The 72089-nt window shown below is 45.0% G+C and overlaps 1 protein-coding gene across 1 annotated transcript; it reads left to right on the top strand.

Annotated features, from left to right (window-relative positions):
- The first annotated feature begins 42070 nt into the window (after positions 1-42070).
- LOC143997904 (uncharacterized) lies at positions 42071-69320 on the top strand. The gene is made up of 3 exons (XM_077493726.1): positions 42071-42123; positions 67464-67758; positions 69036-69320. Exons 1-3 carry the CDS (start codon positions 42071-42073, stop codon positions 69318-69320), a joined length of 633 nt encoding a protein of 210 aa, XP_077349852.1.
- The last annotated feature ends 2769 nt before the right edge of the window (positions 69321-72089 follow it).

Raw genomic sequence — 72089 nt, 5'->3', positions numbered from 1 at the left:
GGGACTTCTCACCCTTCAAACAAGAACATGAGCAACCCGGCCCGGGCAATATAAGGTCCCCCTTATATCACAAGATGGGAGGTGCGCTGTGCTAAAAACAGCCAATCATCTCTGAGCAATTCAATAACATTGCAGCTCTATGATTACACTGCAAGTGGCGATTCCTGAACAGATCCAGCTCTCCGTGTTGGCAGTGCAATGTTATACCGGGACAGCCACCGATGAAAGCGGAACCTTTGAAGATTCCATTTACAGCACACAACTCAGTACACTAAAAATGCTGCATACATTTAAAACACATTAAGGGCTCATTCACATAAGATTTACATAAAAAACAAAAAAAACAAACATAGGTTTAAATACATTTTGATGCGTTGCATCCATTTTTTCCACCTTGCCATTTTACACCCATAAAGAGAAGGTCTGTAAAAACGCATCTAAATCGCTTGCAAATTCCAAGTTCCCGAGTGACTTGCAATCGTTTTATAAGGTTTCTACAAAGCTAGAGATAGAATAGTTCTGGATTCTCTTGCACCATACTGGTTCTGGTATCTTAGGAACAGGGCCAAATAGGGCTGGATTTAAAGCGATTGTAAACGATCACCTTGTAAAACAACCCATTCACAGTATAAGATAGAAATGAAACGGAAATTTTTTTTTGGATAGATATAAAAAAAACATTATAAATACCTTTTTTCCCTTTTTTTATACGTGATCACCTTTCCTATGTTATCAGCTGCATAAGAGCTGGGAGGGAGGAGGAGAAGCAGCAGCACACTGAGCTTCCCAGTGAACGGCTGTGCAGCAGGGGGCGTGTCAGGACAAGTCTGATCATTGGAGGAGAGCAGGCTGAGAACTGAGCACACTGTGCTTCCCCTGCTTAGGGTGGTCAGTTTTTAATAGGAAAGCAGAGGGACTATCAGGAACACTGGGGATTTCACACAAAGGAAGCAATACAAAGAGAACAGGAGACGTTCTCATAAAAGTACACGGCACAGCGGCCACATATCAGGAATATTAAGTGTTGGGCAAACAAATGCTTTGAACTGGGCAGCCGGTGAGCTGAGCGAACAAAATGCCAAAATAAGCTCTTCTATTCTCTATATCTTCCCTTATACCCTCATAGATTGTAAGCTCTTCTACCTTCTGTATCCTCCCCTTTACCCTCATAGATTGTAAGCTCTTCTACCTTCTGTATCCTCCCCTTTACCCTCATAGATTGTAAGCTCTTCTACCTTCTGTATCCTCCCTTATATTCTATCAGATTGTAAGCTCTTCTACCTTCTGTATCCTCCCTTATACCCTAATAGATTGTAAGCTCTTCCACCTTCTGTATCCTCCATTATACCCCAATAAATTGTAAGCTTTTCCACTTTATGTATCCCCCCTTATACCCTCATAGATTGTAAGCTCTTCTACCTTCTGTATCCTCCCTTATACCCTAATAGATTGTAAGCTCTTCCACCTTCTGTATCCTCCATTATACCCCAATAAATTGTAAGCTCTTCCACCTTCTGTATCCCCCCTTATACCCTCATAGATTGTAAGCTCTTCTACCTTCTGTATCCTCCCCTATACCCCAATAGATTGTAAGCCCTTCTACCTTCTGTATCCTCCCTTATATTCTATCAGATTGTAAGCTCTTCTACCTTCTGTGTTCTCCCTTATACCCTCATAGATTGTAAGCTCTTCTACCTTCTGTATCCTCCCTTTAACCTCATAGATTGTAAGCTCTTCTACCTTCTGTATCCTCCCTTATACCCCAATAGATTGAGAGCTCTTCCATCTTCTGTATCCTCCCTTATATTCTATCAGATTGTAAGCTCTTCTACCTTCTGTATCCTCCCTTTTACCCTCATAGAGTGTAAGCTCTTCTACCTTCTGTATACTCCCTTATACCCTAATAGATTGTAAGCTCTTCTACCTTCTGTATACTCCCTTATACCCTAATAGATTGTAAGCTCTTCCATCTCTGAATCCTCCCTTATACCCTAGCAAAATTGTAGGCTACTCTTATGGGTTGAATAGTGACCCAGGCCATCATGATCACACTCCTTACCAGGGACTGCGGCAGACTGATGGCATCATTTTATCATAATATTATGACATGTTCCAAAAGCATGGATCCACTCCAACCATGTTGGCATGTTGCTTGTTTAAAAGTTAAAAATCTCTACAAAGAAATGATCATGTAATAACCCTCCTACCCCTGTCCAGTGTTCCTATGAAATATCACTGTGTAATAATACTGGTGGGGGTGCGTGCACGCCGCATGAAGAAATCCATGTCACGGTTTATGTTTGGATTGTTGAAATATTAGGCTTTTTTTGCAATACAAGGAGCATGCGCATTTTTCTTATATATAGTTTTGGACATTGCATGAAGATATTACCATCTCGTTCTATGTATATGTTTTTAGAATGGACTTTTTACATTATTGTTGATTTGTATGCATCACACGGAGCATGTGCACTTTAATTATACATTATATATTTTTTATGTTTGACTTTTTCACATTACAGGTTATATGCATGAGTTATTAGTTTAATATTCATCTTATTTTTAATTTATTTCATTTATTTTTGGTGCCGCACACTTGGTATAATAATACGTCGGCTGTGCCACATCATCAGGATAGAAAGACGTCCATTAGGACAAAGTCGGACTTACCGGTTCCTCCAGTAAATAGACGGGTTGAGTGTAGAGAATGGAGAGGAGATGAGAGGAGGAATGCTGCTTTTCTTCACAATCCTGTACCGTGTCTTTATCACCCGACTGACAGGGGGGCTCTTCATAGAGGATGAGATGCCTGCAGAAAATAAACATGTCATCAGGGAAATTAAGAATAGTTACCAAAATACTTACATGATGCCAGACCCCAGTATGCAGCACCGGGCTCTGATAATCAGTACCAGCCTCAGATAATCAATATCAGGCTCCAATAATCAATGCTGGGCTCTAATAATCAGCAACAGGCTCATATAATCAGTATCAAGCTCCAATAATCAATACTGGGCTCTGATAATCAGTACCAGACTCTGCTAATCAATACAGGGCTCTGATAATCAGCATCAGGCTCCAATAATCAGTAATGTGCTCTGATAATCAGCATTATGCTCCAATAATCAATACAGGGCTCTGATAATCAGTACCAGATTCTAATAATCAATACAGGGCTCATATAAATCAATACCAGACTCGGATTATAAATACAGGGCTCTGATAATCAGTACCAGACTCTGCTGATCAATACAGGGCTCTGACAATCAACAACAGACTCCAATAATCAGTAATGTGCTCTGATAATCAGCAACAGGCTCAGATGATGAGTACCAGGCTCTGATAATCAGACAGAGGCGCATATAATCAGTAATGTGCTCTGATAATCAGCATTATGCTCCAATAATCAATACTGGACTCTGATAATCAGTACCAGACTCTGATAATCAATACAGGGCTCATATAAATCAGTACCAGACTCCGATTATAAATACAGGGCTCTGATAATCAGTACCTGACTCTGCTGATCAATACAGGGCTCTGATAATCAACAGGCTCCAATAATCAGTAATGTGCTCTGATAATCAGCAACAGGCTCAGATAATGAGTACCAGGCTCCGATAATCAGACAGAGGCTCCAATAATTAAGACTGGGCTCTGATAATCAGCAACCAGCTAAGATAATCAATACCAGGCTCCGATAATTAATTCTTGGCTCTGATAATCAGTACCAGTCTAGGGATAATCAATAAGGGCCTCTGATAAGCCGTACCAGGCTTTGATATTTAGTGCTTGGTTCTGATAATCAGCTCTAGACTCCAAAAATCCATACTGGGCTCTGATAATCAGCACCAGGCTCTGATTAACAGTACCAGATTCTAATTGGTATCAATACGGGGCTCTGATAAACAGTATCAGACTCTGCTAATCAATACAGGGCTCTGATAATCAACAACAGGCTTCAATAATCAGCAACAGGCTCAGATAATGAGTACCAGGCTCTAATAACCAGAAAGAGGTTCCAATAATTAAGACTGGGCTCTGATAATCAGCAACAGGCTAAGATAATTAGTATCAAGCTCCAATAATCAATACTGGACTCTGATAATCAGTACCAGTCTGGCATAATCAATAAGGGGCTCTGATAAGCAGTACCAGGCTTTGATATTTAGTGCTTGGTTCTGATAATCAGTGCTAGACTCCAAACATTAGTATTGAGTTCTGATAATTATTACCAGGCTCTGATAATCAGTACCAGATTCTAATTATCAATACAGGGCTCTGATAATCAGTATCAGACTCTGCTAATCAATACAGGGCTCTGATAATCAACAGTAAGCGTCAAGCTCGGATAATATCGGGCAATACCAGGCTCTGATAATCAATACTGGGCTCTGATAATCAGTAATATAGTTAGTCAAGTTGAAAAAAGACACAAGTCTATCTTAGTTCAACCATAAAAAATAAAACAAAAAAATAAAATAATAATATAATACAATCCCATTATACACAATCCTATACACAGTTTATCCAGAGGAAGGCAAAAAACCCCAGCAGACCATGATCCAATTTGCTAAAGCAGGAGAAAAAATTCCTTCCTGATCCCCTGAGAGGCAATCGGATTTTCCCCGGATCAACTTTACCTATAAATGTCAGTACCCAGTTATATTCTGTACACTTAGGAAATAATCCAGACCTTTCTTAAAGCAATCCACTGATCTGGCCATAACCACCTCTGCAGGGAGTCTATTCCACATTTTCACAGCTCTTACTGTGAAGAAACCTTTCCGTATTTGGAGATGAAATCTCTTTTCCTCTTGACGTAAAGTGTTGCCTGTAAAGTGAATAGCTCAACACCAAGTTCACTATATGGACCCCTTATATATTTCTACATGTTGATCATATCCCCCCTTATTCTCCTCTTCTCAAGAGAGAATAAATTCAGTTCCTCTAATCTTTCCTCATAGCTGAGCTCCTCCATGCCTCTTATCAGTTTGGTTGCTCTTCTCTGCACTTTCTCCAGTTCCCCGATATCCTTTGAGAACTGGAGCCCAAAACTGAACTGCATATTCCAGATGAGGCAAAATGATCTCTCTCTCAGGAGAGGTATGGACTCCAAATACAGGAAAGGACTTTGCAGCTTGGCATTGCATGTTATTATTGAGCTTATGATCTACCAAAACCCCCAGATCCTTCTCCACTATGGACCCCCCCAGATCCTTCTCCACCACAGATTCCCCCAGTTGTACCCCCCTCCCAGTATGTATGATGCATATTCTTAGCTCCCAAGTGCAGAACTTTACATTTATCAACATTAAACCTCATCTGCCACATAGTCACCCAATTAGACAGAGCATTGAGGTCGGCTTGTAAATTGGAGACATCCTGTAAGGACGTTATTCCACTGCATAGCTCGGTGTCATCTGCAAAGACTGAAATGGTACTTTTAATACCAGACCCAATATCATTTATAAAGATATTGAAAAGTAAGGGTCCCAGCACTGAAGCTGTGAAAATCAATACCAGGCTTCGATAATGAATTATTGGCTCTGATAATCAGTACCAGTCTGGGATAATTCAATAAGGGGCTCTGATGAGCAGAATTAGGCTTTGATAATTAGTGCTTGGTTCTGATAATCAGCGCTAGACTACAAAAATCTGTACTGAGCTCTGATAACCAGTACCAGGCTCTAATAATCAATGCTGGGTTCTGATAATTAGTACCAGGCCTGATAATCAATATTGGGCTCTGTTAAGAAGTAGCAGGCTCGGATAAACAATACTGGGTTCTGATAATTGGTACCAGGCTCTGATAATCAATATTGGGCCCTGATAATAAGTATCAGGCTTGGATAATTAATATTGGGCAGTACAGGATCTGATAAACAATACTGGGTTCTGATAATCAGTACCAGGCCCTAATAATCAATATTGGGCCCTAATAATTAATACTGGGGTCTGATAATCAATATTGGGCTCTGATAATAAGTAGAAGACTTGGATAATTAATATTGGGCAGTACTAGGATCTGATAATCCATATTGGGCTCTGCTAATTAATATTGGGCAGTACAAGGTTCTGATAATCAATATTGGGTTCTGATAATCAGTACCAGGTCCTAATAATCAATATTGGGCTCTAATAATTAATACTGGGGTCTGATAATCAATATTGGGCTCTGATAATAAGTAGCAGGCTCGGATAATTAATATTGGGCAGTACCAGGATCTGATCATCAATATCGGGCTCTGATAATAAGCAGCAGGCTCGGATAATATTGGGCAGTACCAGGATCTGATAATCAGTACCAGGTCCTAATAATCAATATTGGGCTCTAATAATTAATACTGTGGTCCGATAATCAATATTGGGTTCTGATAATCAGTACCAGGCCCTAATAATCAATACTGGGCTCTATTAATACTGGGGTCCGATAATCAATATTAGGCTCTGATAATAAGTAGCAGGCCCTAATAATCAATATTGGGCTTTAATAATTAATACTGGGGTCCGACAATCAATATTGGGCTCTGATAATAAGTAGCAGACTCGGATAATTAATATTGGGCAGTACCAGGATCTGATAATCCATATTGGGCTCTGATAATTAATATTGGGCAGTACAAGGTTCTGATAATCAATATTTGGTTCTGATAATCAGAACCAGGCCCAAATAATCAATATCAGGCTCTGATAATAAGTAGCAGGCTTGGATAATTAATATTGGGCAGTACCAGGATCTGATAATCAATATTGGGTTCTAATAATAAGTAGCAGGCTTGGATAATTAATATTGGGCAGTACCAGGATCTGATAATCAGTACCAGGCTCTAATAATCAATATTGGGCTCTAAAAATTAATACTGGGGTCCGATAATCAATATTGGGTTCTGATAATCAGTACCAGGCCCTAATAATCAATATTGGGCTTTAATAATTAATACTGGGGTCCGACAATCAATATTGGGCTCTGATAATAAGTAGCAGACTCGGATAATTAATATTGGGCAGTACCAGGATCTGACAATCCATATTGGGCTCTGATAATTAATATTGGGCAGTACAAGGTTCTGATAATCAATATTGGGTTCTGATAATCAGTACCAGGCCCAAATAATCAATATTGGGTTCTGATAATAAGTAGCAGGCTCGGATAATTAATATTGGGCAGTACCAGAATCTGATAATCAGTACCAGGCTCTAATAATCAATATTGGGCTCTAATAATTAATACTGGGGTCCGATAATCAATATTGGGTTCTGATAATCAGTACCAGGCACTAATAATCAATACTGGGCTCTGATAATCAATATTAGGCTCTGATAATAAGTAGCAGGCCCTAATAATCAATATTGGGCTTTAATAATTAAAACTGGGGTCCGACAATCAATATTGGGCTCTGATAATCAGCATGGCCACATATTGTATATCACAGTATACAAAAAGATGAACCAATCAGTTTGCGGTGTGCTTTGCCCTGGTTCAGTGGAAGCTTTTTTTGGTCCCTTTAAGCCCCGCCTATCCGTCAGCTTATACGGTCTGATTGGTCCATAGGCACCGATTCTATAGACGCTATGCTTTACATACATCGCACTGGCGACGGGCAAACGCCTGGAACATCTGCATGCATTTTGGAATGATTGGCTCTATAGTAATGGTGGTGAATTCTGTGACTATAGGGGGCGATAAGTGATCCCCAACATGTCCAGAAGGCTACAATATAGTTTTGTTTTGGAAATACTATGTACGGTAAAAGTTAAGTCACATTGCAAGTTAGCACAACAGAAAACCGATACATACAGCAGCTGTGCATGCGTGGGTTGCCGTGCCACTTGTTTCAAAGGACACCCTCTAGCTCAGACGAGGAACCCGCACCGCCGAGCACCACATGACACATGCTATATACACTTGTGGGGGTAACGTGTGATCAGCTTTATTGTGTCTTGATAAGAGGGATGACGGTACGCTGCGGCGTTCCATGGATTACATGCTGTATAGACATGAACTAATGGGGAGGAGATCAGTAGATTTTCGGGAGACGGATCTCTAAGAACTGACACTGTTCCTGGAAATCAGGATCAGTCCTGACAGCTATAATATCTGGATGTGCTCTCACCTATCTGCAGCGATGCAGCAACAAGCTCAGCACACCCATTATGCTCAGATAAGAGGAGACAAGGGTCCGGGGAACTCGGCTGGGACAGGCATAGCCGCATGTAGGTGATCAGGCAAAAGAGGACACGTGACTGATGAGTTGTGACAGGAGGGAGCTGGTTTCAGCCATAGGTCCCCTGGTTGGGATGCTGGGGGTCTGCTAGCCCATGAGGAAGGGGGCAGGACCAGGTGACAGGACCTGCTGATGTTCTCTGCTGGACATACAATTCCGATTCCTACGGAGGTTTTGCACTAGATCAATACACAAATCAATGTGGTTGAAGGCTTCTTCGAATCCATTCACGTTCTATTTCATTCTTCCAGGCCCTGATGAAGAGGGAGGTTTATAGCTCCTGACACGTGTTGGCCGTGATTCTGCATTGGGTTTACATTGCCTACTGACAGTGTTCCTCTGGAGTAGAAGCCCAGGAGATCATCAATTCATCTCCTATGCTTATTGCTGTAGCACACCTGTTACTGACAGCCAGCAGGTCCAGCGCTAAAACCCACCAGAGCTACTGTCACTCAACATGCTGCCCACTGTCCTTAGAGGTCTGAATCACGGTCAGCCGTATGTCGAGTGCTGGCAGGCTACTTCTTGGGCACCAAGGTTCTATAGTAACTTTTCTCAACCATTTTTACTCTAGAGGAACCCTTGGAATATTTATTGGGGTCAGTGAGAAACATTTCCCTAACAATAGTGGCCAGTGGGAAAAATACCCCCTACATTGGCGGGGGGAGGGGGGAGAATTCTCCTTACGTTGTTGTTCAATGGAAAGAATACTCCCTACATATCAATTCAATGGGAAGAACGTCCCTTTGACCTTTGAGAAGAATGCCCATTACATTGGCTGCGAGTGGGAAAAAGGTCCCTTATGATAATGGCCATTGGGAAGAATGATTCTTATATTGGTGGCCTCTGGGCAGAATATCACTTACAATGGGTGATCAGTGGGAAGAATGTTCCTTACGATGCTGGCCACTGAGAAGAATATAACTTACAATAGGGTGACCAGTGGGAAGAATGTCCTTCACAATAGTGACTGGTGGGCAGAATATCACTTACATCTGTGGTCAGTGGGAAGAATGTCCTAATGGTGACCTGTGGGAAGAATGCCCCCCCACAAAGGTGGCCATTGGGAATAAGATCACTTACAATGCGTTGACCAGTTGGAATAATGTTTCTCATATTGGTAGCCAGTGTGAAGAATGCGCCTTACATTTGTAGCCAGGGGGTAGAATGCTCCTCAAATTGGTGGCCAGTGGGCAGAATATCACTTACAATGGGTGACCAGTGGGAAGAATGCCCCTTACGCTGGTGATCAGTGGGAAGAATGTTCCGTACATTGGTGATCAGTGAGAAGAATGTCCCTTACATTGGTGATCAGTGAGAAGAATGTTCCTTACATTGGTGATCAGTGAGAAGAATGTCCCTTACATTGGTGATCAGTGAGAAGAATGTCCCTTACATTGGTGATCAGTGAGAAGAATGTTCCTTACATTGGTGATCAGTGAGAAGAATGTTCCTTACATTGGTGATCAGTGAGAAGAATGTTCCTTACATTGGTGATCAGTGAGAAGAATGTCCCTTACATTGGTGATCAGTGGGAAGAATGTCCCTTACATTGGTGATCAGTGAGAAGAATGTTCCTTACATTGGTGATCAGTGGGAAGAATGTTCCTTACATTGGTGATCAGTGAGAAGAATGTTCCTTACATTGGTGATCAGTGAGAAGAATGTTCCTTACATTGGTGATCAGTGAGAAGAATGTTCCTTACATTGGTGATCAGTGAGAAGAATGTTCCTTACATTGGTGATCAGTGAGAAGAATGTTCCTTACATTGGTGATCAGTGAGAAGAATGTCCCTTACATTGGTGATCAGTGAGAAGAATGTCCCTTACATTGGTGATCAGTGAGAAGAATGTTCCTTACATTGGTGATCAGTGAGAAGAATGTTCCTTACATTGGTGATCAGTGAGAAGAATGTCCCTTACATTGGTGATCAGTGGGAAGAATGTTCCTTACATTGGTGATCAGTGAGAAGAATGTTCCTTACATTGGTGATCAGTGGGAAGAATGTTCCTTACATTGGTGATCAGTGAGAAGAATGTTTCTTACATTGGTGATCAGTGAGAAGAATGTTCCTTACATTGGTGATCAGTGGGAAGAATGTTCCTTACATTGGTGATCAGTGAGAAGAATGTTCCTTACATTGGTGATCAGTGGGAAGAATGTTCCTTACATTGGTGCTCAGTGAGAAGAATGTTCCTTACATTGGTGATCAGTGAGAAGAATGTTCCTTACATTGGTGATCAGTGAGAAGAATGTTCCTTACATTGGTGATCAGTGAGAAGAATGTCCCTTACATTGGTGATCAGTGAGAAGAATGTTCCTTACATTGGTGATCAGTGGGAAGAATGTTCCTTACATTGGTGATCAGTGGGAAGAATGTTTCTTACATTGGTGATCAGTGGGAAGAATGTTCCTTACATTGGTGATCAGTGGGAAGAATGTTCCTTACATTGGTGATCAGTGAGAAGAATGTTCCTTACATTGGTGATCAGTGGGAAGAATGTTCCTTACATTGGTGCTCAGTGAGAAGAATGTTCCTTACATTGGTGATCAGTGAGAAGAATGTTCCTTACATTGGTGATCAGTGAGAAGAATGTTCCTTACATTGGTGATCAGTGGGAAGAATGTTCCTTACATTGGTGCTCAGTGAGAAGAATGTTCCTTACATTGGTGATCAGTGGGAAGAATGTTCCTTACATTGGTGATCAGTGGGAAGAATGTCCCTTACATTGGTGATCAGTGAGAAGAATGTTCCTTACATTGGTGATCAGTGGGAAGAATGTTCCTTACATTGGTGATCAGTGGGAAGAATGTTCCTTACATTGGTGATCAGTGGGAAGAATGTTCCTTACATTGGTGGTCAGTGAGAAGAATGTTCCTTACATTGGTGGTCAGTGAGAAGAATGCTCCTTACATTGGTGATCAGTGAGAAGAATGTCCCTTACATTGGTGATCAGTGAGAAGAATGTCCCTTACATTGGTGATCAGTGGGAAGAATGTTCCTTACATTGGTGATCAGTGAGAAGAATGTCCCTTACATTGGTGATCAGTGAGAAGAATGTTCCTTACATTGGTGATCAGTGAGAAGAATGTTCCTTACATTGGTGATCAGTGAGAAGAATGTTCCTTACATTGGTGATCAGTGAGAAGAATGCTCCTTACATTGGTGATCAGTGGGAAGAATGTTCCTTACATTGGTGATCAGTGAGAAGAATGTCCCTTACATTGGTGATCAGTGAGAAGAATGTCCCTTACATTGGTGATCAGTGAGAAGAATGTCCCTTACATTGGTGATCAGTGGGAAGAATGTTCCTTACATTGGTGATCAGTGAGAAGAATGTCCCTTACATTGGTGATCAGTGGGAAGAATGTTCCTTACATTGGTGATCAGTGAGAAGAATGTTCCTTACATTGGTGATCAGTGAGAAGAATGTTCCTTACATTGGTGATCAGTGAGAAGAATGCTCCTTACATTGGTGATCAGTGAGAAGAATGCTCCTTACATTGGTGATCAGTGAGAAGAATGTCCCTTACATTGGTGATCAGTGAGAAGAATGTCCCTTACATTGGTGATCAGTGAGAAGAATGTCCCTTACATTGGTGATCAGTGGGAAGAATGTTCCTTACATTGGTGATCAGTGAGAAGAATGTTCCTTACATTGGTGATCAGTGAGAAGAATGCTCCTTACATTGGTGATCAGTGAGAAGAATGTTCCTTACATTGGTGATCAGTGAGAAGAATGTTCCTTACATTGGGGATCAGTGGGAAGAATGTTCCTTACATTGGTGATCAGTGAGAAGAATTTTCCTTACATTGGTGATCAGTGGGAAGAATGTTCCTTACATTGGTGATCAGTGGGAAGAATGTTCCTTACATTGGTGATCAGTGAGAAGAATGTTCCTTACATTGGTGATCAGTGAGAAGAATGTTCCTTACATTGGTGATCAGTGAGAAGAATGCTCCTTACATTGGTGATCAGTGAGAAGAATGTTCCTTACATTGGTGATCAGTGAGAAGAATGTTCCTTACATTGGTGGTCAGTGGGAAGAATGTTCCTTACATTGGTGATCAGTGAGAAGAATGTTCCTTACATTGGTGGTCAGTGGGAAGAATGTTCCTTACATTGGTGATCAGTGAGAAGAATGTTCCTTACATTGGTGGTCAGTGAGAAGAATGTTCCTTACATTGGTGGTCAGTGGGAAGAATGTTCCTTACATTGGTGGTCAGTGGGGAAGAATGTTCCTTACACAAAGCTAAAAGGGTCATTGGTGTCATGCAGTGGACTCTGCCGCGTGGTGCTGGTCCTGGAAATGATATAGGTTCCATAAAACTGGAGGTCAGCAGTCACAGATCTAAGAATCCCTAGCCACCAATGCAGGAACTCTAGAGTCCCACAGAACCCTGAGTGAAAATAGCTGCATCTGGGCTACAAACCAGAATTCTGAATGGATAGTGGTTCAAGGGGGGTAAAAAGGAATGATCTGCATCCGCCCCACTATCCTGAAAAGAATACACCCCTTATTTTTGAGATTTGTGATGGAAATGAGACATGTAGATCCCTTTGGTTTTAGGAAGGCACTGCTATGTTCCATTACACAAACATACCCGGTATGTCTTTACCAGCCGTATCTGTACTACAAGGCCCAGCAGGCACCATACAAGGGAGCCGTACCAATGACCTCGGAGTGATAAACGCCAAGCAGACAGATAGCGGCACGGAAGGAATAATCCCCTTGGTGCTGCAATCACGCAGCCATCTTGTCAGCGATTTGTAATCGGTCCAGCTCTGGATTCTCACATTATCCGGAACACAAACTAAGCCGTACGAATGGCTCTCCAGGGCTTCATCCCGAGCGTTGTCAGGGACTGACGATCGCTGGCCGGCTACGGGAGGATCCGACTAACAAGCTGCGCAGGAAACAGCAGACAAATTGATGTTCTTTTATGAGTCCAATAAATCACACGTCTTCATAACCGGCCAGGGAAATCTCGCACCACCACTTGTTTTACACGTCGTTAGTGGCGAACGCGTGACCCGAGGGTAAACTGTACAAAACGCGTGACGTTACCGCGCCAATTCCCCCGATCCTCGCCCTCTCCCTCCCTCCCTCCCGCCGCTGGATTTACCTTTCTCCGATTTTCCCTGTACATCGGATTTGTTCTCATTTAATGGTTTAGAATTTATGTACTTTATAACGTTTTCATTTTTTGTTACTTCTTCGATGCTTCAACTGCTGTTTGAGTTTATTAGTTGTATTTAACTAATCAATCTCCAGAAGGTTTTACCCCCCCCCCCCCCTTCATGACCAGGGCATTTAAAAAAAAAATATTTACATTTAGTACTGCGCTATTTTAACTTGGCAATCGTGAGGTCGTGCAGCACTGTACCCAAATTACATTTATATCATTTTTTTCACATAAATAGAACTTTCTTTTAGTGGTATTTGATCACCACTGGCTTTTTTTTTTTCGTAAACCAAAAAAAAAAATTTTGAAAAACAAAACAATATTTTCTACTGTTATAAAACATCCAATAAAAATAAATTCAATTACTTCATACTTTTTTTTTTTTTTTGCTATATGATAAGATGGACATTTTTGAAAGAAAAATAAATAAAACAGCATTTTTAACTTTCTATTATAAAGCATTAGAGGTGCACTGAAAATGCCGGATGCACTTGGCCAAAACGGAAAACAAAAATGACAGTTTAGAAAAAAATTATAATATATATATATATATATATATATATATATATATATATATATATATATATATATATTTTTTTTTTTTTTATTATAATTGTATTACATTCGACTTTTCAATTAATATACTGAATTTAAAGAGGAACTTCAGTCCTCTCTCACAAAAAGAGACATTTTTGAAAGAAATATAAAACAGCATTTTTAACTTTGTTATAAAACATTAGAGGTACACCAAAAAATGCCGCATGCACCTGGCCAAAACTGAAAACAAAAATGACAGTTTAAAAAAATAAATTAAAAAAAATTATAATATTATATATAAAAATATATATATTTTTTGTATTATTATAATTGTATTACATTCGACTTTTCAATTAATAATTAATATCCTGAATTTAAAGAGGAACTGCAGTCCTCTCTCACAAAAAGAGACATTTTTGAAAAATAAATAAAACAGCATTTTTAACTTTCTATTATAAAGCATTAGAGGTGCACTGAAAATGCCGGATGCACTTGGCCAAAACGGAAAACAAAAATGACAGTTTAGAAAAAAAAAAAAATTATAATATATATATATATATATATATTTTTTTTTTTTTATTATAATTGTATTACATTCGACTTTTCAATTAATATACTGAATTTAAAGAGGAACTTCAGTCCTCTCTCACAAAAAGAGACATTTTTGAAAGAAATATAAAATAGCATTTTTAACTTTGTTATAAAACATTAGAGGTACACCAAAAAATGCCGCATGCACCTGGCCAAACCTGAAAACAAAAATGACAGTTTTAATTTTATGGAAAACTATGAATTTAAATAAAATGTTGCTTTTTCACAATTTTTTTTTTACATACCGTCACCAGTGCAGTACTGTGTCATATGTGGCCGTGATCACGGACACTGATTGGTGACAGTATGTAAAAAAAAAAAGTAATTTGTATACATTTCCTTTAACTTTTATCATAGTTCAATGTCACCACAGTGGCACTGTACTACTCTGGGGGAGGGGGAGGTTAATCAGGGATTTTCTTCCTTTTGCACTTTGATTGCTGTTACACTGATGATCGCTGTAACAAGATTTTTTTTTTTTTTTAAATGTCATGAATGGGTTACAGCTGTGATTATTATTGTCTGCTGTGATTGGTCCACAGCTATCACATGGTACAGAGTGCTGTGACTGGCTCAGGTACCATGTGATCGCTGTGGGTCAATCACAGCATCACTTGATAGGAATCACAAGTGTTATGATACTTTGAATCGAAGTATTAAAGATTGTCTTTTTAGGTTACATTAGAGGTGCTGCACTATATAGCTTCCTTTTTTTTCTCTCTTTCTGGTTCGCCCATCACATTTTATTTTCTAAGGAAGATATCCGTGTGATTGATGGCTGTAAGAAATGTATTTATCGAGCATTCTGTGGGTAAGCAGTGGGTGTGTTTGGGACTTCCTCTTGCATCACAGACAGGGGTTCCCAGATTACCTACAGAACGGACTGGGGTGGACTGGGGCACTACAGCAAGGGTGGTTGACGAGAGTCCCACATTTATTATCAGGGGGGGTTTGGGTCCTTAAGACAGTATAGAGGGACAGGAGGATGGGGTGGGTCCAGGACAACAGGAGTGACAGTTTTGGGGGAGAGAAGGCTCGGAGAGCCAGGCAATAAGGACGACAGTTGTGGGGAAGAAAAATATGGGGGGATCCAAGACAATAAGAGGGACAGCTGTGGAAGAAAAGGATGGAAAATTGAGGACAATAAGGAGCACAATTGTGGGGGGAGGGGTGGAATCAGGACAATAAGAGGGACAGTTGGAGCGGAGGGGGATTCAGGACAATAGGGACAGTTGTGGAAGAAAATGTTGGGGGATCCTGGACCACAGGAGTGAGGTGGGACAGTTGGTGGGGATTCAGGACAATAAGAGGGTGTCTGAGATCTCGTACAGCAGATGGTCGTTTACCTGCAGCAGGTGCAGGATCGGGAGCATAGAAGCCTAGTAATATGGACAAGGACTAGAATGCGCATGCGGATTAGTAATGGCGCATACATATGCATGCGCACGCATCCGCAGATCGTGGTGCCCAGCAGCATATTTAAACTGAGAGTCTGCCTGGCCTCGGTGCTGGATTGTCTTCAGCTCTGGTTCCTGAAAGCCTGCTAACCTTGTTCCTGACCCGGCTACATCTGTCCTCTCTCTTGGTTTGCCCCTTTGTGTTATGTCTGCTGCTCGCTTGTGTTACAGACATCGGCTTGGATTTCTGACCACATCTTACCGACTTCTGTATGTTTCTGACCTTGGATTTGATCCTGACCCTGCACCCATCTGCCTGGCTGCTTCTGAGCAAGGCTTGAGACCTGACTCCATACTACCCCCTGGAAGGACTCCTGTGTTTCTAAGCTTCGGCCCACTACTACAGTTGTCATAGCCATCCCTGTCTCCCCTATCAGGGTTGCTTGGATGGAAATTGCACAAGAGGCCACCCCCATCATCTCAGGCTCCACAGTAAGGCACATGACAGAGTGACAGTTGGGGGGGGGCAGGAGAATAAGAGCGACAGTTGTGGGAGAGAAGAATAGGGATCCAGAACAATAGGAGGAAAGAAGGATGTGGATTTAATACATTAAGAAACACAGTTGTGGGGTAGAAAGATGAGGGAATCAGGACAATAAGAGGGACAATTTGGGTTGGGGGATTCTGGACAATTGGGACAGTTTGGGGGAAAAAAAGATGGGGTCCAGGACAATAAGAGGGACAGTTGTGCAAGAAAATAAAGGGGGATTGTGAACAATAAAAAGGATAAATGTGAGGCAGAAGGATAGGAGAATCAGGACAAAAAGGGGCACTTGTGGGGGGGGGGGGGGTTTGATGGGGGTCCAGGACAATGAGAGGGACAGTTGTGGAAGAAAAGAATGGGGGAGTCTGGACAATAAGGACGACAATTGTGGAGAAGAAAGATGGGGGAATCTGGTCAATAAGAGGGACAGTTTGGGGGGGGGGGGGGGGTAGGGATTCACTACAATAATATGGGCAGTTGTAGGGGAAAGAGGGATGAGGGATCAGGACAATAAGAAAGACAGTTGTGGGGTAGAAGGATGAAAGAATCAGGACAATAAGAGGGACAATTTGGGTTGGGGGATTATGGACAATTGGGACAGTTTGGGAGAAAAAAAGATGGGGTCCAGGACAATAAGAGGGACAGTTATGCAAGAAAAGAAAGGGGGATTGTAAACAATAAAAAGGATAAATGTGAGGCAGAAGGATGGGAGAATCAGGACAAAAAGGGGCACTTGTGGGGGGGAGGGGGGTTTGATGGGGGTCCAGGACAATGAGAGGGACAGTTGTGGAAGAAAAGAATGGGGGAGTCTGGACAATAAGGAGGACAATTGTGGAGAAGAAAGATGGGGGGATCTGGTCAATAAGAGGGACAGTTTGGGGGGGTAGGGATTCAGTACAATAATATGGGCAGTTGTAGGGGAAAGAGGGAAGGGTGGATCAGGACAATAAGAAAGACAGTTGTGGGGTAGAAGGATGAAAGAATCAGGACAATAAGAGGGACAATTTGGGTTGGGGGATTCTGGACAATTGGGACAGTTTGGGAGAAAAAACGATGGGGTCCAGGACAATAAGAGGGACAGTTTTTCAAGAAAAGAAAGGGGGATTGTAAACAATAAAAAGGATAAAATGTGAGGCAGAAGGATGGGAGAATCAGGACAAAAGGGGCACTTGTGGGGGAAGTTTGGTTGATGGGGGTCCAAGACAATGAGAGGGACAGTTGTGGAATAAAAGAATGGGGGAGTCTGGACAATAAGGAGGACAATTGTGGAGAAGAAAGATGGGAGAATCTGGTCAATAAGAGGGACAGTTTGGGGGGGGGGGGGGGGGATAGGGATTCAGTACAATAATATGGGCAGTTGTAGGGGAAAGAGGGATGGGGGATTCAGGACAAGAAGAAAGACAGTTGTGGGGTAGAAGGATGGGGGGATCAGGACAATAAGAGGGACAGTTTGGTTTGGGGGATTCTGGACAATAAGGACAGTTTGGGGGGGGGGGGGTGGAGATGGGGGTCAAGGACAATAAGAGGGACAGTTGTGCAAGAAAAGGATGGGGGATTGTGAACAATAAAAAGGATAAATGGGAGAATCAAGACAAAAAGGGACAGTTGGGGGGGGGGGGGGGGTGATGGGGGTCTAGGACAATAAGAGAGTCATTATGTAAGAAAACGATGGGGGAGTCTGGACAATAAGGAGGACAATTGTGGAGAAGAAAGATGGGGGGATCTGGTCAATAGGAGGAACAGTTTGGGGGGGGGGGGATAGGGAGTCAGTACAATAATATGGACAGTTGTAGGGGAAAGAGGGATGGGGGATTCAGGACAATATTGTGGACAACTATGGCAGAGTAGGAAGGAAGAAGACTGGGGGATTCAAGACAAGAGGGAAAGTTGTGGGGAAGAACGATGGAGATTCAGGACAATAAGGTTGGCAATTGTGGTAGTTAGAAGGAGGAGGATACAATAAGAATACAATAGAATAATAAGAGGGATAGTTGTTGGGCAAAGAAGAAGGACTGGAGATTTATGACCATAAGAGGGACAGTTGTTGGGCAAAGGAGAAGGACTGGAGATTTATGACCATAAGAGGGACAGTTGTTGGGCAAAGGAGGAGGACTGGAGATTTATGACCATAAGAGGGACAGTTGTTGGGCAAAGAAGGACTGGAGATTTATGACCATAAGAGGGACAGTTGTTGGGCAAAGAAGAAGGACTGGAGATTTATGACCATAAGAGGGACAGTTGTTGGGCAAAGAAGAAGGACTGGAGATTTATGACCATAAGAGGGACAGTTGTTGGGCAAAGAAGGACTGGAGATTTATGACCATAAGAGGGACAGTTGTGGGGCAAAGAAGAAGGACTGGAGATTTATGACCATAAGAGGGACAGTTGTTGGGCAAAGAAGAAGGACTGGAGATTTATGACCATAAGAGGGACAGTTGTTGGGCAAAGAAGAAGGACTGGAGATTTATGACCATAAGAGGGACAGTTGTTGGGCAAAGAAGGACTGGAGATTTATGACCATAAGAGGGACAGTTGTTGGGCAAAGAAGGACTGGAGATTTATGACCATAAGAGGGACAGTTGTGGGGCAAAGAAGAAGGACTGGACATTTATGGCCATAAGAGGGACAGTTGTTGGGCAAAGGAGGAGGACTGGAGATTTATGACCATAAGAGGGACAGTTGTTGGGCAAAGAAGAAGGACTGGAGATTTATGACCATAAGAGGGACAGTTGTGGGGCAAAGAAGAAGGACTGGAGATTTATGACCATAAGAGGGACAGTTGTTGGGCAAAGAAGGACTGGAGATTTATGACCATAAGAGGGACAGTTGTTGGGCAAAGAAGAAGGACTGGAGATTTATGACCATAAGAGGGACAGTTGTTGGGCAAAGAAGAAGGACTGGAGATTTATGACCATAAGAGGGACAGTTGTTGGGCAAAGAAGGACTGGAGATTTATGACCATAAGAGGGACAGTTGTGGGGCAAAGAAGAAGGACTGGAGATTTATGACCATAAGAGGGACAGTTGTTGGGGAAAGAAGAAGGACTGGAGATTTATGACCATAAGAGGGACAGTTGTTGGGCAAAGAAGGACTGGAGATTTATGACCATAAGAGGGACAGTTGTTGGGCAAAGAAGGGCTGGAGATTTATGACCATAAGAGGGACAGTTGTGGGGCAAAGAAGAAGGACTGGACATTTATGGCCATAAGAGGGACAGTTGTTGGGCAAAGGAGGAGGACTGGAGATTTATGACCATAAGAGGGACAGTTGTTGGGCAAAGAAGAAGGACTGGAGATTTATGACCATAAGAGGGACAGTTGTGGGGCAAAGAAGAGGACTGGAGATTTATGACCATAAGAGGGACAGTTGTTGGGCAAAGAAGGACTGGAGATTTATGACCATAAGAGGGACAGTTGTTGGGCAAAGAAGAGGACTGGAGATTTATGACCATAAGAGGGACAGTTGTGGGGCAAAGGAGGAGGACTGGAGATTTATGACCATAAGAGGGACAGTTGTTGGGCAAAGAAGAAGGACTGGAGATTTATGACCATAAGAGGGACAGTTGTGGGGCAAAGAAGAAGGACTGGAGATTTATGGCCATAAGAGGGACAGTTGTTAAGCAGAAAATGATGGGGATTAAGAACCATGAGGAGGACAGATGTGGTGGAGAGGAGGACAGGAGGTTTAAGACAAAGACAGTTGTGGAGAAGAGAGGATACGGGACAAAACAAATAACAGTTGTGAGGGATAAAGGTGGGGATCTAGAACATTAAAAAGGACACTTGTGGGGAAGAGAGGGGCTATGGGACAAAACTAAGGACAGTTGTGAGGGAGAAAGGTGGGGATCTAGAACAATAAAAGGGACAGTTTGCGGCACTGACTGAAGCTTACTTCCATGACGCGGTATTTCGGTAGCCGTAGAGTTGCAGGTATTCGGGGACTTGTTTGCTCTGTTCATTTTTTTATTTATTTTTTGCTCTATTTTTCTAGACGGGTTCTGTTTGTTTTGTAACCTGTGTCGCTCAATCCACAAACGCCGCTCGTCTGCGAGCAAGCTTTTCATTTTGTCCCCGCGTACAACTTCCGAATCAGGGAATGAATTCATCTCTGACAAACATTTACCGATTATCAAATCACAATGGCGAGCCCCAGACAGGGGCAATAAGTCACTTTAAGCAGCCATCCGGATTGCCGGGTGACACGTCTGGGTAGCCCGGCGATGACTAATCACTGCTGTCAAACTTGCGTGTTCCGCGGGCTTTCTGAGGGCTGTTCTCCGCTACCTGGTGTTTAATGACAATGCTGCCAGTAGCACGAGGGGGGCCGCGCGGCCTGCCGCTAACTGTCACAGCCCTATTAGAGGAAAGATTGAGTTCCTACTCTTTCTAAACTTACTCAACCAACACAAGGCAGTGGCTTCTGTAATTATTCTACAAGGGCCATCTATTGCCGTCTGACGTTTAACCTGTCTCTCGCAAATGGCCGAGGCCGGAACGTGCGCGTGCGGAGCTGGAGAATTCTTCTAGGAGTACATCGTTATTGAAATACAGCTCTTAGATATGACAAGTTAAATCACTCAGAATATTGTTATCCTGTCAGGAACCAATATGTAAGTTCTGCAGGCATTTCCGCGTATGACATTAACGGGTCTCTACATGGAAAAGCGATACCTCATTATAGCTGGAGTCTAATGATCTGATGCTTCTTTGTGTTGATCCCCAGGGGGACGGTCTTCCCACCGCAGTTCCCAACTCAGCACACATTCTTTCCCTGGATATTTTAGAGGTTCCCACTTTTTCAAATAGTCCCACACACACTTCTATTGCATTATTTATAAAACAAACAACGCAACATGGAGAGTAGGGGGCACCCTCAGGGCTGGGTTGAGGGGTCGGCAGAAGAGGCAGCTGCCTTGGGTGCTACAGCCTTCCCTTCAGTCTTGCACAGTTTGTAGAGGCTCCTCTCCTCTACTGAGATTGCTTACTCTGATTTCACTGCACACTGCGAGCTTCTCACCACGTGCATTAGAAGTTGCCGCAAATTAGATGCTGTAAAATTATCTAGCCCTTCCCTCCCTAGTCCATTTGCCCCTGGTCAGCCCCTTTCATTCATAGGACTTCAATTCCTTCAAGCAGGGGAGTTCAGCATCACATGTGGGCATTACCTATGCAAATACAACCTGCCAATGAACACCTACTTCTCCAGACTAAAACCCACCCATCAAGGCATTTTGATATTTGCATAACTCCTCCCACTGCTTGCATCAGGGCCGAGGGTTATAATGAGGAGTAATGACGCCGGGGTGCTGTGATTTCTTCAGGAGGCTATGTACGGCACCGTGCCGGCCAGTGGCAGGGCAAGAGCACTGCGCCCCAAGCCCACACAGTTGTGTGACAATAGCGAATTAATATTTGCTATTGTCTTCCTGATTCTCCTCCTAGGCCAATCAGGAAGTGGGTCTTAAGACCCAATGGGCCGAGAGGAGAAGCAATCGTAGGAACCAAACTGTATTGGCCGCTGAGGGAAGCTGCCTAGGAGGAAAACGCAGTCGCTGAGGAGGAGATGAAGCTGCCCCCGCGACCTAGATGGGGTAAGTGCGGAGCTGGTAGGGGGATGATTGAGTGACGGGGGTGGGGGGTTTGACTTATTGACAGATGGACCGGGGGATGTCTAGTTTGCTGCACCCCCAAATTATATTATATATATATATATATATATATATATATATATATATATATATATATATATATATATATATATATATATATATATATATATATATATACACACACACAAACACAGACCCTCCCACCAGTCATAAGAGACCCTCCATGGAAAAGCAGAGGCCCACTGATGGTATGCAATGGAAAAACTCTAAATTTAAACTTTAGCTTTAAAAGGGCGACCGCGTCACCAAAGTGTAATTTCTCAACAGCTGCCTAAAGCATGGGTGCTCAACCTGTGGCTCTCCAGCTGTTCTGGAACTACAAGTCCCATCATGTCCCAACTACAAGTCCTGCTCTGCCTTTGGAAGTCATGCGTGTAACTGTAAGCCTTGCAATGCATCATGGGACTTGTAGTTCCTCAACAGCTGGAGGGCCACAGGATGAGCACGCCTGGCCTAAAGTACCTTCGAGTCGGGCACATGTTGAAGAATTCACATAGGAGAAAGCAATATATGAAAAGATTAAACATCCCCTCCCTGCATACTCGTTGTACTCTACTCCCCCCTACAAGCCCCGTTTTCATTGTAAGCTGGTGTGCGTAATGTTAAGTACATCGTTTTGGAGTCAGTTCTTCGTGAATCAGAGTGGTTCTAGGATGTGAAACTGATTGAAGTGGGGTGTGTTCGTTTTGGGGGGCTGGATGTGAAACTGATTGAAGTGGGGTGTGTTTGTTTTGGGGGGCTGTTGGAAAAGTATATGATGGTGAATTGAACTGTTTGAGGTCAGTTCCTCCTTGGACAAAATATTCTCCGACACACAACTCTATGGACCAGTCCATCCTTGGCCAGAAGGCTTAACCCAAATGTATGTTTTATGAATTGTTTGGTGTTCGTCATTCATTGGTTGGAACGTTCTAGGACAGTGGACTCTTTCAGGGTCATTATGTTTTATGATGGTGGATTGTTTTGCATTAGAATGTTCTAGGACAAGAAACTGCTGAAGGGGGAGTTGGTCAGTTTGGAGTCAGTCCTTCCTTGGCCATATTACTACCCTGAGAAATAACTCTTTGGGTCAATCAATCCTTGCCAGAAAGATTAACCCAAACTCATATTCTATGAATTGTTTGGTTTATCATTCCTTGGTTGTTTGGAAAGTTCTTTCGACGGTGGACTATTTTGGGGTCAGGCCTTCCTGGCCCAGAATGTTATACGATGGTGTATAATTTTGAGGTTGCTATTCTCCAAGATGGATGGTGTATTATTTTTGGGTCAGTATGTTCTATGATGGTGGATTGTTTCTGGGTCAGCATGTTCTATAAAGGTGTATTGTTTTGGGGTCAGTATGTTCTACCATGATGGATTTTTTCGGGGTCAGCCCTTCCTGGGACAGATTGTTCTATGATGGAGGATTGTTCTGGGGTCAGTATGATCTAGAACGGTGGATTGTTTCAGGGTTAGGCCTTCCTGAATCAGAGGCGCTATGACAGGGGATTGTTTCTACATCAGCCCTTCCTGGTTCAGAATATTCTATGATAGTGGATTGTTTCGGGGGTTAGTGTTTTCTATACTAGTGGATTGTTTCAAGGTCATCCCTTACTGGATCAAAAGTTTCTAAGACAGTGGATTGTTTCTGGGTCAGCTCTTCCTGGGTCAGAATGTTGAGACAGTGGATTGTTTTTGGATCACGTGTTATATGACAGTGGATAGTTTCAGGGACAGCCCTTCCTGGGTCAGCACGATCTATAAGAGTGGATTGTGTCTGGGTCAGCCCTTCTTGGGTCAGAATTTTAGATGATACAGGATTGTTTATGGGGCAGCATGTTCCATGAAGGCAGATTGTTTCGGGGCAGTATGTTCTATGATGATGGATTGTTTCTTGGTCAGAATGTTCTATGATGGTGGACTGTTTTGAAGTCAGTATGTTCTATGAAGGTGGATTGTTTCTTGGTCAGAATGTTCTATGATGGTGGACTGTTTTGAAGTCTGTATGTTCTAGGACGATGGATTGTTTCTTGGTCAGAATGTTCTATGATGGTGGACTGTTTTGAAGTCAGTATGTTCTAGGATGATGGATTGTTTCTGGGTCAGACTTTCCTGGGTTAGATTGTTCTATAATGGTGGATTTCTTTGAGGTCAGTATAATCTAGGACAGTGGACCGTTTCTGCATCAGCCCTTCCTGGGTTAGAATATTCTATGATAGAGGATTGTTTCAGGGTCGGTCCTTCCTGGGTCAGAATGTTCTATGATGGTGGATTGTTTTGGGGTTAGTATGTTCTATACAAGTGGATTATTTCAGGGTCATCCTTTCCTGGATCCAAAGTTTCTATGATGATGGATTGTTTCAGGGTCAGCCCTTCCAGGGGTCGAATGTTCTATGACAGTGAATTGTTGTGGGGGCAGCCCTTCGAGAGGCAGAATGTTCTAGGACAGTGGATTGTTTGGGGGTCTGTCCTTCTTGGGTCAGAATGTTCTTTGATAGCGAAATGTTGTGGGGGCAGCCCTTGCAGAGGCAGAACGTTCTAGGACAGTGGATTGTTTGGGGGTCTGCCCTTCCTGGGTCAGAATGTTCTATGACAGAGAATTGTTATGGGGTCTGCCCTTCCTGAGTTAAAATGTTCTAGGACAGTGAATTGTTTTGGAGGAAGCCCTTCCAGAGGCAGAATGTTCTAGGACAGTGAATTGTTTCGGGGGCAGCCCTTCCAGGGGCAGAATGTTCTAGGACAGGGGATTGTTTTGGGGGCAGCCCTTCTTGGGTTAGAATGTTCTAGGACAGTGGAATTGTTTCGGGGTCTGCCCTTCCTGGGTCAGAATGTTCTATGACAGAGGATTGCTTCTGAGTCAGAATGTTCTAGTATGGTGGATCGTTTCAGGGTCAGTCCTTCCTAGGTCAAAATGTTCTATGACAGTGACTTGATGGAAGGGATGAGTCTTCTTCATAACCACAACTATGAGAGAATGTGCTATGAATATATTTCTTCTATATGTGGAAATACTCACTGAGCACAAGATCACCCTGCACCTCCACAACCTTCTCCAAGACTAAACTAAAACTAGCTTTGTCTGTTATTTAGATTGTCAGCTCTGTAGGCCAAGCTCTGCTGTCCCGAGACTGGGAGGCATAACTAGGCTTAAAATATTCCCCCTGTCACATTTCATGAAGGCTGAAGAGAAAATCTGAAAGCAACGTTGAAAATTCTGAGACAACGGTGCAACTCTTCCTGTAGTAAATTAAGTGGCCCGAACATGTAAAGCGCGATCCGATACGGAGATAATAACTCTTCTTGAATGAAAGGCCGGCGGTTATCTGCAGCCGCAGAGAAGCGCTCGTACACCTCGTAGTTACTCCCGATTCTGATGAGTGGCTCATTAGCTAAAGACGTAGTGACAGAACGGCGTGACGTCTTGTGCGGGTATCCGGCAATTACTACACGGTGTCAGCGTGGGGGTGAGAGAAGGAGAACTTGTGAGTTTGACAAGTAATTCCGAGTCGGGCTGGCAGCACTTGATACATTTTCATTCGCCCTCGCCGGCGGTCGGGTAATAAATCTTTGTATTGACAGCCCAGCGGGGTGTTTATGGAGCCGGCGTGGAGAGAGGTGCCTGAACCCGCTTTGTAGGAAGTAGAAATGGATGTGTCTGATGGAGGAGTTTTCTGATGGTGACTGATGGCAGACAACTTTTTCTTCCCAAACACCCCCCCCCCATTCGCTGCAAGGAAAGAATTCGAAAGAGCTGCCGCAAGAGACCTTAGAAGACCTCGCCGTTCTCACCAGACTGGCCTGTGCTGGCTTTCCCATAGACGATGGCGTGTGAACACAACCAGATAAAGATGCACCATTTAACCCCATCCCGCCAGCCATATACATATGATTTGGCAGCCCGGAGGTGGACCTTACTCTGTGCTGGTACGTACACTCATCGGTCACTTCATTGGGTTACACCTATTCAACTGCTAATCAGCCAAATGGCAGCAACTCAATGCATTTAGGCATCTAGATGTGGTGAAGAAAATTAGCTGAAGTTCAAACCAAGCATAAGAATGGGGAAGAAAGACAGCGGCGCCACTCTGAGTGTAGTAACTGGGTATAAAATCCAAGATTAATAAATGCTGGTTCAACTCACATTTGAGTAGAATAAGCATTGTTGTAGGCTTAGGCTCCTAATGTCCAGCTGGGCAGCGGTGCCTTACAGTCCCCGGAGGCTCCGTTGGTTTCCGAGGCTAAAGATGATCCCACAGCAGGCACGTCAATGTTGGTGGAGAGGCGGCGAGGGTCGAGCTTGAGATTGGAGCACGCATACTCCTTCATCAGGCTTACGGTATCTATTTGTGAAGGGATGCCCCGTCCTCGTCCTGCTGCTGAACTTCTAGAGCTGGTGAGAAACTTTGGGTCTTCAGGGAAGCTGCTGTGAAAAGGCTCCGGGATAAGGACTTCCTCCCTCTGCCTCCATTGAGAAGCGTTCTTTCATTGCTTTCACGGACTATATGATCTCCGATTGGGGAACTGTGAGGTGAGCCACAGGATTCATCAGACTCTAAAACGTGCACTACAAACCCACCCTGGAAAAACTAGGGGTGTCGCTCAAGATTCCTGCATTCTCAGGTTGCAAGCTGGGGAAAGCCCATCCTGGTTCAAAGCATGTAGCATAAAATGGAAGAAAACAACCATGAATGCCCTACACCATCAGGACCCGACAGCTGGAGGACCACAGGTTGAGCACCCATGTTTTAGAGAAAGGGTCTCAAACTGGCGGCCCTCCAGCTGTTGCGAAACTACAAGTCCCATGAGGAATTGCAAGGCTGATAGTTACAAGCATGACTCCCACAGGCAGAGGCATGATGGGACTTGTAGTTTTGCAACAGCTGGAGGGCCGCCGGTTTGAGACTCCTGTTTTAGAGGGAAGGTAACAAATTTGAGTACTGTACACCATCAGGGCCCGACAGTCACTATAGTAATGCACTAATGCATTTCACCCAGCCAACAGGACCCAGTCATGGAAGCCTGCGTGACTGGGTCCTGTAGGCAGGACGAAACAGGCTGGAGCATGGCTTGGAGGGAGCTGGCCTGAGGCTGCTTCGACTACAGTGACTGTCGGGCCCCGGTGGTGTACGGCACTCAAATTTGTTACCTTCCCTCTAAAACAGGGGTCTCAAAACTGGCAGCCCTCCAGCTGTTGCACAAGTACCATCATGCCTCTGCCACCAGTTTGAGACCCCTGCTCTAAAACATGGGTGCTCAACCTGTGGTCCTCCAGCTGTTGTGGAACTTCAAGTCCCATGAGGCATTGCAAGCCACTGACAGTTAAAGCATGACTCCCAAAGGCAGAGGCATCATTGGACTAAACGTTTTACTGGAGGGCCACAGCTTGAGCACCCATGCTCTAAAATGTGCACATCATGCCTTAAAAAAAGAATTAGTATGAGGTTATGCAAAAAACAAACATACATACTCACCTCTATGCTGCAGCTGTCCTACCTCTGCTCTAAGACAGTGAACTGAGCGATTACATGACCGATGATTGCTCAGTTCTCAGTCTGCTCAGAGATGACAGTCAGCACTCTCTGCTCCTCCAGCACTCACTACAACGCTAGGCTGGGGAGGATGCAGATGCAGTTGGCTCCGGCTCTCAGCCGTGCAGCGAGAGAACCAACTATTAATCAGGCAGCAACGTGGATCTTGACAATATTGTCAGGAACTTTCCAAACCCTGGAACAGCTCTGACTCACTCACAAGGGGAAACTCCACTTTCGTGGGGGGGGGGGGGGGGGGGGGAACAAAAATAGCAAATAAAGAAAAAATATAGTGCTTATAATTGCGACACAAATAATATTGTAATTGAATGTTATTAAAAATTACCTTTCCTTTTCAATCTGCAGCCGCTGCGATTTTCTGAGAATGCACTACAATATGGCTACCTGTAGTTGTTCTGTACACAGAGTGCGTACTGACCACTCCCCAGAAACATCATTTCCTGCTTGTGTGATTGGCTCACCAATTTTCCCAGAAGTCTGCCTGAGATACAAGTCTGATTTCAGGCATCCCCTGCAACTAAAATGTCATTTTTGGAAATACTTCCAATAGGAACACGTCTAAAGGGATGCAGGCCCAGCAGATTTCCTCATTAGTGCTCTGCAGCTGCCACAGCTGCCAGTTAATTATGAAACCACTCCCATTAGACCCACTGAGCTCAGAGGCACAGAGAAACACACAGGGGTTTTCTTCAGGATAACAAAAAATAGGAATCTGCAACAAAGTTTGTTATAATCCTTGCAATGTACAGAGATCACCCAGAGGGGGATTTTCTTTTTTTTTTCTCGACAAAAGTGGAGTTACGCTTTAAGCACTTGCTAGAACGCCAGGCTGGGGAGGATGCCGTTGGCTCTGGCTCTCAGCCGTGCACCGAGTGGCAAAGCCAACTGTCAGACAGCAGCGGTTCGCCAGTCCTGATTTGATGGACTAGAATCCCGACGGTGGGCAAATAAAAAGACCCAAATGTTCAGGAATTCGATTTGCTGGTGAATGGCAATCATTGGCCGGGGGCGTATTATGAACACTGGGCAGTAAATGCCACCGATTCCCACCCAAACTCCTGGGATTAGAGGAGTGTGGCTTACTGGTCGGGTATAAACGTTTTGTGCTATTAACACGACCGACTTGGTTACATGAACAGTCAACGAGCATTACCGTTGATGGGCTCAGTAATTGCACTTGCTATAACCACTTGTGAATGATGGGAGGATTGAGAGGTATCCCGGGGCTTAGACGGCTTTGAGTTGGGATTACATGGTGTGACTCCAGATCAGGTGGCAGCTCAGGCAGGACGCACAGACACGTCATCCAAAGGGGTCACTTCTTTACTATGTCTGCTGCACCCCCCCCCCCCCAATCGACAGCCACAAGGGAATCCTAACATAGAAGCATGTCAGGCAGGTCCAAAATAGAAACAACCTAACTGGCTCCTGTACATACCTTGAATGGTCCAGGAAGCCACAAAATAGAGGGGGGCTCACCATGCCGTTTTTAAAGTAGAACTCCGCACTGAATAAAAAAAATGACAGATCCAATGCAGATTCTCACTAGCACCAACCCAGCAGCTTCTGTTTTCTACCCCCCCCCCCCCCCCCAATAACATAGTATTATTACATGTTGACCTAACCCAGGCATGTCCAAAGTCCAGCCTGCGGGCCAATTGCGGGCCGTGGTCCGGTTTCATACGACACCACTGGTAATTTGCATATATATAAATCTTTTGTGGCTCAAAAACGAATCCCCAAATGCCGTGCAACGTTCGGGGATTCACTGGGGGGGGGGGGGGGGCCACAAAAAGATATATACCGTATTTTATCGTTCCTATAAATCGGGATGAGCGCCATCAGATTACATACAGGATAATCTCCTGTTTACTCAGTGACCTCTGTAATAGGAAGTCCCATCTGCTGGGCTAGCATTGGACGACTGTTCTGTCGATCATAGGAGGCGGGACTTTGTATTAAAGAAGCCGCCGAAGAAAACAGTAGATTCTCCTGTGTGTAATCTGTTGGCGCTCATCCTGCCCCAGGCTACAGATGGCCATGGATTAGGCTGCATTCATGGCACTGGTGAGGTTGTATTGATGTCAATGGCGAGGCTACATTCCTGTCAATGGCGAGGCTACATTCCTGTCAATGGTCAGGCTGCACCCATGGCACTGGTCAGGCTGCACCCATGGCACTGGTCAGGCTGCACCCATGGCACTGGTCAGGCTGCACCCATGGCACTGGTCAGGCTGCACCCATGGCACTGGTCAGGCTGCACCCATGGCACTGGTCAGGCTGCACCCATGGCACTGGTGAGGCTGCACCCATGGCACTGGTGAGGCTGCACCCATGGCACTGGTGAGGCTGCACCCATGGCACTGGTGAGGCTGCACCCATGGCACTGGTGAGGCTGCACCCATGGCACTGGTGAGGCTGCACTCATGGCACTGGTGAGGCTGCACTCATGGCACTGGTGAGGCTGCATTCACGTCATTGGTGAGGCTGCATTCACATAATTAGTGAGGCTGCATTCATGGCAATGATAAGGCAGCAGATGGGCACTGACCCTTTTTTCGCTTTACAGTTCTCTATTTAAAATTTAGTTTTTTCCTGAAACTTCCCTCTACGGTACATCCAAAGACCACGAATCCCCGAGCTCATCCTTGGGACTATTCACCGCACACAGCCACAAAGGCAAGAGAATTCTTGCTGGGCCGTGTATTAGTTCATTTGCATTTAATTTTAATGGTTCAAAGAATGTCAGGAAAAATGGTCGGCCTTCTCACGCATGTTCACTTCATCAAATCTGACCCCCTCTTTAAAAAAAAATTTGGACACCCCTGACCTAACCAGTAGATCTGGCAGCTTTGGGGTAAGTCCTTGACTTACTGTAATGGAGAAAAAAAAAAAACAATTCTGATTGGTACCGTGCTTCAAGATAAGGAATTTTACAGAATAGACTCAGAACTTGTAGTCACAGCCGCAGGTTATATGCGGCTACCCTCAGAGTTGGGGTTGAACCGATACCAAGCATTTTCACGAGTTTTGTACTCCCGGTGACTTGCGCCAATACAAAATGAATGAACGCAAATCGCACCACAAATAAATCGCATGCAATTCCTGTCCAAATTCCATGCGATTTCCGACTTACCGACAATTTTATCTAAAAAAATAACATTTTTTTTACTTTTTGCTATAATAAAAAAAAAAAATCTTCATCAGTTTAGGCCAATAAAATATTCTTCTACATATTTTTGGGAACAAAAAAATCAAAATAAAAATCGCAATAAGCGGATATCTATTGGTTTGCACAAAAAGTTATAGCGTCTACAAAACAGGGGATACATTTCTGGCATTTTTATTATTAGTGGGACTGCTTTAGTGCAAGCTTGGTGCACTTGAAAAAAGTCCAGGGCTTATGATGAAAGGATGTGCTAAGCTTTGGTTTAGATGTAGATACCTGGGAGGAAAAAGAAAATGAACTCCTTCGATGAGAATAAGTAGTAGTCGTGGGTAAGTAAAAATACCTTTCCCCCAGTGACTTCCTTGATTCATTTACCAATGGATTCCCCAAACACGTGATCATAATCAAAAGGCATATGTTAAAAAACGCAGGTCCAGCAGGCCAAGCTTGCATATAAAAATAAAAACTTTGTGCTTAGACATGTAAAAAAAAAAAAAAAAAAAAAAAAAAAAAAGCAGTCAGCACTAAGATCTATGATAACAGATCCTCAAAACTGTTATACAAAAGTGCAGCACTATAAATACAAATCAAATAATAGGACATATATGCTATTAGTGTTCATATAGGAGAACAAAAGTTCAACAAGGTCCAATCAAGAAAGAAAGTTTTGTAAGTTTCAAGTGTCCTGTGAAAAAAGAAATCCAAAAAGTCTATTCCTCAGCAATGCTCTTCCACCATAAGTGCTCATGCACACGGACATTTTAAAAAACTGGCTGCAAAGCTAGCTCCAACGCCTGGAAAAATCTTCGTTAAAAACGTGATTTTTACAGCGTTTTGCTTGGCGTTTTTGCGCGTTTTTTAGCGTTAGCGTTAAGTAGCGTTTTTTAAGAAACACATCTCTTGGCTATAGCACTCAGAAAACAAAGAAAATATGTTGCGCGTTTGTGCGCGTTTTCCCGCGATTCGCGTTTTTACAGCTCTAGCTCCACGCCACGGAACGCACTGGTCCTGGGTTTTTTTTTTTACAGCTTAAAAACGCCTATGCCATTTGCAGCTCAAAAACGCCTAGGTGGGCATGAAGCCATAGACTAACATGGACAGCCGTTTTTAAGCTGCAAAAAAGCTCAAAAAGCGGCTGTAAAAACGTCCGTGTGCATGAGGCCTTAGAATACACAAGATGCTTCATACACCGTGTGATCACCTTATGTGCACATAGAGTACCTTACCAGGAGGCATGTGACCATGTATGAGGATATGCTCATAAAGAGCTCAAAGCACCTAAACGTCCGGCTCCAAGAGTCTTCTAGCAGCTGACACAAATCAAGCGCTCCAACCCAGGCAGACTGATGACATAGAATAGGAAAAGACTCTCACAGTGTAGTAAAAACCGGTTCTCGGATTTAATAAAAGTCATAAAACAGATGTGCACTTACAATGTTTAAAAGGCAGACAAGCCGTCTAAACACGCTGAAAATACCATCTGATCAGAAGATGTCTCGATCTACAATACGGCTTCCTGGCGTGTGCGTGGTTACATCACTTCTGCTGGCCCGACCCTAAGCGTTTCGTCATAGCAGACGTCATCAGGAGGAGTAGCATATATTTTCTATCATTCACTAGTTATTTAACGTATTATAGCACTGTACTTTTGCGCAACAGCTTGCAGTCCATGATGTACGAATCCATGATGTATGAATACAAGTCCTACGATTAAGGAGAGATTGCCGAGTGGTCTTCAGCTAATTCATGTTAACCTTTGACTTGACCTGCTGTTCTGCTTTCTAGTGTATGACCCATAATTCCTTGTGACCTGCTCTTGAACTCTTGCTTAACTACTTGTGACTAAGGAAGAGCTCAGGCGTGTTCGCAAACAGCATGTGCAGAGCCCGCCAGGAAGTCGCCACTGCACAGCACTGATCATAGGCAGTGAGACATTTCCCCAATCTCTGCAGCCGGGCATCGGGACAATGTCTCACTGCTTGCGATTAGTGCTCCGCAGTGCCGACTTCCTGGCGGGCTCTGCACGCGCACGCCTGAGCTCATCCTTAGTAACAAGTGGTTAAGCAAGGGTTCAAGAGCAGATCAAAAGGAATTCTGGGTTATACAATAGAAAGCAGAACAGCAGGTCAGGTCACAGGTTAACAGGAACAGACCTTCGCCTGCCTTCTAGACTGCTTACCATCTTCTAAATTGTTCCTCTGCTGCCTGGCAGTTCCTGACCTTGGTTCGAACCCTCGTTTCTAATGCTGAACTGGTCCCTTCAATGCCTCACTGTTGAGAAATTTTCTTGCATCCTCAACTCTGATCCTGTCTCCTGAATTGGTACTTCTGGTTGGCTGTTGCCGATCTTCTATACTGTCCAAATTTTTGTTGCCTGCTCTTGTGTCCCAATGTTCCTGCATCTGGTTCTTGTCCAAGGGTCTAGAATCGCTTGGTCCATGAACCAGCCAACCTTAACGGATCCGGTATTCCTTTTAACACCGCCACTCGCACCACTCCCCCTGCCCTTCCATTCCCTGTTGCCACTTCCAGGTGTATTGGGACAGGAAGTGCAAGAGAAGCCCCTTCGTCAACTTGGTCTCCACCAGATACATGATAACACTACCAATATTGTTTTTTATACTTGACAGCAGGTCTTTCAACTAGGAACCGCTGAAAATTCCAAGCTAGATAATGTTCTCATGGGGCATTTAAAATTTCAAATCGTAAAGTAGTATTGCAATCACAAAGGGGTTAAGTAAAGTGCTAAATAACGGTGCAATGAAGGAACAGATGACTTCAGTAAAAAAAAAAAATACAACTACGTTTAAAACCAATTGTTAACACGTGTGAAGAGCTTAGGTCTGTGTTCAGCGGGTCCTTAAGAAATAGAAATACAAATTAACATGGAATGTTGCACTTCAGGAGTAAAATACAAATTCTGCATTTCACCTGACGGGGACATTGGCTTCCTGCTGAGTTGCTCCCATTTCCATACTAGCGTTCTTCTTGTGCTGCCTGTCATCCTGGATGGAAATTTCACAGCTCATGTTTAACCTTCTATCTCCAACAAAGGCTTCACACCATAAACGTCATCATCCAACCAGTCATTAGACTGACTGATCCCCGAATTTATTGGTATGGATTTTATCTAGGAACAGCTCCCCACTTCTCAAGTCGCTGGTTTACCTCCCACATACTACCGAAAGATAGAGCCGCTTATCCAACTGTCCATCCAGAGCCCCTGGTTTATAGAACAGACACAACCTAAATATAGAACTATTTAACCAACTGTCCATCCAGAGCCCCTGGTTTATAGGCCGGATACATTCTAAATATAGAACTATTTATCCAACCGTCCATTCAGAGCCTCTGGTTTATAGGCCGGATACATTCTAAATATAGAACTATTTATCCAACCGTCCATTCAGAGCCTCTGGTTTATAGGCCGGATACATGCTAAATATAGAACCATTTATCCAACCGTCCATTCAGAGCCTCTGGTTTATAGGCCGGATACATGCTAAATATAGAACCATTTATCCAACCGTCCAGCCAGAGCCTCTGGTTTTTAGACCAGATACATTCTAAATATAGAGCTATTTATCCAACTGTCCTTCCAGAGCCTCTGGTTTATAGACCAGATACATCCTATATATAGAGCTATTTGCCCAACTGTCCATCCAGAGCCCCTGGTTTATAGACCGGATACATCCTAAATATAGAACCATTTATCCAACTGTCCATCCAGAGCCTCTGGTTTATAGACCAGATACATCCTATATATAGCGCTATTTGCCCAACTGTCCATCCAGAGCCCCTGGTTTATAGACCGGATACATCCTAAATATAGAACCATTTATCCAACTGTCCATCCAGAGCCTCTGGTTTATAGACCAGATACATCCTTAATTTAGAACCATTTATCCAAATGTCCATCCAGATCCTCTGGTTTATAGACCGGATACATCCTAAATATAGAGCTATTTGCCAACTGTCCATCCAGAGGCTCTTGTTTATAGTCCGGATAAATCCTAAATATAGAACCATTTATCCAACTGTCCATCCAGAGCCTCTGGTTTATAGACCAGATACATTTTAAATTTAGAACCATGTACCCAACTGTCCATCCAGAGCCTTCTGCTTTTATAGACCGGATACATCCTAAATATAGAGCTATTTATCCAACTGTCCATCCAGAGCCTCTGGTTTATAGACCAGATACATCCTATATATAGAGCTATTTGCCCAACTGTCCATCCAGAGCCTCTGGTTTATAGACCAGATACATCCTATATATAGAGCTATTTGCCCAACTGTCCATCCAGAGCCCCTGGTTTATAGACCGGATACATCCTAAATATAGAACCATTTATCCAACTGTCCATCCAGAGCCTCTGGTTTATAGACCAGATACATCCTTAATTTAGAACCATTTATCCAAATGTCCATCCAGATCCTCTGGTTTATAGACCGGATACATCATAAATATAGAGCTATTTGCCAACTGTCCATCCAGAGCCTCTGGTTTATAGACCAGATACATTTTAAATTTAGAACCATGTACCCAACTGTCCATCCAGAGCCTTCTGCTTTTATAGACCGGATACATCCTAAATATAGAGCTATTTATCCAACTGTCCATCCAGAGCCTCTGGTTTATAGACCGGATACATCTTAAATATAGAGCTATTTGCCCAACTGTCCATCCAGAGCCTCTGGTTTATAGACCGGATACATCCGAAATATAGAACTAGTTATCCAACTGTCCATCCAGAGCCCCTGGTTTATAGACCGCATACATCCTAAATATAGAACCATTTATCCAACTGTCCATCCAGAGCCTCTGGTTTATAGACCAGATACATCCTTAATTTAGAACCATTTATCCAAATGTCCATCCAGATCCTCTGGTTTATAGTCCGGATAAATCCTAAACATAGAGCCATTTATCCAACTGTCCATCCAGAGCCTCTGGTTTATAGATTAGATGCATTCTAAATATGTAACCATTTATCCAACTGTCCATCCAGAACATCTGGTTTATAGACTGGATACATCCTATATATAGAGCCATTTGCCCAACTGTCCATCCAGAACCTCTGGTTTAAAGATCAGATACATCCTACAGAACCAATAATATTACTTACATAGAGCCAGTGGCGTATTATCCATGGGTGCGATGTGTGCAGTGCATACGGGGCCCTGAGGGGGTTGGGCCCACTGTGACCTCACACACTGCACCCATGAAGGAGCTGCTGCTGCTCCACCTGTCCTCTAATATGCCCCCACCACTTTTATGTTCCCCCATCCTGTAGCACCAATCCCCTGTAGCTTTCAGCTTCTCTGCCTCTCCCCTCCTGCTGGCTTCCATTGCTGCAGGGGAGCCACAGGGAAATTAACTTGGCGAAAAAATCCCCCCCCTCCCCACTTCGATCCTCCCCCTTGTACTGTGCCCCCCCCCCTCCCCTCCCCCTGTGCCCACTCTCTCTACGTCAGCGAGTGGGTGAGACGCGTTAAAGGGGTGTGGCTTAAAAAGGAGGCAAAGCTAAAGCCTTTCTGACACTTAGACAGGGCAGCTTCCCAGTGTGAGTTTCCATCTGTGTTTTTTTTTTAAAGATGGTGATTGGGCGAGACGGGGAGGCTAGCAACCGGTAGGGTTCAAATCACCAGGTCATTTTGGTGGAGCTTCAAGCGGTGCTCTGGGGGTTTTTTTTTATCAGGTCTCAGTAAAATATCAAGAATACTCTAATGTGTATGGGTTCTGATGACTACACATACATTATTCTATATAGAGTATTCAACCATTTACCTTAAATCTATGGACCCCTGGTTGGTTGGTTGGTTGGTTGGTTGGTTGGTTGGTTGGTTGGGTTTTGGGTGTTCTTTACATTCTACTAAGGTCAACAGGGATTTTCTAATCTAAGTTCTGGTGATGAGCATAAGTTTCTTTTTTCCAACGCGTTTCAACAATTCTTCATCAGGGGGCTGAGGTGAAGGGTGGTCTGTCTATTGTATACATTTCCTATAGACAGACCTTGACCCCTAGACCATGATGAAGAATTGTTGAAACACGTTGGGCTTTCCCCACATGGACAATGATTGTGTTACAATGTGGATGCATTGACACCGATATGGAAATATGCAAAATGTATAAGACTATGGAGATCAAATGTCACATTGTGTCAGCCCTATGTTTTTATGCAAATGCTTTTTTTTTTTTTTATGGACGGGTGTATCAATAAACAAATCATTTAAAATTTAACCTCTTGCTGACCACCCCACGTACATTTACTGCAGGGGTGGGGGCTCCTGTGCGCAGAATCACGTACGGTTGCCCACCACCCACCGATCGTTTCCGACAGAGGCAGAACGGCGGTCTGCCTATGTAAACAAGGCTGATCGCATTTCTAGGGAAGACGGACAGGGGCGGCAGCTCCTGTGCACAGAATCACGTACAGGTACGTGATTCCGCACTTCCGGGTCCGGTTTACTTCCTCTTTAACCACTTCCAGCCCAAGCCCATCATATGACGTCTTGGACTTTAAGTGGAGAGAGCTGAATGATACCTGCAGCGAACGCATGCGTAGGTCGTGCCCACAAACGGCGTTCAAACCACTCCGCACTTCCAGGTCTGTGGCGCACGTCGCCAGCGACGTGCACCCGCTGGGAAAGGGGGCAGGTGTCTAAATGTCCGCCGGGACCCACCGATCGTTCCCGACAGAGGCAGAACGGCGGTCTGCCTATGTAAACAAGGCTGATCGCATTTCTAGTGAAGACAGGCAGGGGCGGCGGCTCCTGTGCGCAGAATCACGTACAGGTACGCGATTCCGCACTTCCCGGGTCCGGTTTACTTCCTCTTTAACCACTTCCAGCCCAAGCCCATCATATGACGTCTTGGACTTTGAGTGGAGAGAGCTGAATGATACCTGCAGCGAACGCATGCGTAGGTCGTGCCCACAAACGGCGTTCAAACCACACACGTGAGGTATCGCCGCGTGCGTTAAGAGTGAGAGCGATAATTCTAGGACTAGACTTCCTCTGTAACTCTAAACATGTAACCTGTAAAAAAAATTAAAGTGTCGCCTATGGAGAATTTTTAAGTAGCAAAGTTTGGCGCCATTCCACGAGTAGAGCCGGGGGGGGCGATTTTCTCCAAAAAACTCGATTCACAATTTGAATCGAGTTTTTATTTTATTTTCGTTGATGGATGCCACACCGGTCCCGAGGATCTGCGGATGGGAGTTTTTTAGGCGAAGGCTGCGGCTTTGGCCTAGTCCGCGGCATCTGGCCTCGCGGACTAGGCCCAAGCCGCGGCCTCGCCTAAAAAACTCCCGCCCGCAGCTCCTCAGGACTGTGGTGTCTATCAAAAATAAATAAATAACTCGATTTGAATTGTGAATAGAGTTTTTTTTTTTTTGTTTTTTTTAAATATTGCTGATTTTTTTGGGGAGAAAATCGCCCAGCTCTACTTGTGGAATGGTGCCAAATTTTGGTACTTAAAAAAAATCTCCTGGTGAAAAAAATAAAAAATAAAAATAAAAATAAAAAATCTAATAAACTGATTTGCTGAAAATTTTAATCGATTTGACCTCTCAACTCAATTCAAATCGATTTTTTTTTCCCCAGCCCTATCCACGAGTGTGCGCAATTTTAAAGCGCGACATGTTAGGGATCTATTTACTCGCCGTAACATCATCTTTCATATTATACAAAAAAATTATAATTGGGGCTACCTTTACAGTTTCTTTTTTTATTTTTATTTTTTTTAATTCATGAAAGTTTTTTCCCCACCAAAAAAAACGGGCTTGAAAAATTCCCGCGCAAAAAAAAAAAAAAATTGCAAAGATTGCCATTTTATTCTCTAGGGTCTCTGCTAATATATATATATATATATATATATATATATATATATATATATATATATATATATATATATATATATATAAGTTTGGAGGTTCTGAGTAATTTTCCAGCAAAAAGAGGGTTTTTACATGTAGGAGAAAAGTGCCAGAATAGGCCCCGGTATGGAAGTAAGAAAAAAATAGGAGGTAGTTGTAGCTTGTGAAAAATAGAAACTCATATATACAATAATATATATGTAGAAAAATGCAGAAAGAAATGCACAAGATTATAGTATAAGAAACACAAAAAATACACAGAATTAATCCATAGAAAATAGTGAATATAAAAAATGTCCATGATTACGTGCAAAAATGCAAAGTTAATTATATATCTCCAACGTGATTAAATATTTTCAACGTGAATATCCTATTCCAATTTTAATATAAATCAAATATTAAAGTTCATAGTCCCAAAAAGATTCAGTAGATGAAATCTTTTTGGGGACTATGAACTTTAATCTTTGTTTTATATTAAAATTGGAATAGCATATTCACGTTGAAAATATTTAATCACATTGGAGATATATAATTAACTTTGCACGTAATCATGGACATTTTTTATATTTATTCACTATGCTCTGTGGATTAATTTTGTGTATTTTTTGTGCATCTTATACTATAATCTTGTGCATTTTTTTCTGCATTTTTCTACATATATATTATTGTATATATGAGTTTCAATTTTTCACAGGCTACATTAATTAATTGTACTAGGCACATCACTTTAGCACTAATTATTTAAGATATTTAAATGAACAGCGCCACACCTACCTCTATTTTTTTTCTTATTTTTCTAGGTATTTATTTCATATTTATTGACTATTTTCTATGGCTTAATTTTGTGTATTTTTCATGTATCTTATACAATAATCTTGTGCATTTTTTCCTGCATTTTTCTACATATATATTATTGTATATATGAGTTTCAATTTTTCACAGGCTACATTAATTAATTGTACTAGGCACATCACTTTAGCACTAATTATTTAAGATATTTAAATGAACAGCGCCACACCTACCTCTATTTTTTTCTTATTTTTCTAGGTATTTATTTCATATTTATTCACTATTTTCTATGGATTAATTTTGTGTATTTTTTTGTTTCTTATACTATAATCTTGTGCATTTTTTCCTGCATTTTTCGACATACCCGTATATACTCAAGTATAAGCCGAGATTTTCAGCCTCTTTTTTGAGGCTGAAAGTGCCCCCCTCGGCTTATACTCGAGTCATCGCCGTCTGACTGCTCGATCAGCGTGTCGAGCAGACAGACGGCGGACATACTACAATTTGAAAGCCGCGCCTCCTTCTCCGCCTCCGCCTGTGATAGGCGGAACACTGAATTTCCCAGCAGCCTGTGTTCCGCCTATCACGGACATCGTCTCATCCTCGTCCGTAGTACGAGGATGAGACGATATCGGTGATAGGCGGAACACAGGCTGCTGGGAAATTCAGTGTTCCGCCTATCACAGGCGGAGGCGGAGGCGGGGCTTTTGAATTTTAGAATGGCCGCCGAGGCGATCCTGGCAAGGCACGGGACGGAGGCAAGGCAAGGCACGGCACGGGACGGGACGGGACGGAGGCAAGGCACGAAACGACACGGGACGGAGGCAAGGAGGCAAGGCACGGCACGGGACGGAGGCAAGGAGGCAAGGCACGGCACGGGACGGAGGCAAGGAGGCAAGGCACGGGACGGAGGCTCAGGACACAGGTAGGCTGGACACACACACACACACACACACACACACACACACACACACACACGGACACACACACACAGGGATGGATGGATGGATGGAGACACACACACACAGGGATGGATGGATGGATGGAGACACACACACACAGGGATGGATGGATGGAGACACACACACACAGGGATGGATGGATGGATGGACACACACACACACACAGGGATGGATGGATGGATGGACACACACACACACAGGGATGGATGGATGGATGGACACACACACACACAGGGATGGACGGACACACAGGGACGGACACACACACAGGGATGGACAGGCATGTCTCACCCTCGGCTTATACACGAGTCAATAAGTTTGCCAGTTTTTTTGGGGGTAAATTGGGGGCCTCGGCTTATATTCGGGTCGGCCTATACTCGAGTATATACGGTATATATTATTGTATATATGAGTTTCTATTTTTCACAAGCTACATTAATTAATTGTACTAGGCACATCACTATATCACTAATTATTTAAGATATTTAAACAAACAGCGCCACACCTACCTCTATTTTATTTATTTTATTTTTCTAGGTATTTTTTCTAGTAGGGGCAGCAATTATTTATATGTAATTAAATTTTCACACATTTATCTAAAATTATATTTCCTGCTGGTACTTAATAAATTTTCCACTGCGTGGAAACAAAATTTTTTCCCCGGTATGGAAGTGGTTAATGAGTCGCATATTTCCAAAAAAAAAAAAAAAAAACACAAGATGAAAATAAAAAGCAAGTAAAAAAAAAAAAGAAAAATGTAATACGCGTGCAAAGCGCAAATCTTCTGCTACATTTTATGCGATCGATCGGCACAATAGAGTCAAAGTTCCCTCTAAAAGCCGCCAGCGCCACCCTGGCCATCGGTGTTGGTGTGCACACGCAGCAGCACCTCTCTGCTGATATGTTATTCAAGAGCGCCCTCTGCAGGACACACCTGGCATTTCCACAACACACCAAAGCTTTCATATACTCAACCATAGAGTTTTCTGCTGATGACAGCCACATGGATAAAATAAAGAACCTTATCCTTGTGATTTGTTACTAGAGCGTCTTAAAGAAGAGCTTTTATTACCATATATAAAGTACACACTGTTGTCAAAATTCTGAAAAAAAAATCAAAATTTTTTTTACACATCGCACTGGGTAGAACACGGCACGGTTGTCAAGAAATGATAATTATAATGGGTGTATCAGAGAAAAGGAGCCGATATATTACATTATCCGAGAGATTGGATCCATGTCTACAATATCAAAGTGATTGTAAAAGGTCAAGTTTTTTTTTGTTTTTTTATATAAAAAACATGTTATACTTGCCTCCTCTGTGCAAGGTTCTTGCACAGAGTGGCCCCGATCCTCCTCCTCTGGGGTGCCCCAGCGGTGCAGCTGGCTCCTCCTCTTCATCGGGGTGCCCCCACAGAGAGACGCTTTTCCTGGGGGGCACCCATGCGGGCGCGATCACGAGTCCCGCTGCTGCGTCCATTGACACTGACAGCAGGACTCGGCCCCGCCGCCTCCCCCGCTCTTGTGTCACTGGATTTTCTTGACAGCCGCAGGAGCTAAATCGCTCCTGCTGCTATCAATCTATCGAATGAAGCTGAAGTCGTCGGGCTCGTGTACGTCGTTGGAATGGAATGGGCTCAGGTAAGAAAAATGGGGGGGGGGGGTGCTGCAGCACAGGTTTTTCACCTTAATTCATAGGGTGAAAAACCTGGAGACTTTACAATCCCTTTAAATAAAATAAAATATAAAAAATAAAAATACTATTTTTATTTCATTTTTATTTGATTTTATTTTTTATTTCATTTTTAGGGTTTTGGTATAACCTTCAGTTTTTGCAGCAGTATACGCTTTATTTATTGGTGCAGGGATATCTCTATTTTTCTTTACAATGCCTTTAAATAAAATAAAAATAGTATTTTGATTTTTTATTTCATTTTATTTTATTTTTTTGATATGATTTTAGGGTTTTGGTATAACCTTCAGTGTTTGCAGAAGTAGGCGCTTTATTTAGTGGCGTGGGGATATCTCTATTTTTCTTTACAATCACTTTAAAAAAAATAAAAATCGAATTTTTATTTTTTTATATTTTATTTAATTTTTTTTTTTTTTAATTTCATTTTTAGGGTTTTGGTATAACCTTCAGTGTTTGCAGCAGTATACGCTTTATTTAGTGGCACAGGATATCTCTATTTTTCCTTTACATTCCCTTGAAATAAAATAAAAATTGTATTTTTAATTTTATATATTTTATTTTAATTTTATTTATTTTTTTATTTCATTTTAGGGTTTTGGTATAACCTTCAGTGTTTGCAGAAGTAGGCGCTTTATTTAGTGGCGTGGGGATATCTCTATTTTTCTTTACAATCCCTTTAAATAAAATAAAAATTGTATTTTTATTTTTTATATTTTATTGTATTTTTATTGTATTTTTTATTTTTTTATTTCATTTTTAGGGTTTTCGTATAACCTTCAGTGATTGCAGCAGTATACGCTTTATTTAGTGGCGCGGGGATATCCCTTTAAATAAAATAAAAATAGTATTTTCCGTCTCCACTGCTAACGACAGCTCCGGTAAGCAGCGGAGACCACCGGGGAGCGGAGTCGGAGGGGGGGGGGGGGGGGGTTGGGGCCACAGAGACCACGTTTATCTGAAAGCTTTAACCCTGGGAATCAACGTCAAACAGCCGCCGCATAATGACGGCGGGCGGTCAGTAAGTGGTTAATGAACTGCAAAGTAAGAAGAAGGATGCGATGAAGGATTGTTACTCTTCGGGGGGGGGGGTTTATGAAGGTTGGGTGTCCTCTATTAGTAGAAAATAATTTGCCACGGCCCATGCTGAAAAAGAAGACGACGACGACTACTGGGACTCTGTATTCTGCTCCAAAAATGTTTTTGGAACTGATGGCTTCAAAACTGTAGGGCATTGCAAAGGTGAGGAGTGCAAAGAAAAATGCATGGTGCCTACTGTGACACATGGTGGTGGCAGCGTCCTTCTCTAGGGCTGCATGAGTGCTGCTGGTGTTGGGGAGCTGCATTTCATTGATGGGATCATGAATTCACAGATGTACTGCTCTGTATTGAAAGAGAAGATGCTGCCATCACTCCATGCCCCTGGTCGTCATGCCCTTTTCCAACACGACAACGATCCAACACACATAGACTATATTGTCAAAAGTATTGGGACGCCTGCCTTTAAACACACATGAACTTTAATGATCTCTCGGTCTTAGTCTCCGTAGGGTTCAATATTGAGTTGGCCCACCCTTTGCAGCTATAACAGCTCTTCTGAGGACTTTGATGTGAAAGGGGGAGAACTGAACTCTGATGGAAAGTATTTGGGGGGGGGCATTGAGGACCCTGATGTGAAGGGTGGGGACTGGAAGACCCTGATGTGAAGGGTGGGGACTGGAAGACCCTGATGTGAAGGGTGGGGACCGAGGACCCTGAAGTGAAGGGTGGGGACCGAGGACCCTGAAGTGAAGGGTGGGGACCGAGGACCCCGATGTGAAGGGTGGGGACGGAGGACCCTGATGTGAAGGGTGGGGACGGAGGACCCTGATGTGAAGGGTGGGGACTGAGGACCTGCCAAATTCCATGATGAGGGAACAGGGGGGTTTGGCTGACAATCTGTGTCTATGGACGGCTTGCGGTTGTGCCTGCACGGGTGCCATCATAGGAAGTGGCATCTTATGGTGGTACACCAAGGAAGAGGAGGAGCCAGGAGCGCCAGCGGGAGACCCCAGAAGAGGAGGAGCTGCTGTGTGCAGTTCTATTGCACAGAGCAGGTAAGTATCACATGTTTGTTATTAAGAAAAATAGACGTAATCACTTGCCAAATGTTTTTTGCCTTTATCTACGATTAAGAGAGTTAAATGCTGAGAGTGCCCCCCAGAGCACCGAGACCCCCCGCCCCCCGGAGCACCGAGACCCCCCGCCCCCCGGAGCACCGAGACCCCCCGCCCCCCGGAGCACCGAGACCCCCTCCCCCCCGCCTCTGGATCTTCAGAGAGGAGCAATGGGTTCTCTTAGCATAACCTCTAGTGGATGCACAGTCATCGTTCTGCATCTCCCTCGGCTCAGCTGGGAGTGCCGCACACTTTCCTATATTTATTATTTCTGAAGCAGCCGAGTCCATAGAGAACAATCATTTATAGAACGTTTTGTTCTTAGAGGTTGCTGCAAAACCATTTCCTGAATAATGACCCCCCCCCCCCCCCCCCCAACCGATCAATGTATTAAAAAAATATATATAGACTCACCAGCCACTTTATTAGGCGTTCAATTGCTTGGTAACACAAATTGCTAATCAGCCAATCACAGGGCAGCAACTCAAGGAATTTAGGCATCTAGATGTAGTGAAGACGACTTGCTGAAGTTCAAAACGAGCATCAGAACGGGGAAGAAAAGGGACTGAAGTGACTTTGAACGTGGCATGGTTGTTGGGGGGCAGACGGGCCGGTCTGAGTATTTCTGGGATTTTCACACACGACCTTCTCTCTGGGTTTACAGGGAATGGTGGGGAAAAGAGAAAATATCCAGTGAGCGGCGGTTGTGTGGAGGAAAATGTCTTGTTGAGGTCAGAGGAGAATGGGCAGACTGGTTCCAGATGATAGAAAGGCAACAGTAACTCAAATAATCACTCGTTACACCCAAGGTATGCAGAATACCATCTCTGAATGCACAAAACAACCAACCTTGGAGCAGATGGGCTACAGCAGCAGAAGACCACACCGGGCGCCACTCCTGTCAGCTAAGAACAGGAAACTGAGGCTACAATTGGCACAGGGTCACCAAATAGAAGATTGGAAAAACTTTGCCTGGTCTGATGAGTCTGGATTTCAGCTCCGACATTCAGATGGTGGGGTCAGAATTTGGCGCAGGGATCCATCCTGCCTTCTATCACCGGTTCAGGCTGGTGGTGGGGGTGTAATGGTGTGGGGGATGGGATATCACTGGTTCAGGCTGGTGGTGGTGGTGTAATGGTGTGGGGGATGGGGTATCACCGGTTCAGGCTGGTGGTGGGGGTGTAATGGTGTGGGGGATGGGGTATCACCGGTTCAGGTTGGTGGTGGGGGTGTAATGGTGTAGGGGATGGGATATCACCGGTTCAGGCTGGTGGTGGGGGTGTAATGGTGTGGGGGATGGGAGATCACCGGTTCAGGCTGGTGGTGGGGGTGTAATGGTGTGGGGGATGGGGTATCACCGGTTCAGGCTGGTGGTGGGGGTGTAATGGTGTGGGGGATGGGGTATCACCGGTTCAGGCTGGTGGTGGGGGTGTCATGGTGTGGGGGATGGGATATCACCGGTTCAGGCTGGTGGTGGGGGTGTCATGGTGTGGGGGATGGGATATCACCGGTTCAGGCTGGTGGTGGGGGTGTAATGGTGTGGGGGGATGGGATATCACCGGTTCAGGCTGGTGGTGGGGGTGTAATGGTGTGGGGGGATGGGATATCACCGGTTCAGGCTGGTGGTGGGGGTGTAATGGTGTGGGGGGATGGGGTATCACCGGTTCAGGCTGGTGGTGGGGGTGTCATGGTGTGGGGGATGGGATATCACCGGTTCAGGCTGGTGGTGGGGGTGTAATGGTGTGGGGGATGGGATATCATTGGTTCTGGCTGGTGGTTGGGGTGTAATGGTGTGGGGGATGGGGTATCACTGGTTCAGGCTGGTGGTGGGGGTGTAATGGTGTGGGGGATGGGGTATCACTGGTTCAGGCTGGTGGTGGGGGGTGTAATGGTGTGGGGGATGGGATATCACCGGTTCAGGCTGGTGGTGGGGGTGTAATGGTGTGTGGAGATATTTTCTTGGCACACTTTGGACCCCTTAGTACCAATTGATCATGGTTTAATCACCACGGCCTACCTGAGTATTGTTGCTGGCCATGTCCATCCCTTTATGACTACAGTGTCCCCGTCTTCTGATGACTCCTTCCAGCGGGATAATGCACCATGTCACAAAGCTCCAATCATCTCACCATGAGGTCCCTGTACCCCAATGTCCTCATGTCACACATCTCAAGATCGGCATCATGGATGTGCAGGAGACAAATCTGCAGTAACTGTGTGATGTCATCAGGTCACTATGGAGCAAAATCTCTGAGGAACGTTTCCAACACCTTGCTGTATCTATGCCACCAAGAATGAAGGCCAAAGGGGGGGTCCAACCTGCGACTAGCGAGGTGGACCTAATAAAGTTCCCGCTGAGAATATACATACAGAAGCCCTTTTTGCCTAAAGCTCACTCTGGAAACGTGAGAATTACCCCATGCGCTTGAGCTGCACCCACACTGCAAAGGTTCATCTAGGTGCTCTTCTAGGACTGGGGACAATCCACCACTAGACCGCTCCCTGCAGAGTCTTCTCCCCTGGGCTCCGGAGGTCTACCAGCCCTGACATTATCAAGACCAAAGTAAGGTCCTTAGCCCTACATTGATGTGATGATACCAAAGGGACAGTCCACCGCCGGAGCATGGGGGGGGAGGACTGTCTGCTGGGGAGCGAAGATCAGGTAAGTAAAAGTTCTTTTACGCCCCCCCAGACTAAACAAGTGATGAACACTTGTAGAGCGGGGTACAGCCCCACTGCAAGGGGGTAGTTTATATACGTTTCCCAAGGTTGGCCTTCAACTAAAGCTTCAGGTCATGTGACATTGCCGTCCCGAGTCTCCATCTCACTGCCTGCATGATGCGGCCGCTTTCTATTTCGCTGAATACAATACAAAAACTTTCCAGCACAAATACCAGTTAGGCAGCAGAATGGGCCACCCAGCAGCGGGGTCCTCTCAGGATCCAGAAGAGGAGAGTGTTGTAATTGCAATGGAGTTCGTTGGGGACCAGCCAGCGAGGGAGTATCTATAGCGCTAAATTACCGGTGCCTAGCGCCTGAAAATGATGGCGGGGGGGGACTTGAGGGGGAATTAGGCGAGTAGACTGCACAAATGCGCACTGCCTTTTGCAGACACGGGCGAGTGCCATTAAAGAAAAAAAAACATGGCCATGTTTTTTTGGTGGAGCAATCCTTTTACCTTTGGGAGTGTGTCGCAACAGACAAGTATCAGTGGAGTGATGCCGCGTACACACACGACCGGAATTTCCAGCAGACTAGATCCGCCGGTCTTGCCGACGAACTTTCGGCGGAGTTCTGATGGACTTTCCGAACAAACGGACTTGGCCGCACACAAACGGACTAAGTCTGTTCGAAAGTCCGTTCATTTTGAATGTGATGACATAAGACGGGACTAAAAAGGAAGTTCAATAGCCAGTAGCCAATAGCTTCCCTTGCGCCGTATTTGGTCCATAGGACTAGCATACAAATCAACGGTTTTCCCGATAGGTATTGAGTCCGTCGGACAGATTTGAAACATGTTCTACTTCTAGGACCCCAAACTCACTCATTCATGTCTTCATGGACCTTGCTTTGTGCACCGGTGTGCAGTCATGTTGGAACAGGACGGGGGCCATCCCCAAACTGTTCCCACAAAATTGGGAGCATGAAATTGTATAAAATGTCTTGGTATGCTGATGCCTTAAGAGTTCCCTTCACTGGAACTAAGGGGGCCAAGCCTAACCCCTGAAAAACAACCCCCACACCATAATCCTCCCCCCCCCTCCACCAAATGATTCGGACCAGTGCACAAAGCAAGGTCCATAAAGACATGGATGAGCGAGTTTGGGGTGGAGGAACTTGACTGACCTGCACAGACTTGCAACCTCAACCCGATCTAAACACCTTTGGGATGAATTAGAGCAGAGACTGCGAGCCGGGACTTCTCGTTCAACATCAGTGCCTGACCTCACAAATGCGCTTCTGGTAGAATGGTCAAATCTTCCCATAGACACCCTCCTAAACCTTATAGACGGCCTTCCCAGAAGAGGTGAAGCTGTTACAGCGGCAAAGGGCGGAGCCAACTCAATATTGAACCCTCCGGACTAAGACTAGGATGCCATTAAAGTTCATGTGCGTGTAAAGGCAGGCGTCCCGATACTTTTGGCAATATAATGTATGGGGACGTCTTCTGACCGCTTGATTCTGGCGGTCAATATGATGCGGTAAGAGGGTGTGTGTGCAGATTGATGGTGGAGGAGACCTTCTCTTTTCAAGTGGGCTCATTTGGATCACTCAGGTACTTTTAATAATACCAATATTAATTAATAGTATTATTAATACTTTTAATAACCGATTTTAAAAACCGTCTCCTCATCTTTTTTTTTTTTCAACTGAAATGAATGGACTACCTTAAAACGTAACTTCACGGAAATGCATGGAACGCGCCAAAAACAACGGGCTCTGGTGTGAACGAGCCCTAAATTCGAGTCGAGTTTCTGGCTAAATCTCGCAGCTTTGCAAAACATCACCGGTGAGCTTCTCATTCCACGACTGGAGATTTACAAATAAAAACGCGTCAAGACTCTATTGTGGTTACCAAAAGTGGAGTCGGCAATGAAATGTATATTGAAGGTCACATGACACCATTCTATAGGCTGGTGAGAAGCAAAACACAAGTGCGTCCGCGGCCTCTCCTCTGGTTGTTTAGCCTCTACTTCCTAAAATAACCGTGGCTTGTAAATGAGGTGCGGGGGTCCGGCTTCCTGCCGCGCTCCCCTGAGTCTCCTGCGGGACAAAAGCCATGTTGGAGAAGATCGGTGTAAGGTTACCGCGAGCCCTCTGCCTCCAGCTGACACCATCTCTCTTTCTCTCTCTCTCTTGAAGGCAGTTAATTGGAAATTTTCATCGCTCTGTGTTGATGGCTGGGCCGGGAAGGGGGGTGGGGGTGGGGGGGGCCCATGGAGCAAGACATAAATGAAGAACAACATTAACATGTGTTTTCCCATTACAGCAGAGGCCATGGAGAGGGCTGCCTACCGTACGTATCCTTGGGTGACTTCGATGTAATCCTTCTCATCTCCAAAATTCTAATCATCTGAATAACAAGCTCTGACGGGGACGCGTTTCACATTTTCTAGGTTTTGATTTAAACCCTCTCAGGTCTTCTTGAACTTAAAGGGGGTGGGGGGGGCTATTAATATGGATCGACTTTCTGCTCGGCCGCAGTTTACTTGCCAGTTCATTATGGGAAATTGCGACCGACTAATCAGGCCGGCAAATCAGTGAAGAGAGGATTTTGGGGGGGGGTCTGCTGCGCCGTACAAATGGGGGTTTGTTGGGTCTGCGGAGAACCAGTTTCCTAAATTCTGTGATTCTTTACGTATCAGAAATTATTTGGCTTAGAAAAAAAAAAAACAGACCAATCCCATCATCACATCAATTTGAAGTTAAAAAAAAATAGTTAAAATTGAGGAAATTAGCAAAAAAAGAAAAAATAAAACAAAATGGCTTTGGTCTCATTAGTGTAAATATCTTGGAAAGAAAGAAAAGAAAGGAAAGAAAAGAAAGAAAGCAAAGAAAAGAAAGAAAGCAAAGAAAAGAAAAGAAAAGAAAAGAAAAGAAAAGAAAAGAAAAAGAAAAGAAAGAGAGAAAGAAAGAAAGAAAGAAAGAAAGAAAGAAAGAAAGAAAGAAAGAAAGAAAGAAAGGAGGCAAAGAAAGAACGAAAAGAAAGGAGGCAAAGAAAGAACGAAAAGAAAGGAGGCAAAGAAAGAAAGAAAAGAAAGGAGGCAAAGAAAAGGAAAGAAAGAAAGGAAAGAAAGAAGGGAAAGAAAGGAGGGAAAGAAAGAAAGAAAGAAAGAAAGGAAAGAAAAGAAAAAAGAAAAGGAAGGAAAGGAAGGAAAGAAAGGAAGTGCGGCACATCCAGAACTTCCGATTGTTATCTTTGTGAAACAAAATAAAAGGCAAAGACACCAAACTGTGGTCATGTAGACGCGTTTCACACACACATCTTGTGCTTAATCATGATTAAGCATACGATGTATGTGTGAAACACGTCTGTGACCACAGTTTGGTGTCTTTTGTGTTCATCTTTGTGAAACAAAATAAAAAGCAATCAGAAGTTCTGGATGTTCAACCAAGTTCAAGTTCAACCACTTCCCGCCCAAGGACATCATAGGACGCCTGACTTTCAGTGGGAATATCTGAATGATGACTGCAGCTACAGGCATCATTCAGATATCCTTGTTTTCAGCCGGCGATTCTGGGCAGCATAAGAATGATCAGAGTGTCAGTTCTGCCGTTTGATCATTCTTACAGGACAGGACAGGACAGGACATCCCTCCCCTCCCCTCCCCCCCCCCCCCGCTGCCATCCTATGCTTCTCCGGGGTCTCCCGTGCCATCGCCGCCCCCAGACGACAACCATAGAGATCTACGGTCATCTCGATGACCGTTGGAGGCCTGGGTGCAACGTTATGACGTCACGTCTGGGCTGCAGCCGTAAACAAAGCCATGATCGTGGCTGGCAAGCATGAGATTGTGGATTTTTTTTTTTCCAATCTCATGCTTTCCAGCCTGGAGGAGAGATTGACCCCACATCTCTCCATAAAGAGGACCGATCACAAACAATTCCTATTACAAGGGATGTTTACATTCCTTGTAATAGGAATAAAAGCGATCAAAAAATAAATAAAAAGAAATGTAAAAGAAAGTGAAAAAAAAAAAAAATATTTAAAAACGCCTCTGCTCCCAGTAGCTCGTGCTCAGAAGGGAACCCACACGTGTTAGTCCCACCCACATATGTAAACCCCGTTCAAACCACCCTTGTGCGGTATCGCCGCGTGCGTTACAGCACAAGCAACAATTCTAGCCCTAGACCTCCTCTGTAACTCTAAAAATCGAACCTGTTTAAAGCATTGCCTATGGAGATTTTTAAGTACCAAAGCTTGGCTTTATTCCATGAGTGTGCGCAATTTTAAAGCGCGTCATGTTGGGTATCTCTTTACTCAGCGTAACATCATCTTTCACATTATACAAAACAATTGGGCTAACTTCACCGTTTTATTATTTTTTAAATCATGAAACAGTTTTTTCTCAAAAAAAAAAACGCGTTTGAAAAATTGTTGCGCAAACACCTTGCAAGATAAAAAGCTGCAATGACCGTCATTTTATTCCCTAGGGTGTCTGCTAAAATATATATATATATATATATATATATATATATATATATATATATATATATATATATATATATATATATATATGTTTGGGGGTTCTGAGTAATTTTCTAGCAAAAAAAATGATGATTTTTACATGTAGGAGAGGAGTGCCAGAATAGGCCCGGTATGGAAATACACGACTATTCCAAGTTTTTTTTTTTTTTTTTAAGAAACTCTTTAATAAATATATACCGTATATAGTAGGGTTGCTCCTATACCATTTTTTAAAAGGCGAGTACGAGTGCCTACGATCAAGAGCTCACCAATACCTTTTACGGTATAATTTGAGCCCATACAAAAGAACGGGCTTAAATTGCACTGCAAAGAATCGCACTCGATACGAATAGGAATGCGATTTCTATCCGAATCATGTGCTGCTTCCCCCCCCCCCCAACTCCTGTGTGAGCCCATTTAGAAATCACTAAAAAGTGGTTGTAAAGGCAGAAAGTCCATTCTATGCATTCAAATAAAAAACATTCTGTGTGCAGCAGAATGTAGAACCCCCCCCCTCAGCCCTCCTAATGGCCCATCTTGATCCAGCCATGTCCACGAATGCCTCCGGTGTCTGGGACTCTCCCTCCTGATTGGCTGAGGCACAGCAGCAGTGCCATTGGCACCCATTGCTGTTAATCAACATCAGTTAGCCAATGAGGAGAGAGAGGGGGCGGGGGCCAAGCCTCCTTGTCTTAATGGACACATGGAGCAGCGGCTCGGCTGCCCCCCATAGGAAGATATTTGCTGTGGGGGGAACTCGACAGTAGGGAGGGGCATGGAGCTCCAGCCAGTGACCCGAGATGAGGAGGATCGGGGGGCCGCTCTGTGGAAAACCATTACTCAGAGGAGGCAAGTATATAACATGTTAGTTATTTTTAAACAAAAAAAAAAGACTTTAGTATTACTATAAATGATTCAGATCATCAAATGTTAATATTACCCAAAGAAAACCGGAGCAAAAACAAAATGCAGATTACACAAAGATAACCCCAATGTAAATACAAAATGCAGTTTTTTAATGATTTCATTTATTTGCCACTTCAGCCCCGGAAGGATTTACCCCCCCCTTCCTTAAAGGGGAGGTACCTGTATGCCCTTTTGCCCACCAGTGCCATTCTGCCGACGTATAACGGCGTGCACTGCTCGGCAAGATGTAAAAAAAGCTGTCCAAACCTGCCTGGCCCTATGTGATAAAGTAATTGCCCCCCTAAACTTAATAACTGGTTACGCCACGCTTGGTGGCAACAAATGCAATCAAGCGTTTGCGATAACTGGCAATGAGTCTTCCCCATCACTGTGGAGGAATTTTGGCGCACACTTCTTTACAGAATTGTTTTAAATCAGCCACATTGGAGGGTTTTCCAGCATGAACGGCCTGTGTAAGGTCATGTCACAGCATCTCAGTTGTGTTTAATTCCAGACTTTGACTAGGCCACTCCAAAACATTCATTTTTGTTTTTTTGAGCCATTCAGAGGTAGACTTGCTGGTGAGTTTCGGATCATTGTCCTGAGGCATAACCCAAGTGCGCCTGAGCTTGAGGTCAGGAACTGATGGCCGGACCTTCTCGTTGCTAGATCATGAATGACACATATTTTGGAAAGCTGAGTTCAATTTCACTTGCCGCACCCAGTCCTGATTACTGCCAGACCTGTTGAATCAGGAAATCACTTAAATAGAAGGTGTCTGACAAAGTGAAGCACGCTAAAAGATCTCAAAAAGCCGCACATCATGCCGCCATCTAAAAGTCCATGACAGATGAGAAACATCACTGACGTATCAGTCTGGAAAGGGTTACAGAGCCATTTTTTAAGGCTTTAGGACTCCAGTGAACCAAGGTGAGGGCCATTATCCACCAATGGAGAAAACTTGGAACAGTGGTGAACCTTCATAGGACTGGCCGGCGAACCAAAATTACTAGAGAACAATGATGACTCCTTGAGGAGGTCAATGGTGAACCTTCCCAGGAGTGGCCGGCCAACCAAAATTACTAGAGAACAATGATGACTCCTTGAGGAGGTCAATGGTGAACCTTCCCAGGAGTGGCCAGCCAACCAAAATTACTAGAGAACAATGATGACTCCTTGAGGAGGTCAATGGTGAACCTTCCCAGGAGTGGCCGGCCAACCAAAATTACTAGAGAACAATGATGACTCCTTGAGGAGGTCAATGGTGAACCTTCCCAGGAGTGGCCGGCCAACCAAAATTACTAGAGAACAATGATGACTCCTTGAGGAGGTCAATGGTGAACCTTCCCAGGAGTGGCCAGCCAACCAAAATTACTAGAGAACAATGATGACTCCTTGGGGAGGTCAATGGTGAACCTTCCCAGGACTGGCCGGCCAAGCAAAATGACTCCCAAGAGCACGACGAGGACTCATCCAGGAGGTCATAAAAGAACCCAGAACAACATCTAAAGAACCGCAGGCCTCACTTCTTCATGATTCACCAGTAAGAGACTGGGCAAAAATGGCCTCAATGGAAGAGTTCCAAGGCCACTGCTGACCAAAAACAACACAAAGCTTCATCTCACATTTGCCTAAAAACAATCTGGATTATCCCCAAGACTTTTGGGGTAAATATTCTGGGGACTGATGAGACAAAAGTTGAACTTTTTGGAAGGTGTGCGTCCCGTTACATCTGGCGTAAAACAAACACAGCATTTCATAAAAAGATCATACCAACAGTCAGACATGGTGGTAGTAGTGTCACGGTCTTGGGCTGGATCATTGATGGAACCATGAATTCTGCGCTCTACGAGAAAATCCTGAAGGAAAATGTCTTGCCATCAGTTTCTGACCTCAAGCACACTTGGGTTACACAGCAGGACAATAAACCCAAACACACCAGCAAGTCCACCTCTGATTGACTTAAAAAAAAAAAAAAACTTTTGGCATGGCCTAGTCAAAGTCCAGACTTAAATCCAATTGAGATGCCATACCATGACCTTAAACAGGCCGTTCATGCTGGAAAACCCTCCAATGTGGCTGAATTATAACAATCCTGCAAAGAAGAGTGGGCCAAAATTCCTCCACAGCGATGTGAAAGACTTATTGCCAGTTATCGCAAACGCCTGATGGCAGTTGTTGCCGCCAAGGGTGGCGCAACCACTTATTCGGTTTAGGGGGCAATAATTTTTTTCACATAGGCCAAGGCAGGTTTGGACAGCTTTTTGCACAGCTTGCCGACCAGTGCACGCTGATATACGTCAGCAGAATGGCACTTGTGGGCAAAAAGACATACAGGTACCTCCCCTTTAAGGAAGGGGGGGGGGGGTAAATCCTTCCGGGGCTGAAGTGGCTAATAAATGAAATCATTTAAAAACTGCATTTTGTATTTACTCTGGGGTTATCTTTGTGTAATATTAAAATTTGTTTGATAATCTGAATCATTTAAATGGAAAAAAACTAAATGTGGGCGGGGGCAAATCATTTTTCACAGCACTGTACAATATATACTGTATATATGTAAAGTGCTGCGTAAATTGATGGCGCTATATAAAAGCACCTGTAATAAATAAATAACGTTCTAGACTCCGTTTGGCTTAGAAAGTCCTTTCTATCCATTGATCTGATCAGTTTAATAGCCATTTGTCCTGGTCCATCCAGTTACAGGATCAGTACATACATCCATCAAAGCTCTCAGCTTTCTAAATAGAAAACGATCCTCTGCAGAGTCGTGATGTAATCTTACGAAGAACACCGACCACCAATTTAGTCCATAAAGTGGCCTCTTCCCACGCAGTATAGGGTGACAGGTCCACTTGTCTGGCTCCTCAGCCCCTTCTGTACCTCTCTCCATCCATCGGGATCTGCAATCCGAGTCTGGGCACAGCTGGCCGTGAAACCAGAAGAGGGTCCGGGGCTCTGATTTATGACCTCGGCCCCTCGCTCCATTCCAGATACTTTGCTCAGGAGCCTTCGCGGAGAGTTTTGGGTGAAGTGGAGGAGCTTAAAATGAGGCAGAGCACTTAGTAAACACTAAAGATAGACATCGGGTTCACCTCCAAAATTTTAAAAAACACCCTGCAAAAGACCCAAAAGCCGGAAATCTGCCGACAACGAAACCTTCCATGGAAGAAGAAGAAGGTGGTGTGAAGGCTGCAACAAGTCAGCTAACGAAAGCTGGGGCTTAAAGTGGTTGTAAACCCTTACAAACCACTTTGACCTACAGGTAAGCCTAGATTAAGGCGGCTTACCTGTAGGTCCAAGAAATATCTCCTAAACCTATACGGTTTAGGAGATATTTACCTGAAGACGTGCGCATGCGCGGGAGTGACGTCATCGCTGCTCCGGCGCTGTAATTCGCCGGAGCAGCGATGACGTCACTCCCGCGCATGCGCACGTCTTCAGGTAAATATCTCCTAAACCGTAGACCCACCAAGAAGATGGACGCTCGGAACTACAGGGGACAGCGGTGACTTCGCTGGCTCCTGTGTCAGGTAAGTGACACATAATGGACTACGATTCGATGCGATGCGATGCACAGTAGTCCATTATGCTTTACCTTTGCAGGGAATCAAAGAGGAAGTAAATCCATCAGGGGCTGGAAACCCATCAGGGGCTGGAAACCTTTGTGTTTTTTTACCTTAATACATCCTACGCATTAAGGTGAAAAAACACCTGGCGGTGACCGGCACCCCAAAACCCCCATCAAACCCCCCCCCCACATTTTGTTTACCTGAACCCTGGAACTTGTCCCACGGGCACGTGCTGTCTCTCTGCCCGGGGGTTCTCTGCTCTTGATTGGACAGATTGATAGCAGCGCAGCCATTGGCTCCCACGGCTGTCAATCAAATCCAATGACGTGGGGGTGGGGCAGAGTCCTGCATTCGACCTCTATGGACGCCGAATGCTGGACAGGGAGCCTGCCAGGTAACCCCCTCGGGAGAACTCTTCTCCCAGGGGGTTATCTGATGTGGGGAGGAGCCGCGAGAGCCGCCGAGGGACCCCAGAAGAGCAGGTTCGGGGCCACTCTGTGCAAAACGAGCTGCACAGTGGAGGTAAGTATGACATGTTTGTTATTTTTTTATTTTTTTTAACAAACCTCACTTTAAAGTGCTTGTAAAGGCTCAAGGTTTTTATGTAAAATACCTTCTGAGCGCAGCAGCACCCCCCCCCCCCCCAGCCCCTCTAATACTTACCTGAACCCCCCCTTGATCCAGCGATGTGCACAAAAGCAGTAGCTCTACAGGGTCTCTTCCTTCTCATTGGCTGAGATGAGACAGCAGCAGAAGCCGTTGGCTCCCACTACTGTCAATCACAGCCAGTGAGCCAATGAGAAGAGAACAGGGGCAGGGCCGAGCTGCGTTGTGTGTGTGTCCGGACTGACACCAGACTGCCTCTCAGCGAGGCGTCGAGAGCCTGAGCCGGCCGCTCCCGCCCCCTCCACAGCCCAGCACTCCAATGAGCGTGGGGGGGGCAGAGCAGAGAGCTGCTGCATGACATTCATCTATTCATTCATTACAAATAAATAAGTGAAAAGTGTGGGGGGGCATTTGTATGGTGCCCCCCGGAGTCAATACTTTGTAGAATCCCCTTTCCCTGCAATTACAGCTGCAAGTCTTTTTGGGGATGTCTCTACCAGCTTTGCACATCTAGAGAGGACATTTCTGCCCATTCTTCTTTGCAAAATATCTCAAGTTCTGTCAGATTGGATGGAGAGCGTCTGTGAACAGAAATTTTCATGTCTTGCCACAGATTCTCAATGGGATTTAGGTCTTGACTGTGACTGGGTCATTCTAATACATGAATATGCTTCGATCTGAACAAGCCTTTCTCAACCTTTTCAACACAGAGGAACCCTTGAAATAGTTCTCTGGACTCGGGGAACCCCTGCTAAAAATGTGAGACCTACAATCCATGATACATTAGTGTGATGGTCATTGGGAAGAATTACCTCCTTACAGATATCTAAAAAAGATTAATGGTGTCAGTGGGAACTTATCTGAGAGGCATAAATTGCCCAATGCTGAAGGAACCCCTAGCAACCTCTGGAGGAACATTAGGGTTCCACAGAACCCTGGTTGAGAATCACTGATCTAAACCATTCCATTGTAGCTATGGCTGTATGTTTCGAGTCGTTGTCCTGCTGGAAGGTGAACCTCCGCCCCGGTCTCGAGTCTTTTGCAGGTTTTCTTCTTAGATTGTCCTGTATTTGGCTCCATCCATTTTCCCATCACCTCTGACCAGCTTAGCTGTCCCTGCGGAAGAAAAGCATCCCCACCACATGATGCTGCCACCACCATGTTTCACGGTGGGGATGGTGTGTTCAGGGGGATGGGCAGTGTTAGTTTTCCGTTTTGCATTTAGGCCAATTTTGGTCTCATCTGACCAGATCACCTTCTTCCACATGTTTGCTGTGTCTCCCACATGGTTTCTCAGAAGTTGCAAACAGGACTTTTCATGACTTTCTTTCTCCAATGTCTTTCTTCTTGTCACTCTTCCATAAAGGGCAGATTTGTGGAGAGACGACTAATAGTTGTCCTGTGGACAGATTCTCCCCCCTGAGCTGTGGATCTCTGATGCTCCTCCAGAGTTACCATGGACCTCTTGGCTCTTCTCTGATGAATGCTCTCCTTGCCCGGCCCGGTCAGTTTAGGTGGACGGCCATGTCTTGGTAGGTTTGCAGTTGTGTCATACTCTTTCCATTTTCCGATGATGGATTGAACAGAGCTCCGTGAGAGGATCAAAGTTTGCAAGATTATTTTATAACCTAACCCTGATTTATACTTCTCCACAGCTTTATCCCTGACCTGTCTAGTATGTTCCTTGGTCTTCAAGATGCTGTTTGTTCAGTAAGGGTCTCTAAAAAAAAACCTTTGAGGGCTTCACAGAACAGCTGTATTTATACTGAGATTAAAATGACACACAGGTGGACTCTATTTACTAAATAGGCGACTTCTGAAGGCAATTGGTTCCACTAGATTTTAGTTAGGGGTATCAGAGTAAAGGGGGCTGAATACAAATACCCCTCCCCCCAACACTTTTCACATATTTGTACAAAAAAAAAAAATTGAGAAAACCAATTTATAATTTTCCTTCCACTTCACAATTATTCGCCACTTTGTGTTGGTCTATCACATAAAATCCCAATAAAATACATTTACGTTTTTGGTTGTAACATGACAAAATGTGGGTATTTTCAAGGGGTATGAATACTTTAAGGCACTGAATGCTGTCTTATAGGGAATAGGGGGCCGAACTGGAAGCAGGTCAAAAACCAGGTACCTGCCCCCCGAAAAGGTACCAAATGTGGCAGCGGAGGGAGGGAGGAGGCAGACGAGCAGAGCTTCCCCTTTTCAGTGGAGCTCCACTTTAAGTACTTCATCCCTACGGATAGCACAGCACATGCCCGGCTCTGTCCCAGGCTTGCCCATGCCAGCTGTACATAAGTTCTCTCTCGACACCAAGCCAAGGTCGGGTAAACCAAGAAAGATTGCAGCAACTGCCAGAAGATTTGTTCAGAATACAAAGAAAATCCCAACAGGTAACCTCAAGAGAAATACAGGCGGCTCTGGAAAAAGACAGTGTGTTTTTTTTTTTTCAAGGAGCACAACACAACAATACTTGAACAGCAATGAGCTGCATGGTCGAGGTGCCATAAAGAAGTCTTTACTGGGCCAATGCCACAAAAAAGCCCGGTTACTATTTGCCCGACAACACCTTGGCACGCCTAACAGCTTTTGGCCCACTGTAATCTGGAGTGACAAGACCAAAATAGAGCTTTATAGTCACATCCATGGTCAAATCCATAAGCGCTATGTTTGGAGAGGAAGAATACCATCCCTACTGTGAAGCATGGTGGTGGCTCCCTGATGTTTAGTGGGCATGTGAGCTCTAAAGTCATGGGGAATCTTGTGAAAATTGATGGAAGATGAACACAGCGTGTTATCAGAAAATACTGGCTGACAATTTGCATTCTTCTGCAGGAAAGCTGTGCATGGGGCGCTATTAGACGGTAAAGACCCTAAGCACAAGGTCCAGGTGACCCTCCCCCAGCACTCCCTGCCCCCCAGTAGTTTCAGCAGGTCCATGCTATAGCTGAAAGATGGCTACAGCACGGACCTCAAATGTTGGGCCTCAATGTATGTCCTCCCATTGTCAGGCTGCCCGCACACCCCATGGGGTGTGCTCTAAACGCTGATTTCTTAGGACTCAGTTGATCACAGGGCAGGGTAATGGGCCAATCACAGCGAGCCCTTTACCACAGGATCAGCTGTCAGCCAATGACAGCTGATTATGGAAGTAAACAGAAGCCGGTAACCGCCTTCTGTTAGAGGGACATCGGTCCCCTAAGTGCCAACTAGTGCTGCTAATCAGTGCCCTCCAGTGTTGCAAATCTGTGCCCACCAGGGCCACCTATCAGTGACCATGAGTACTGCTAATTAGTGCCCACCAGTGCCGCCGATCAGGACGGCCGATCAGGACGGTCGATCAGGACGGCCGATCAGTGGTACCGATCAGGGCGGCCTATCAGCGCCCATCAGTGTCACCTATCAGCGCCCAGCAGTGTCACCTATCAGCGTCCAGCAGTGTCACCTATCAGCGCCCAGCAGTGTCACCTATCAGCGCCCAGCAGTGCCACCTATCAGCGCCCAGCAGTGCCACCTATCAGCGCCCAGCAGTGCCACCTATCAGCGCCCAGCAGTGCCACCTATCAGCGCCCAGCAGTGTCACCTATCAGCGCCCAGCAGTGTCACCTATCAGCGTCCAGCAGTGTCACCTATCAGCGTCCAGCAGTGTCACCTATCAGCGCCCAGAAGTGTCACCTATCAGCGCCCAGAAGTGTCACCTATCAGCGCCCAGCAGTGTCACCTATCAGCGCCCAGCAGTGTCACCTATCAGCGCCCAGCAGTGTCACCTATCAGCGCCCAGCAGTGTCACCTATCAGCGCCCAGCAGTGTCACCTATCAGCGTCCATCAGTGCCACCTATCAGCGCCCATCAGTGCCACCTATCAGCGCCCAGTGCCTCCTATCACCGCCCATCAGTGCCACCTATCAGCGCCCATCAGTGTCACCTATCAGTGCCCATCAGTGCCACCTCACCAGTGCTTATCAGTGAAGGAGAAAAATTACCTGCTTGCAAAATACAAAATATGAAAAACGTTTTGTTTTTTCAAACTTTTTGGTCTATTTTTGTTCATTTAGCAAAAAATAAAAATAAAACACAGCGGTGATTAAATACCACCAAAAGAAATCTCTATTTGTGTGAAAAAAAATGATCTAAAAATGTCATTTGGGTACAGTGTAGCATGACCGCGCAATTGTCATTCAAAGTGCGACAGCGCTGAAAGCTGGAAATTGGCCTGGGCAGGGAGGGGGGTATAAGTGTCCAGTAAGCAATATCACCGAGATCTCAGATGTGCGATTCATGTAAGATGACCAAAGACTTGGCATGACCTGGAGGCATTGTGCCAAGACGAATGGTCAGCTCTACCACCTGCAAGAATTCGGGGGGCCTCATAGACAACTATGATAGAAGACTGACCGCTGTCATTGATGATAAAGGGGGCAAAACACAGGGTTAAGAACTAAGGGGATGCAAAAATTTTTGAACGGGGGGCATTTCATGGGTTTACTTGTTGCCATGTTTTGTTCTATGATTGGGCCGTTCATCACCTACAGTTACAGAATATGAATCCCAGAAGAAATACAAGAAATGGGTTTTGCCGGCTCGCTCGTGTTTTCTTTACAAATTGTCCATACTTTATATTATCAATTCTGGCAGGGGCGGGCGGGGGGTGGGGGGGGTGGGGGGGTGCAAACTTTTGAGCACAACTGTACATTAATTAAAGTAATAAATAAAATCAGATGAACTCAGAGAAGGAAGCCTGTGCGCACCTGTTCCACAACATCCAATGCGGAGATCATTATAAGATGCTAACGATGACAAGCAGTAGGGGGAAGGGTTAAAGGACATGACATGGCGAGGTGTCGGATGAATTAGGCTGGCGGGGTGGCCCCCTCCTTGTGGGGGGGGGGGTGAACGGTTCCACCTGTCACAGATTGGAGCATGAGAAAATAGGCAGGAATGAGCAGAATCCTGGCCGCTGAGACCCAATCCACCAACTGCGGTAAGAGAGAAGCTGCTAATGATTGCTGCTAGCTACAGGGATTATATCATCGCCTCCCCCCCGCCCCCACTTCTAGAGGACGAGAAGTGTCCTACAGAAACAGGGGCAGACCCGCAGCACTGACACCCGGCCGGGAGGGTAACCAACAGCTCCTGTAAACACGATACGCCATCTTTAAAAGGGACACTAACTTTTCTCAATCAGGGTGACTTCATTGGGTTTACAGGAATGAGGTTACAGTACCTGCAAGGGCCGTGTCCATGCTGCCCATGGCCTTGTAGCGGTGCTTGGGTGCACATACGTTTATCCACGGAAGTGCATGCGTTGGTGTACATCCCTCAGGTAGGGGCGTGCATACATGTCAAGGAGGACATTTAAACTGTTTACCTTATGGCAGCTACCTTGTTTGTTCTATTCCGACTTCTGCTTTATGTGCTTCTGACCCAGAGTGCCTGACTCTGCCTGTGCCTCCTCTTCCTGTTGAAAAACTCTGCCAGTTCCCGATGACCCATGCCGGATGCCTGCCCCGACCTCCACTAGGAAAACGACTACTCTTGGCTTGCTGCCTGCCTTGACCACCGTCAGGATATGGACGATCCTTGCTTGCTGTCTTGCTTTCTGCCTATCTTGACCAAGGTCTGGAAATTGACTATCGTTGCCTGCCACCTGTCTTGACCTCTGCCTGGAAACTGACTATCTTTGCTTGCTGCCTGCCTTGACCTCTGTCAGGAAACAAAATATCCTTGCCTGCTGCTTGTCTCGACCTCTGCCTGCGAACTGACCATGTTTGCTTGCTGCCCGCTTAGACCACTGCCTGGAAACTGACCATCCTTGCCTGCCGCTCTGTCAGCAAACTATCTTTGCTTGCCACCAGTCTTGACCTCTGCCTGGAAACTGACTATCCTTGCTTGCTGCCTGCCTTGACCTCTGTCAGGAAACTATCTTTGCTTGCCATCTGTCTACATCTCTGTCTGGAAACTGACCATCCTTTCCAGCCACCTGTCTCGACCCCTGCCTGGAAACACACTATCCTTACTTGCTGCCTGCTTTGACCCGTGTCTGGACACCGACTCTCCTTGCTCGCAGCCTGCCTAAACCTCTGTCTGGAAACAAAACATCCTTGCCTGCCGCTTGTCTCGACCTCTGCCTGGAAACTGACCATGCTTGCTTGCTGCCTGCTTAGACCTCTGCCTGGAAACTGACCATCCTTTCCAGCCACCTGTCTCGACCTCTGTCTGGAAACACACTATTCTTACTTGCTGCCTGCCTTGACCCATGTCTGGACACTGACTTTCCTTGTTCGCAGCCTACCCAGACCTCTGTCTGGAAACAAAACATCCTTGCCTGCTGCTTGTGTCGACCTCTGCCTGGAAAATAACCATGCTTGCTTGCTGCCTGCTTAGACCACTGCCTGGAAACTAACCATGCTTACCTGCCGCCTGTCTCAATCTCTGCCTGGAAACTCACTATCCTTGGTTGCTGCTTGTCTTGACCTGTGTCCTTGCCTGCTGCCTGTCTCGACCCCTGCCTGGAAACACACTATCCTAACTTTCTGCCTGCCTTGACCCGTTTCTGGACATAGACTCTCCTTGCTCCCAGCTTGCCTAGACCTCTGTCTGGAAACTAAATATCCTTGCCTGCTGCTTGTCTCGACCTCTGCCTGGAAATTGACCATCCTTGCCTGCCGCCTGTCCCGACCTATGCCTGGAAACTCACTATCTTTGGTTGCTGCCTGTCTTGACCTGTGTCCTTGCCTGCTGCCTGTCTCGACCCCTGCCTGGAAACACACTATCCTTGCTTGCTGCCTGCCTTGACCTGTGTCCTTGCATACTGCATGTCTCGACTTCTGTCAGAAAACAGGATATCCTTGTTTGCCGTATGTCTTGACCTCTGTCTGGAAACTGACCATCCTTGCTTGTTCCCTGCTTAGACTGCTGCCTTGAAACTGAGCATACCTGTCTGCTGCCTGTCTTGACCTCTGCCTGGAAACTCACTATCCTTGCTTGCTGCCTGCCTCAACCTGCGTCTGCAAACCGAATATCCTTGCCTGCTGCCTGTCTCGACCTCTGTGTGGAAAATAACTATCCCTGCCTACTACCTATCTTGACCTCTGACAAATCTTGCCTGCTGCCTGCCTCGATCTCTGCACCAGACCAATCTGCTTGCCCCTATTCTGTCTCCTCTGTCTATGAGATGGCAGAACGCACTGCACACCTTGTGTAGCAGATGTCTAATTTCAGCCATTGAGAATATAAAAAGTATTTTATACTGAGCCACTGGGAGTTCCCTTTAGTGGGCAATCTACAAATCACTTTATTTAAATGAGAATGTACTGGGAGAAATGTGAAGACTCCTACAGTAGAAGAGACTGCAAGAGACCACTTCCACAGTACAAGAGAGACAGCTAGAGACCACTTCCAAGATACAAGAGACCACTAGAGACCATCAAGGTACAAAAGACTGCTAGAGACCACTTCCAAAGTACAAGAGCTGGCTAGACTGCACTTTCAAGGTACAAGATACAGTTTCAGGCCACTTCCAAGATACAAGAGGCTGCTAGAGGCCACTATCCAGGTACAAGAGACTGCTAGAGGCCACTATCCAGGTACAAGAGACTGCTAGAGACCACTACCAAGGTAAAGGGAAACTGCTAGAGACCACTTCCAGTGTACAGGAGCTGGCTAGAAGCCACTTTCAAGGTACAAGATACAGCTAAAGGCCACTTCCAAGATAAAAGAGGCCACCAAGGTACAAGAGGCTGCTAGAGACCTCTACCAAGGTACAAGAGACTGTTATAGACCACTACCAAGGTACAAGAGACTGCTAGAGACCACTAACAAGGTACAAGATACAGCTAGAGGCCACTTCCAAGATAAAAGAGGCCACCAAGGTACAAGAGGCTGCTAGAGACCTCTACCAAGGTACAAGAGACTGTTATAGACCACTATCAAGGTACAAGAGACTGCTAGAGACGACTAACAAGGTACAAGATACAGCTAGAGGCCACTAACAAGGTACAAGATACAGCTAGAGGCCACTAACAAGGTACAAGATACAGCTAGAGGCCACTAACAAGGTACAAGATACAGCTAGAGGCCACTAACAAGGTACAAGATACAGCTAGAGGCCACTTTCAAGATAAAAGAGGCCACCAAGGTACAAGAGACTGATAGAGACCTCTACCAAGGTACAAGATACAGCTAGAGACAACTTTCAAGATACAAGAGACTGCTAGAGACCACTTGGGAGGGTACAGGAGACTGCTAGATACCACTAACAAGGTACAAGATACAGCTAGAGACAACTTCCAAGATACAAGAGACTGCTAGAAACCACTTCAGAGGGTACAGGAGACTGCTAGAGACCACTACCAAGGTACAAGAGCCTGCTAGAGGTCACTTCCATGGAAGAAGAGACTGCTAGAGACCACTTCCAGTGTAAAGGAGCTGGCTAGAAGCTACTTTCAAGGTATAAGACACAGCTAGATGCCACTTCCAAGATACAAGAGACTGCTAGAAACCACTTCAGAGGGTACAAAAGACTGCTAGATGTGACTTTCACTGTACAAGAGACAGTAAGAGGCCACTTTTAAGATACAAAATACAGTTAGAGACCACTTCCAAGATACAAGAGACCACAAAGGTACAAGAGATTGCTCAAGACCACTATCAAGGTACAAGAGACCACTTCCATGGAAGAAGAGACCGATAGAGACCACTTCCATGGAAGAAGAGACAGATAGAGACCACTTCCAGGGTTACAGGAAACTGCTAAAGACAACTTCCACGGTTATAACAGACTGCTAAAGACCATGGCTTGTTCCAAGAGACAGAGAGGCCTCTGCCAAGCTACAAGAGGCTATCACATTAATAGACTATTACAGATCCCTGACAAGTTATTATACACATAACTTCAACACCAGAAAGATTTCCTTCCCTGTGCAGATTGTTAGTAACCTTGTGATTGACACACCTCTGCCCCAGTACACAGCCAGGAAAGTCCCTACAACATTTCCACATCTCCCCTTCCCCCCTTCCCCATCTCACCTTCCTGTTCACTGGACAGAACTAATGACAACAAATGGTCTAACGAGCAGGCTGGAGGCTAATAAGTGTCACCGGTTTACTGCAAAGCTAAAAACAAGTGTCACCTTTCTGTCTGTGCAGCACGGTAGGGGGGGTGTGAATCACATAACTGGCTGAACAGGACTGTAAATCAGTGGTGGCCCTTGATCCAAGTGCCGAGCCCCCAATCTACATACGGGGCGCCGGACGCATGGATTCCAATGGGGGTTTTTTTTTTTAAACACGTGATTAGAGCCTGAGGCTTTAATTGGCCTTAGAAATGGGCGGGCTCAGGGCGCAGAGCACTGCTCCCCGAGCCTATCCACTTGTGTGACAAGAGCAAATTATTATTTGCTATTGTCTTCCTGGTTCTCCACCCGGGCCAATCAGGAAGCGTGGCCCGATTGGCTGGAAGTCTTAGGACTCCCAATTGTCTTTTAGGACACACTTCCTGTTCAGCCCAGGGCAGAACGGAGAGTAGAATGGCCCCGGCTCTTCATTCCCCCTGCCTCCTGTGTTAAGGTTAGTTCCCGTTGCCCACTTCTTGTCCGTCTAACGACCGGGGGGGGGGGGGGGGGGGTCATTGGTGTGCTTGTGGCAATCATTGCATTCCCGTCCGCCTCCCTGCAGGGGGGGTGCTTGTGGCAATTGCTGCCATCTGTCAGGGGGGGATGCCTTTAGTTTGCTTCCCCCCCCACCCCCCCCCCCCCAGATATTTAGCACCACCCGCCACTGCTGTATATCCTTCCACAGGTATGGGACTGAAGAACCGCCAAGCTTATTTTTTTTTTAAAACGCAAGCAATGCAAGTACCTGGATTCGAATTGCTCCTTTTACAATCCCTGTAGAGCAGAGCTTAGACAGGGAAAGGGAGTAGCAACACGAGAAGGCAATCTATTGTGCTAAAAACAGGGCACGCTGATAGGAGGAGAGAGCAGAGTGAGCTAGAGAAGATGAGCTCATCGATATGTTGCTTCTCTATTCGCTGTCCAGTCACAAACTGGGGGGAGAGACAAGACCTGTTAGTGTGTGACCTGAACAGCAGCAGAGTAAAACCAGGTCAGGACTGTGCTGCACAGCAGTGCCGTGTAAATGTCAGAACTGGATGGATGGAAGAAAAAAAAAAAAAACAGCTCCTATATATGAACTTCATCTGTATATTTAGCAGTTTGCTTGGAGTGAAGGGTACATTGACCCCCCCCAGGTGCCAGGTTTATTAGGACTGAGAGCGGCTCAGAGGGCGCAGGGACCCTGATACACAGGACATGCGATCCGCACTCCCTGCTCTCATCCAATAATCAGCAGCACAAGGAAGCCGCTGGATCATCTAATGATACCGAGACCTTATTTGTTGAATAAACATGACACCGGCTTCCTCATTCCCTCGTGTCACGGAGTCCGGCCCGACACTCGATCCGCCTGGCAGCCAGATAAATATATCCGCGCGCACTGCGGGCGATGCGCTCACTCCACATCTATGTCTTTAATTCGCCTTTAATTGCCCTGTCCCAACCGGCTCTGCGCAGACTATTAATATTTTTCCTCCATAAATCTGTGAAATAGAAGACTAGTTAAATGAAGAAAGCCAATTGAATATTTAATTACAGCTAATTATATCATATTAAACCACCACATCTATAAAGAACGCGCTCGCGGGATAAATCACGGCTGCCCGGACGGTTGCTTGGCTCCGGGCCATTAAAGGGACAGGATGGTAAAAAAAAATGCAAAAAATGATGCATCGGGTCTCACAGCTCACGATAAAAAGAGCACCTGTCATAATAATGAGGATGAGAGAGAAAATGAAGGAAGGAAGGAAGAAGAGGAGGACAAACGAAGGAAGAAGGAGGAGGACGAAAGAAGGAAGAGGACGTAAGAAGGAAGGAGGAAGAGGACGAAAGAAGGAAGAGGACGAAAGAAGAAAGAGGACGAAAGAAGAAAGAGGACGAAAGAAGAAAGAGGACGAAAGAAGAAAGAGGACGAAAGAAGAAAGAGGACGAAAGAAGAAAGAGGACGAAAGAAGAAAGAGGACGAAAGAAGAAAGAGGACGAAAGAAGGAAGAAGGAGGAAGGAAGGAAGGAAGGAAGGAAGGAAGGAAGGAAGGAAGAAGGAGGAGGAAGGAAGGAAGAAGGAGGAGGAAGGAAGAAGGAGGAGGAAGGAAGAAGAAGGAGGAAGGAAGAAGAAGGAGGAAGGAAGAAGAAGGAGGAAGGAAGAAGAAGGAGGAAGTAGAAGAAGTAGAAGTAGAAGTAGAAGAAGAAAGAAGAAAGAAGAGGAAGAAGGAAGAGGACGAAAGAAGAAAGAGGACGAAAGAAGAAAGAAGGAGGAAGAAAGGAAGGAAGGAAGAAAGGAAGGAAGGAAGAAAGGAAGGAAGGAAGAAGGAGGAGAAAGGAAGGAAGGAAGGAAGGAAGAAGGAGGAGGAAGGAAGAAGGAGGAGGAAGGAAGAAGAAGGAGGAAGGAAGAAGAAGGAGGAAGGAAGAAGACGGAGGAAGGAAGAAGACGGAGGAAGTAGAAGAAGTAGAAGAAGAAGAAAGAAGAAAAAAGATGAAGAAGGAAGAGGACGAAAGAAGGAAGAGGACGAAAGAAGGAAGGAGGACGAAAGAAGGAAGGAGGACGAAAGAAGGAAGAGAACGAAAGAAGGAAGAAGGAAGAGGACAAAAGAAGAAAGAAGGAAGAGGACGAAAGAATGAAGAAGGAATAAGAAGAAGAAGGAATAATAAGAAGAAGAAGGAGACGAAAGAAGGAAGAAGACGAGAGAAGGAAGAAGACGAGAGAAGGAAGAAGACAAAAGAAGGAAGAAGAAGGAGGAGGAAGGAAGAAGAAGAAGGAGGAGGAAGGAAGTAGAAGAAGGAGGAGGAAGAAGGAAGTAGAAGAAGGAGGAGGAAGAAGGAAGAAGAAGAAGGAGGAGGAAGGAAGAAGAAGGAGGAGGAAGGAAGAAGGAGGAGGAAGGAAGAAGGAGGAGGAAGAAGAAGGAAGAAGAAGAAGGAGGGAGGAAGAAGGAGAAGAAGTAGAAGAAGAAAGAAGAGGAAGAAGGAAGAAGAAGGAAGAAGAAGAAAGAGGACGAAAGAAGGAAGAAGGAAGAGGCCGAAAGAAGGAAGAAGGAAGAGGACGAAAGAAGGAAGAGGACGAAAAAAGGAAGAAGGAAAAGGACGAAAGAAGGAAGAGGACGAAAAAAGGAAGAAGGAAGAGGACAAAAAAAGGAAGGAAGGAAGAAGACGAAAAAAGGAAGAAGGAAGAAGACGAAAGAAGGAAGAGGACGAAAGAAGGAAGAGGACGAAAGGAAGAAGAAGGAAGAGGACGAAAGGAAGAAGAAGGAAGAGGACGAAAGGAAGAAGAAGGAAGAGGACGAAGGAATAAGAAGAAGGAATAAGAAGAAGGAATAAGAAGAAGGAATAAGAAGAAGACGAAAGAAGGAAGAAGACGAAAAAAGGAAGAAGACGAAAAAGGAAGAAGACCGAAAAAGGAAGAAGACGAAAAAAAGGAAGAAGACGAAAAAAGGAAGAAGACAAAAGAAGGAAGAAGACAAAAGAAGGAAGAAGACAAAAGAAGGAAGAAGACGGAAGAAGGAAGAGGACGGAAGAAGGAAGATGACGAAAGTAGGAAGAGGACGAAAGAAGGAAGAGGACGAAAGTAGGAAGAGGACAAAAGTAGGAAGAGGACAAAAGTAGGAAGAGGACGAAAGTAGGAAGAGGACGAAAGTAGGAAGAGGACGAAAGTAGGAAGAGGACGAAAGTAGGAAGAGGACGAAAGTAGGAAGAGGACGAAAGTAGGAAGAAAGGAAAAGGACGAAAAAAGGAAGAAGACGAAAAAGGAAGAAGACCGAAAAAGGAAGAAGACGAAAAAAGGAAGAAGACGAAAAAAGGAAGAAGACGAAAAAAGGAAGAAGACAAAAGAAGGAAGAAGACAAAAGAAGGAAGAAGACGGAAGAAGGAAGAGGACGGAAGAAGGAAGAGGACGAAAGTAGGAAGAGGACGAAAGAAGGAAGAGGACGAAAGTAGGAAGAGGACGAAAGTAGGAAGAGGACGAAAGTAGGAAGAGGACGAAAGTAGGAAGAGGACGAAAGTAGGAAGAGGACGAAAGTAGGAAGAGGACGAAAGTAGGAAGAGGACGAAAGTAGGAAGAAAGGAAAAGGACGAAAGAAGGAAGAGGACGAAAGAAGGAAGGAAGGAAGGAAGGAAGGAAGGAAGGAAGGAAGGAAGAAAGAAAGAGTACGAAAGAAGGAAGAGGACGAAAGAAGGAAGGAAGAGGACGAAAGAAGGAAGGAAGAGGACGAAAGAAGGCAAAAGAAGGAAGAGAGAAGGGGGAAGGGAGAAAGAGAAGGGAAAGGGAGAAGGGGAAGGGAAAGGGAGAAGGGGAAGGGAAAGAAAGGGAGAAGGGGAAGGGAAAGGGAGAAGGGGAAGGGAAAGGGAGAAGGGGAAGGGAAAGGGAGAAGGGGAAGGGAAAGGGAGAAGGGGAAGGGAAAGGGAGAAGGGGAAGGGAAAGGGAGAAGGGGAAGGGAAAGGGAGAACGAAGAAGGGAAAGGGAAAAGGGAGAAGGGAAAGGGAGAAGGAAAAGGGAGAAGGAAAAGGGAGAAGGAAAAGGGAGAAGGAAAAGGGAGAAGGAAAAGGGAGAAGGAAAAGGGAGAAGGGGAAGGGAAAGGGGAAGGGAAAGGGAGAAGGGGAAGGGAGAAGGGAGAAGGGGAAGGGAGAAGGGGAAGGGAGAAGGGGAAGGGAAAGGGAGAAGGGAAAGGGAGAAGGGAAAGGGAGAAGGGGAAGGGGAAGGGAGAAGGGGAAGGGAAAGGGAGAAGGGGAAGGGAAAGGGAGAAGGGGAAGGGAAAGGGAGAACGAAGAAGGGAAAGGGAAAAGGGAGAAGGGAAAGGGAGAAGGAAAAGGGAGAAGGAAAAGGGAGAAGGAAAAGGGAGAAGGAAAAGGGAGAAGGGGAAGGGAAAGGGGAAGGGAAAGGGAGAAGGGGAAGGGAGAAGGGGAAGGGAAAGGGAGAAGGGGAAGGGAGAAGGGGAAGGGAGAAGGGGAAGGGAAAGGGAGAAGGGGAAGGGAGAAGGGGAAGGGAAAGGGAGAAGGGAAAGGGAGAAGGGGAAGGGGAAGGGAGAAGGGGAAGGGGAAGGGAAAGGGAGAAGGGGGAAAAGGGAGAAGGGGGGAAGGGAGAAGGGGAAGGGAAAAGGAGAAGGGGAAGGGGAAGGGAGAATGTTCGCAGTGATACCTCACATGTGTGGTTTGAACAACGTTTTCATATGTGGGCGGGGCTTACGTATGCATTCGCTTCTGCATGCGAGCACATGGGGACAGGGGCGCTTAAAAAAAAAAATTTTTTATTGTTTATTTAACTTTATTTATTTTAGTTTGACATTTTTTTCCCCAAAAATAAATTTTTGATCACTTTTATTCCTATTACAAGGAATGTAAACATCCCTTGTAATAGGAATATGGGATGACAGGTCCTCTTTACAGTGAGATCTGGGGGTCAATAAGACCCCACATCTCACCTCTAGGCTGGGAAGCCTGAAATAAAAAAAAAAAAAAAAAAAAAAAAAAAAAAAAAAGATTCCAGCCTTGATCGTATTGGCGAGTTGGTAGAAGCACCGGAGGGTGGTGAGGGGCGTCTATGGCTGGGTATTGCAGGGTATCACAGAGTATGGCTGGGTATCTCCGAGTATGGCTGGGTATCTCCGAGTATGGCTGGGTATCTCCGAGTATGGCTGGGTATCTCCGAGTATGGCTGGGTATCTCCGAGTATGGCTGGGTATCTCCGAGTATGGCTGGGTATCTCCGAGTATGGCTGGGTATCTCCGAGTATGGCTGGGTATCTCCGAGTATGGCTGGGTATCTCCGAGTATGGCTGGGTATCTCCATGGCAATTTATGGCGGGGTATTGCAGAGTATTGGCGGGGTATTGCAGAGTATTGGCGGGGTATTGCAGGGTACTGGTGGGGTATTGCAGGGTACTGGCGGGTATTGCAGGGTATTGGCGGGTATTGCAGAGTATTGGGGGGTATTGCAGAGTATTGGGGGGTATTGCAGAGTATTGGTGGGTATTGCAGAGTATTGCCAGGGTATAGAGGGGTTAAATTCGGTGAGCAGCGATGTGGGCACTGCAGATGCAGCCCACAGCGCTGCTGACACCGATCTCTTTCCCCTCCGCTGTACCGATCGGGGTACTGGCGGGTATTGCAGGGTATTGGCGGGTATTGCAGAGTATTGGCGGGGTATTGCAGGGTACTGGCGGGGTATTGCAGAGTATTGGTGGGTATTGCAGAGTATTGGCGGGGTATTGCAGAGTATTGGCGGGGTATTGCAGAGTATTGGCGGGGTATTGCAGAGTATTGGCGGGGTATTGCAGGGTACTGGCGGGTATTGCAGGGTATTGGCGGGTATTGCAGGGTATTGGCGGGTATTGCAGAGTATTGCAGAGTATTGGGGGGTATTGCAGAGTATTGGTGGGTA

This window comes from Lithobates pipiens, unplaced genomic scaffold, assembly GCF_037356315.1.
Source record: "Lithobates pipiens isolate NorthernLeopardFrog02 unplaced genomic scaffold, aLitPip1_a1.2 Scaffold_19, whole genome shotgun sequence".
Classification (NCBI taxonomy): Eukaryota; Metazoa; Chordata; class Amphibia; order Anura; family Ranidae; genus Lithobates; species Lithobates pipiens.
This window is presented reverse-complemented; position numbering and strand designations above follow the sequence as displayed.

What these genes read in the sequence shown, in the direction of transcription:
- LOC143997904 (XM_077493726.1), top strand. Translation starts at nt 42,071, where the DNA reads ATGAAGCTGAAGTCGTCGGGCTCGTGTACGTCGTTGGAATGGAATGGG. An exon ending in TTGGAATGGAATGGGCTCAG is followed by an intron (nt 42,124 to 67,463) that starts GTAAGAAAAATG and finishes GAGAAAATGAAG; the next exon opens with GAAGGAAGGAAGAAGAGGAG. An exon ending in GAAGGAAGGAAGGAAGGAAG is followed by an intron (nt 67,759 to 69,035) that starts GAAGAAGGAGGA and finishes AAGAAGGAATAA; the next exon opens with GAAGAAGGAATAAGAAGAAG.